We start from the raw sequence: 72,089 nt of genomic DNA on the forward strand, positions 1-72,089 counted from the left end.
GACTTGAGCGTCGGAGTGCGATCGGCCGCAGCGGCGCCGTATCGTTTCTTTGCAGGTTCTTGAGATAGATCCCGAGGAGGAACGGAGGTGTGAAGCGGTGCGCACGTCGATCCTTTGACGAGGCATACTCCAGCGCTCCGGTCAACAGGCAGGATCAATTACATATCAATTTAAAAATATATAATAAACTTATTTTAAAACAAAAATTATAAATTTTTAATTGGTGAGTTTTATATATACGTGGTGAGTTTTGCATGCATGTATTATGTACATATTACAATATAATAATATATTATGATATTATAATAATAATTACATGTGTAATATTTATATGTAATTATAATTGTAATAATATAATTATAATATTATTATAATATAATATTACGTATAATAATAATATACGTAATCTATTAATTAAAGTGTCTAATATGTCTAATCTATTAATTAAAGTGTCTAATATGTCTAATCTATTAATTAAAGTGTCTATTAATAATATACGTATAAAAATAAATTGAAGTGGGAAGATAGGTATATAATTTATTAATTAATATGTCTAATCTGTCGTTCATAATGGGAGAGTTGTGAAATAGAAATTAATAGGAAAATCATTATTGAACCACTCCAAAGTTACATTGAATTCATGGAAGTGCAGAAAGATGTGGTGAAAGTAATGCTTCGACCCATTAAATTTAAGCCCCAAACCACCTGTTTGATCTTTTGGGTGGGCCAGTCACCCTATCCATCCCAATCTGCAATTTTCCTACTATGGTGATTCTTTAACTAAATGACAAATGGGACTAGGTTTCTTAGTTTTTTCAATGCATTTTTAAGACTTAAACACATGGTCATTTCAAAAAAATTAATAATATCAAAAAAATGAAAAGTTAAGTGAAATAAACTCCTATGTTACTCATGAAATGATAGATCTATCTCTTTAGTTCCAAAATCCATGTATGCTTATCTTATTAGAAACATAATACAAAATAAGACATGCGATAAAATAAAACTTAGAAATATGGAAAAAAAAAATTAAAGTATAAATTAAAAATAAAATTTATACTACACATCAAATTTTCGTGCTCTCTCTCTCTTTACTTTTTTCACAACAAAAGCATTTTTACCTTTTCATTTTTTTTAATGATCGATTTACAATAAATTTTATTATTATTCTAAAATTCTCCAATACGCAAATTAATAAAAGTTTTGTATAAGAATATATATATATTAAATAATAAATAAATATTTAGTATAAAATCAATATATTTTTATAAATTTCTAAACCTTTGATAAATAAACTAAAAGTAAAATAAAATATTAATAAAAAATGTATCATTCTATAAAATATTATTATATATTATTGATAATAAATTATACTTCAATTCATAACTGATTAATTAATATTTGAATAACCTTCTAATAAATAACTTTATATTTGGAAGTAGCTTGACTATTAAAATATATCAACTTATTATGACTAATTTAATCAAGGTCAACCATTTAAATAAAAAATTTAAATTAATTTTTTTTCTAACTTTTTTTTTCACCTTGTTTATACACTTATATTTTCATTTAATTATTTTAATTTAAAAAAAAAATATTCAACTTTCACCAAACATTTTCGTTTATTATTGTATTTAGATAAATATTTTTATTTGACTAGTTTAAATTGAAATTTTTTATCTAATTTTGATTTAACACTTTCCTCCAATCTCATATTTAAATAAATATTTTCATTCAATTAATTTAAATTTAATTTTTTTATTTATCTTTGGTCAAACATTTGTATTTGACCTTATAACATATAACTTTAGATAGATTTATCTTTGACAAGGTTTCTCCCTCATTTTTTTATCTTTGTCACACAGCTCTCTCTCCCTCAAATTCTTCCTCTCCCTTCTCTCTTCAGTTTTTCTCCCATAACTCATTTATTCCAAAATCTCATCACGCCATGTTGTAGCTGAGGAGTCAAGGTACATTTCTACCATATCATATTTTCAAACAGAGTAAGTTCATTTTAGATCTCTTATTCTTTGTTTTTCTCTACGATTTAGTTATCAATCTTAGTGGGGCCAGTTGGAAAAGTGTTTCTCTCAACTTGATTAACCTCATACTAAAATTTGGTAATATTTGGATAACTTGCTCTAGGTTTTTAAATTTTGAAGTCGTTCTCCTGAGGTAAAATTTCCATCAATGGAATTTCAGGTAAGGGAAGCTAACTTTAACTTTCAATAATACCCCAGACTAGAAGATCTGAATATGGAGGGGACGTGGTCCCAAGTTTCAAATTCTCTTGCAGGGATGTTATTTGATAAAATTGTTTGATTTTATGTTGTGTTAACATATATAAATATTATATTTTGATAGTTTGGAAGATAAATATTATTTTTTATGTTCGAAAAGTTCTTGAATGTTATGTGATTGAATGATATGTATTATATATGAATGAAAACTGTATGAAATTGATGTCATACATTTGGGATAATATATGAGTTATTGTTTGATGGTACATTAAGTATGAAAAACCTATGTTTAACAGAGATCCTCTAACTTCACTGATGATATAAGTCATGTAGACTAAAATATCAGGTGGTGAGAAGTTGATGAGCGAGTTCATACACACTGAGTCTCGTTGTAGATACTCGATATTGGATGTTTGAACTTACTCTGATCCTTGATGTATGGATTAGATGTTAGTAGGGGCATACTTAATGAGTCTTCCGGAAGATGGATTCATGTGCAATCAATGGGATTGAAATAAAATCCAATGATTGGGATTGAAATAAAATCCGATGATTGGGATTGAAATAAAATCCAAAGATTGTGATTGAAAATAGATCCATGTGTGGTATATATGAATGATGAAATTGGTATTGAAATTTTATATGAAAACATTTAAAAAAAATATTTATAAATGATTAGTTTAATTAATTCTTTTTGCATGAATTAAATAAGTTATGGAATTTCTTTTCATTAGTTTACCCTTACTTTTCTTGTTGTGTTGTGAGTTGTGATGATTGTACTACGTAGACGAGTAGATGATCATACAGGTGTCGGAGGGATTTGAGAGGTAGTTTTGAACCTGTTTTGAACTTTATATTGTTAATATTTGTATTTCTATGCGTTCTAATCATGTATTAAGAATGTTTGATAAACTTCAATTCTGTATAAAAATCGGTAGAACTTGTATTCTAATAGTTAGATGTATTTTTTAAAGTATTACATATCTTCAACAAATTAGTAACTACTTTATCATTTAATTCATTATTCTTTTAAGCGTACTCGATGGCTAATTCTAGATCCGTGCATGGATCAACACGTGGATGACTTCTTTTTATCCTATGAAATGGAATTGATTAAATCTTATGACTTGCTTTTATCCTATGAAATGGAATTGATTAAATAGGAAGATCTAGCTAAAAGTAATATAGAAAATGTGAAAAGTAAGTAATTAAAAGAAGTTTTGAAGTCATTTTTTTACAATTGTTGAAGAATAAATAGTAGAAACGAAATGTTTGATATATCTCTAAGAATAACATTTTATAAATTAATTAATTAAAATATATCTATAAATATAATATTTTTAAATTACACATTTTTTATAAATTAAAACATGTACAGATATAAAATTAATTACATATGCATATCAATGTTTATAATTTTTGTTTAAAAAATCATATATGTTGATTATGTTTAAAGCTGAAAATACAAGTCTAATTTAAGTTATTACACATTTAATCTATTAAAAATAAATTGAAGTGGGAAGATAGGTATATAATTTATTAATTAATATGTCTAATCTATCCTTCATAATTGGAGACTTGTGAAATAGAAATTAATAGAAAAAATTTAAAAAAAAACATTTGACAATTTTGTTATTATAAATTTGAATCTCTCGTAAAAATCATTTATAATATAAGAATTAAAAGACAATCTTACAAGATTAAGAATATGTTAATCACAAGTAAATGAATATATATATATATATAAATATTTGAATTGATACTTGTAATTATAGAATATGAAAGCATTCAACTCAATCTTCATCAACATCTTCGAATGCCCATTCATAACTTTTGCGAAGTTCGATGGAGAAGAGTAAGATAGTTGGCAACCATACAAATTTCCTTCAACTCTTCATGACTAAGTCTCTTCACCAATTCTTGATCATATTCCTTTGATATCAACTCCATGATTCGACTCAGAATGTGGCTGGAAACTCTGGGAAGGGGGAAGATAACTGAATCGTCAGTATCAGTGGCGTTGATGAAAGCTTGAATAGTCTCCATCTCTTTTACAGTTGAAATTTCCACTTCTATAGTCACTCCATCTGAAGTTACCAGTTTAACCTTTTTTACTGCCTTCGATTTTTCTTCCTCTGCTTTCCTTAGCATAACAACTTCCGACTCTTCTCCTTTTCCTCTCATTGTTACTATATAGCAAGAGAAGAAAATTGCAACTGAAACCAAGAGAAATAAAATTGTGAAGTAGATGGTCACAAACAAAAAGTATATATACTGTTAATAAAATCATATATAAATTTCTATATATAGATTCATTTCTATATCTTTTTAACTCATTTCCCTTTTTATGATAAGAATATCAAAATTTAATAGATATGATAGGATTATTAATTAAATAAAGTTATCCTTAATTTTTTTAGTATAACATTACAAAATTCAATAAATTTTAATTCAAGAGATAATATAATTATAATTATATAACATTGAAATATATTTTTAATTATTTAATATATTTAATATTAATAAAATATCTCAAATATTTCTTCTTTTAATTTCTGTTAGAAAATGTGTTCGTGATTAAACAAATAAAAGTTACATATGTGATTTTTACTCTTAGTACATAAATGTATAAAGTTTAGATTTTGTTAACATTGATCTGTAAGATTTATTTTAATGTTTATAATTATAAATTTCATTGTTAACCAAGAATATATATATATATATATATATATTACATGAGATAATATAATTATAATTAAATAATATTAGAAATATTGTTTGTTGAATTATTAACACAAAAATTATTATTTTGTGTGAAAAGTCCTAAATAATATATATTATTTTCTAGATATATAAGATAATATCATATTTTTCATCGTTAAAGGTATTTAATACTAATAAAATATGTTATCAAATCTTTCTTAATTAATAGCATAAGTTGTTGTACTTTAATACATAGTGCATATACTTTAGATTTTGCTAACATGTATCACATGAAATAACATAAAATATATATATATATATATAAAATATATATATATATAATATATATATATTAGGATAATATAGTTATAATTAAATAAAATTATAAATGAAGATATTATTTATTAAATTATTAATGTAAAAGTTAATTTTTTCTGTGATCTTTTGAAAAGAATTTTATTCATTCTATAATGCATATTATTATTTGAAATATGAGATAATATCATATGTTTAATTATTAAATGTGTTTAATATTAATAAAATATGTCATCAAATACTTCTTATTTAATTTCTAAAAAAATATCATGGTAAAATAAATAAAACTTGCATATACTTGTTTACTTTTAATACAATAAACATATATATATATATTAAAATTATTATATGAGATAATATAATTATAATTATATAACATTGAAATATATTTTTAATTATTTAATATATTTAATATTAATAAAATATCTCATCGAATATTTCTTCTTTTAATTTCTGTTAAAAAATGTGTTTGTGATTAAACAAATAAAAGTTACATATGTGTTTTTACTCTTAGTAAAAAGTACATATATGTGTAAAGTTTAGATTTTGTTAACATTGTTCTGTAAAATTTATTTTAATGTTTGTAATTATAAATTTCATCGTTAACAAAATATATATATATATATGTATATATATATATATATATATTACATGAGATAATATAATTATCATTAAATAATATTAGAAATATTGTTTGTTGAATTATTAACACAAAAATTATTGTTTTGTGTGAAAAGTCCTAAAGAATCTATTGTTTCATTTTATTATTGATCTGTACAGATTTATTCATTCAATAATATATATTTTTTTCAAAATATATAAGATAATATCATATTTTTCATCATTAAAGGTATATAATACTAATATAATATGTTATCAAATCTTTCTTATTTGATTTTTATAATACTAATAAATAAATAAAAATTACTTTAATACATAAAGGTTGTATAGTGCATATACTCTAGATTTTGCTGACATATATCACATGAAATGACATAATATATATATATATATATATATATATATATATATATATTAAGATAACATAATTAAATTAAATTAAATTATAAATGAAGGCACTATTTATTAAATTATTAATATAAAAGTTAGTTTTTTCTGTGAATTTTTTTAAAGAGTTTTATTCATTCTATAATGCATATTATTATTTAAAATATGAGATAATATCATATTTTTAATTATTAAAGGTATTTAATATTAATAAAATATGTTATCAAATACTTCTTATTTAATTTCTAAAAAAATTTTATCGTGGTAAAATAAATAAAACTTACATATATGTTGTTGTTTACTTTTAATGCAATAAACATTATTAATTTAAGGCGTAATTTAGATTTTGTTAAGATTTTGGTGTAAGATTTATTTAAAATGTTTTTTAATTATAATTTTCATTTTTTTAATAAGTATACTTAAAATTATTATATGAGATAATATAATTATAATTAAATAGCATTGTAAATATTTTTATTCAATTATTAACACAAAAATATAGTTTTTTATGTGAAAAATTTAAAGAATTTTTAGAGTATTTTGTTTTATTATTTATCCATAGATATTTTATTTATTCTAAAATGCATAATATTATTTTGGAAATATATAAGATAATATAAATTTTTTTATTATTAAAAGTATTTAATGTCAATAAAATATCATATAAAATATTTATTGTTTAATTTCTATAAAGAATGTCACCGTGACAAAATAAAAGTTACATATATTTTTTACTTTTTGTTCTTACAAAAAGGACCAAGAACACTCGAACCGAAACAACAAGATGGCCTTTTACACAAATCTTCTGATTTCGGGCTATACTTTCGGTTTCCTATTGGGCTGGATTACTTCTTGGGCTGGACTCTCAACTGGGCTAGACTCTCGGCTGTTCCTCTCGGCTGCTTCTCTCGGCTATTCATCTCGGCTGCTCCTCTCGGCTGCTCCTCTCGGCTGTTCATCTCAGTTGTTCATCTCGGCTGCACCTCTCGGCTACTCCTTTCGGTTGGTATTCCTCACAGGTGGGGGGATGTACCTGCAAGTCGCTCTGATGCCAAAGTCAGAAACAATGTAATGGTTTTTCAGATAAAATCACTCTTACCTTTTTCTTGTGCTGACCTCCTATTTATAGGGTTTCGTTGATGGGCCTTCTACAGTACTTTTGGACTTTCTTCTCACACCTTTTTATTACTTTTACACCCCCTTGTGCAAGTTCCTTATTTAAATTGGGCTTTATTATGATTTCTATTATCCTTTCAGGTTTCGGTCCAGACATTTCGGTTTTAATTTATCACTTTGATTATTGAACATGTAGTTCTCGGCCTATACCTCTCGGTTTTAGGCTACCAGTACACTGGCCCCCGAGACAAAAATAATTTATTTATATTGAAAGTATTTGTGTCTTAATATAATATAATAGTTTTGAGTTTTGATTTGATTTGGTATTTAATGCCTTGGTTTTCGTAATTTACTTTTCTGAAAGTACATGATTTGACATGAAATGTCTATTTTAACCGTTAGATCATATATATTTTTGAATAATTTTGTGTGATCATAACGTTTCAAATTCTAGGGTTCACGTGGGTTATAAATAGGTTCCTTTTTGAGCCTTTTTATGATTGTGAAACTTATCGCTATTAAACAAGAAGCTCATTTTCCATCTTCAGTTAATTCTGGCAAAGGTAATGTCTCTTTCAAGCTTTTCTGCTAGTGATGATTGTTCGAGCGCGGGTGGTGAATCAACTGGGCGAGTGGTTCGGGAAGAGGATCATCCAGACTCAAAGTCTTCATCTGCTACCCCTTCTTGCATGAATGACTCTAATGGAGCCCCTACTATTGATGTTCCTCAAGAAGTCGATTTTATGTTGCCTCGGAAAAACCTTCGTCGAGGTTATCAGTGGGTTAACCCTAGAGTTCGGGAATATTTTTCGAAGTATCGTTCTGCTACTGAACTTCGTAGTTTTCTTTCTCATTCTCAGATTTATTATTCTGATATTGAAAACGATATTATTTCTTTTCGGCGTGTTGGAGATGTTGATAACGTTTGCCATGGCCGAGAAGATGATAGCTATGAATTTTTCTATTTTTATGCTTGCTTTTTTAGAGACCTTCATATTCGATTGCCTTTGAACAACTTTCAAATAGGCGTTCTTAATTTTCTTAATGTTGCCCCTACTCAGCTTCACCCTAATGGTTGGGCTGCCATGCAAGCTTTTAGTATTTTGTGTAAATTACTGTCGCTTTCTCCTAGTCCTGCTTCGTTCCTGTATTATTATAGTTCTCGGCCTGGTAAACGACCAGGATGGCTTTCTCTTATTAGTAAATCCAACGTTTGCTTCTTTAAACCTTTTACATCATCATATAAGGATTTTAAGGGAGGTTTTTTCAAAATTCTAATAGAGCCGATAGGGAAAGAGTATTTTTTCAATGGAGAGTCTCCAAAATTTCCTCTTTACTGGACAAGAGATCCCGTGAAGTTTAATTCAATATCTTTTCACTCAATGGGGGCGGCCGATCGTCATGTTATTGAAGTTTTCAGTCACCTCTCGTACCAAGTTCCCACTCGCGCCTTGCTACAATTGTATACTTCGTCCCATCCACGAGAAGATCTTATTGGTAGGTGGTTGTTCTTCATTTTCTTGTTTTATAGGATGTGTTTTTTAACTTTGCTAAGTTTTTTATTGATTTTCAGCTTTGATGGCAAGCACAAATCCGAAAGCTCGGTCTTATTTTTCGAAGCTGCTAAACAAGGTAGGTGATGTAACTCCTCGGCGTGAAAATGTGGTGAATCCTGTTGTTGAAACGGAAGAAGCGGAGCGTGTTGCGCCTGTTGAAGTGGTTGAAGTTGCACACAATGTTGATGTTGTCGGGCCTTCGAAAAAATCAAAGAAGCGAGATAGAAGCAGCAAGAGATCGCACTCTTCTTCTCGGCGTCATCGTCGCGTTGAGAATGTGTCGTCTGAACCGCTTTCTGAAACCATTTTTTGTGCATCAACTAAGTATGCGAAGTTTGTCCAAACTTCTTTTAACGAATCGTCTTATAATATGTTGAAAAATATGGATGTTGCTTCATTAGCTGATTCCATTATTGAATTGTCGAGTAGAAGTTTGTTGATTGGAAAAATGATGAAGGAGAAAAATGGAAATTGTGTGTCTTTATCTGAATTTGAAAAATTGAGGACTGACCTTGCTGAATATAAGGAGAAAACGAGCTCTTTGTTCGAGCAACTAGAAGAGATGAAGAAACAAAAAGGTGAACAAGAAGTTGCAAAGGAAGAGTTTAAAAAGAAATTGTTGAATTGAAGAATGAAAGCTTGAGGTCTAGTGAAGAAAACGCTCAACTCCGTAAAGAGAATCAACTGCTGAATGAGAAGGTGTTAGCGTTATTGTCTACGAACGAAGCCGACAAGAACGCAATCAAACTTATGGATGAAGAGATAAATCAGCTGAGGACCAACGTTTTTGAAGCCGAAAGTTTTATATTTGAACAACATCAACTTGGTTTTGAGAAAGCGCTTCAGCAAGCAAAATATTTTTACAAGATTCCACTTGATGAAGGCAACTTTGATGTTAAAAAGGATTTTTACAAGGGTGAATTGGTGCCGGCTAACGAGATCCCAGACACTGATGCTGAAGATGTCAATATTGAGAGCTAGAGGGGCGTAGGTTTACTTGCCGAAAGTAGATTTATTTTGAACTACGAATCCATGTATGGATGCTTTTTGATATGCTAATCCATGTGGGGGGATTCGTTTTGCTAAATGTAATGTCTTTTTGAGAACCTTAATACATATAAAGTTTGCTGGATTATCAACTGTTATATTATTTTGCGTTATTGATCGTATACTACGTAATTGTCACCTACCAATTTAATTGTAATATTTTTAATGCGATGACGTTTTGTTCACACGCCGAGTATCTGTCGGTTTTTATCCGAAAGTTGTTTCGAAATAGCGGATTCTTTGCGGATTTTGTAATCTATGAACGCATGAAATCAAGTTTGTAAAATATCATAATGGGTTATTGATTCATAATTTATTAGTGACTTATCCAATTTATTATCAACATAAGTATGGTATGCGAGTGAATTTTTTATTGGAAATGGAAGCGTCCGAGATCACTAGTTTTTATGAATGTACGAATTTTCGGGTGGGTTTTCACTTAGAGTGAAATCATCCAAGACCGAAAGTTTTATGAATACATTTCTTTTCGGGTGGGTTTTCACTTAGAGTGAAATCATCCAAGACCGAAAATTATGTAAATGAACGACACATTGTTAATGGATAATGCTTCTTCATTGATGGATAGATATATATACAGAGTCTTCTTTGTACATCTTCAAATTCAACTAAAATAAAACTTTAAATGACTTGTATTCCATGTTCTTGGTACTATTTTTTCTTCTAAAGTTTCCAATCTGTATGCTCCATTTTGCAAATTTTCGAGTATTCTGAATGGACCTTCCCAGTTAGACGCCAATTTTCCATGTCGCGGATCTTTTCGTGCATCAGTTCGCATTCTCCATACTAAATCCCCCTCCTTAAAATCTCTGAATTTTACTTTCGCATTGAACCTTTTCATTGCTCTTCTTTTTACTGCTTCCTCTTTTATTTTTGCTCGTTCTCTAAGTTCTTCAATGAGATCAAGGTCGGTTCTCAAGCATTCGTTGTTAATATTCCAGTCTTCTATCTGCCTTCGTAACGTTGGTTCATTCACTTCTACAGGTAACATTGCATCCATCCCATATGTGAGGTTGAATGGTGTTTCACCAGTTGAAGTTTGTGGTGTGCATCTATATGCCCATAAGATCTCTGGTAACTTCTCTGCCCACAAACCTTTGGCATTTCCTAACCTCTTCTTCAATTGTCCCAAAATAACTTTGTTTGCAGCCTCCGCTTGTCCATTCGTCTACGGATGTTCAACTGAAGTGCTTGTTGACTTGATTCCCAAATCTGCATAAAATTCCATAAGTTTTTTGTCAATGAATTGTCGGCCATTGTCAGTTATTATGGTGTGTGGGATTCCAAATCGACATATTATATTTTTCCATATAAATGTTTGAACTTGCTGAGCTGTTATCTTAGTCAGTGCTTCTGCTTCTATCCATTTTGTAAAGTAATCTACAGCGACTATCATGAATTTAGTTTGTCCCCGGCCGAGTGGAAATGGACCGAGTATATCAATTCCCCATTTTGCAAATGGCCATGGAGAAGTAATTCCTTGTAACGCCTGTGCTGGTATATGGTTCAAACTTCCAAACTCTTGACACTTCTTGCATGTTTTAACATAAATTTCACAATCTTCTCGGAGTGTTGGCCAATAATATCCAGCTCTGCAAACTTTTGTTGCCATTGTTCGAGCTCCACAATGTAAGCCACATATTCCTTCGTGAAGTTCTTTCACTACATATTGAGCTTGCTCTTTTGAGAGACATTTCAACAAAGGTATTGAATATCCGCGTTTGTAGAGTTCATCTCCAATTAACACAAAACTAGCTATTTTTTTTGTCATTTTTGTATCCAATTGAACACCTTGCTCTTGATTCTTTATGGCTTCCATATATGTTTCTATCCATTCATCTTTTGTTGTGGTGACGTTGCAACATTCCTCGAAACCGACTGTCGGGTAACTGAGGGTTTGTTGTATAACCGAATTGTGTTGGAGTTGCCGTTGTTGACTTGCCAATTTGGATAATGAATCTGCTTTCATGTTTAGTTCTCTCGGAATATATTTTATTTCAGCTTGTTTGAAACATTGCATGACATTTAATACCTTATGATAATATTGCATCAATAATGGATCTTTTACCTGATAATCTCCTCGTACCTGTCCCACTGAGAGCTGAGAATCACTTTTGCAAATGACGTTTTCAACTCCCATGTCTCTCGCCAGTAGTAGTCCTGCAATAAGAGCTTCGTATTCGGCCTGGTTGTTGGATGTTCTGAACTCGAATCTCAATGCCATCTCTATTTGGAAGTTGTCTGGTCCTTCAAGTACTATCCCTGCTCCGCTTCCTTTTTTGCTTGACGCGCCATCTACATACAATATCCACTGCTCCTGCTGTGCTGTTGTCGGCATCTGGATGATGAAATCTGCAAGGGATTGAGCTTTGATTGGTCCTCTCGGTTCATACTTGATTCCATATTCGGAAAGCTCCATTGACCATGTCACCATCCTACCTGCAAGTTCTGGTTTTCTCAAAATTTTTGATATTGGATAATCTGTCCTCACAATTATCTGATGATTCTGAAAGTATGGCCGAAGACGTCTTGCGGCGTACACCAAGGTCAAGGCAACTTTTTCTACTTTGGGATATCTGGTTTCAGCATTTTCAAGGGATCTACTTACAAAGTATATTGGTTTCTGGTCCGGATTCTCTTGGATTAACGCTACTCCTATGGCTTCATTGGAAGTTGCTAAGTAAACTATGATGGGTTGGGTCAACTCAAGTTTGATTAGGATCGGTGGTTCAGCTACCATGCTTTTGATTTGAGAGAAGGCTTGCTCACATTTTTCATTCCACTCAAAGGTTTCAGATTTTTTTAACAAGCTTATTATCGGTTTAGTTTTTTCAGCTAAGATTGGTAAAAACCTTGACAATGAATTTAGTTTTCCCACTAACCTCTGCACCTCTTTCAGGTTTTTCGGGTTCCCCATCTTCATAATTGCTTCACATTTATCAGGATTAGCCTCAATCCCTCTGTTGGTTAACATAAAACCTAGAAATTTTCCACCTTTGACGCCGAACACACATTTTTCTGGGTTGAGACGTATATTGTACTCTCTTATGCGTGAAAACACCTCCTCTAGATCTCCCAAATGTTTCTCCACTTCCTCTGACTTCACAACCATATCGTCCACATATACTTCCATGTTTCTTCCAATTTGATCTTTGAACACTTTATCCATCAATCTCTGATACGTTGCTCCGACATTCTTTAAGCCGAAAGGCATGACTTTGTAACAATAATTTGCCGTATCTGTGGTAAAAGCTGTTTTGGGCACATCCGGCTCATACATCTGTATTTGGTTATACCCTGAATAAGCATCGAGAAAACTCATCATTTCTTGTCCAGACGCCCCATCTACCAATCGGTCAATGTTGGGCAATGGATATGTATCTTTCGGACAAGCCTTATTTAAGTCTGTATAATCTGTACACATTCTCCACTTTCCATTCGGTTTTTTGACAAGCACTACATTGGACAACCATGTCGTATATTGAGCTTCCTTAATGAAACCGGCTTGCATTAACTTCTCAGTTTCTTCCATTGCTGCCTTTCTTCTCTCTTCACCCAACTTTCTTCGTTTCTGAGATATCGGTCTCGCTTCTCGGCATACCGACAACTTATGACAAATTACCTTTGGATCAATTCCAGGTATATCAGACGGTGTCCAAGCGAACAAGTCTTTGTTGTCGCGTAACAATGTGACAAGTTTGTTTAACAATTCTTCGGGCAAACTTCCACTTATATAAGTGCATTGCTTCTCGTCCCGGCCTAATACCACGGCTGTAGTCTCTTCTTTCGGTTCCAACCTTTCATCATTTAATCTTGGGTCCAAATCCGCCATTGCCACCATTCTTTCGGTATCTTTGTGTGTTTTTAAATTCATCTTCAGACCGGCTGCATAACACTCTCGAGCATCTCTTTGATTAACATAGACTGTTGCTATCTCCCCCTTTTCTATTGGAAATTTCATTGCTAGATGTGGTGTTGAAACTATTGCTCCCAACTTATTCAAAGAAGAACGTCCTAACAACACATTATATGATGTAGAAGCATCCACCACCAAATATCTGATTTTAATCTTTTTAGTCTTACTCCCTCTTCCGAACGTAGTCATCAAATCCACATATCCTTTCGTGCTGACTCTCTCCCCTGAAAAACCAATGATTTGTTCTCGGAAAGGTACAATGTCTTCTTCTTTTAGATGCAATCTTTTGAAAGTATCCCAAAACAAAATATCAACTGAGCTTCCTTGATCAACCAAGGTTTTCATGACGGCATATTCGGTTATTTCTACTGTTATCACCATAGGATCGTCGTGATCGGGATCAATTTCTTGAAAATCTTCATCTGTAAAAAGCATTGGTGGCAAAGTTCTTCTTTTAAAAATGTGGTTAATGGTCCTTATACTTCTCCAATGTTGTTTCCTTGCTGATGATGATTCTTTTCCAGAGAAACCACCTGAAATAGTGTTTATAAACCCCCTGACGGGTCTCCCCAAACTTCGTTCCCTACTTCTCCTTACTGATTGTGTGTTTTGGTAAACCCTGTCATTTCTTCCTTCTGATCTTCCACCTCTTCTATCATCTCTTTTTTCTATTCTTTTTTCTCTTTCAAATCTGTCTGCCCTTCTTCCCCCTGTTTCGATTCCTTTCAATCTTCTCTCCGGACTTGACCTCAGTCTAACATTTCCTCCTTGAACAAAACGCTTCAACTGCCCAGCAATTCTTCTATTCTATCTTTTAACCCGACACACTCCTCTGTATGATGGCCATGATTTTTATGATATTCACAATGTTTGGTGTGGTCGGCCCTTTCCGGTGTTCGCGCTTTTCTAGTTGGTGGTATTATCTCTGCCGCCATGGCTTCTTGTAAGACTCTTGTTCTGTTTGTATTTAAGGGTGTGTATTGCTGGAACTTTCGGCTTCTGAATTCTTCCCTGGCTCTTCTAGCCATAGGTCCACTTTCTTTTTCTATCACCTTTTTTTCACCTCCATCCATCCTTGCCTGATTCCGGAACTCTCTCAGTTCTTCCATTTGCATGAACTTCGACGCTCGTTGTCTTAGCTCATCTAAACTAGTTGCGGGTTTCTTGCAGAGACTATCAGCAAACGGCCCTGGTTTTAGTGCTGTTATCATATGATGCATGGTAACCTCTGGGCTGAGGTTTCGAATTCCCAGGGCAACCTTCCCAAAGCGTTCCATGAACATTCTTAACGACTCTCCCTTTTCTTGTCTTATATTCACCAAAGCAATCAAGGTTAAATGATGGGGACGACTAGTTGCGAACTGAGCTCCAAACTTTTCCACCAATGTATCAAAACAATCTATGCTCAAGGGCGGAAGGCGTGTGAACCAACTTAACGTTGTCCCTTTTAACGTTGTAGGGAACACTCTGCACATAATAACATCGTTCCATGTATATAGACTGATCTGCGTGGTATATACCGCAACATGTTCATCAGGGTCCGTGCTTCCGTCATACTTGTCAATAGTTAAACTTCTCCAATTGTCAGGCAATGGAGTATCAACTATAACATCATAGAAGGGATGTTTTCTTGAAGATGCTCCTGCAAAAACTTCAGAATCTCCAAGGAATCTTCTTTTCGTTTGGGAACTTTCATTATGATAAATCCTTTCATTGACTTGTGCTCTTGGCTGAACAGTTTCAAATGATGCATTCAAAACTGTCTCCTCTTGTAGTTTTCTCCTCGTGCGTGCATTTTCGGCTCTTAACATACTCAGCTCTTCTTCATTACTCTTTTTTAACGTCTCGAACTCTTTCTGCAGCTGCACCAACATTGTCATTGGCATACTGACATTATCTACTTGCTCTCCTTCTTGTCCTTCTCTCTGATCCATCTTGTCTTCTACCTTTCTTTCTAACTAGTTCTCGGCCCCACGGTGGGCGCCAAAATGTTCTTACAAAAAGGGACCAAGAACACTCGAACCGAAACAACAAGATGGCCTTTTACACAAATCTTCTAATTTCGGGCTATACTCTCGGTTTCCTATTGGGCTGGATTACTTCTTGGGCTGGACTCTCAACTGGGCTAGACTCTCGGCTGTTCCTCTCGGCTGCTTCTCTCGGCTATTCATCTCGGCTGCTCCTCTCGGCTGTTCATCTCGGCTGCACCTCTCGGCTACTCCTTTCGGTTGGTATTCCTCACAGGTGGGGGGATGTACCTGCAAGTCGCTCCGATGCCAAAGTCAGAAACAATGTAATGGTTTTTCAGATAAAATCACTCTTACCTTTTTCTTGTGCTGACCTCCTATTTATAGGGTTTCGTTGATGGGCCTTCTACAGTACTTTTGGACTTTCTTCTCACACCTTTTTATTACTTTCACACCCCCTTGTGCAAGTTCCTTATTTAAATTGGGCTTTATTATGATTTCTATTATCCTTTCAGGTTTCGGTCCAGACCTTTCGGTTTTAATTTATCACTTTGATTATTGAACATGTAGTTCTCGGCCTATACCTCTCGGTTTTAGGCTACCAGTACACTTTTCTTATGTAATAAATGTTTTTTAATGTATATTTTAGATTTTTTAAGCGTGCCATGTAAAATTTATTTGAAATATTTTTTAATTATACATTTCATTGTTAACTGGAATATATATATATATATATATATATATTATTTTTTATTTTGAAATTGTTATATGAGATAATATAATTATAATTATATATATTAAAATTTTCAATATTTTTTAAATAACGTGTAAATAGTTTATTTGGAAAAAGTGGATACCAGTTTTATGGAATGTTTGTTTGCACATTGTTCAAAATGATGAAAAGAAAAATCAAACTAGTTTGGTCTATAAAGTTTGTCATGTTCTATAAGTGTTATAAAAAAAATTATATTTATTTAATACTCAGTAAAGAGAATTTTAATGTATCTTGAATATATATATATATATATATAAAAGATTTTATTAAAGAAGAAAGAAAGATTGATGAAAGTCTTACAATAACAAAGAGTTTAAGATCTTAAGTCATTTTTAGTTGTTGTAGTTATAAGAAAAAAATATTATTTGTATTTAATAGTGACCTAAAAGAGTAGATTAAATATTGTCTTGTCATAAGACGCAATCTTTCTTCTATGGAGCAATCTAATGATCTTTTAGATTATTTTCTTTATAAACTTTTTTATCTTAGTCAAGTGTGATTATTCTCCAAAACATACTCGATTTTAGTTAAGAGTGACTGCATCCAAATAATACTCTACTTTTAGACAGGTGTGTTTGTATTTCTTTATTTTTGATGATTGTGCAAATAATGTTAGAACTCTACATTGAGCGGATAAAATCTTTTAATTTATTTTGACATTTTGTTTTTGGATATATGTAAATATTAAATTTCCTATATATTTTTGAGATAATTTATGAATGATATTTATGCACCACACTATAACTGAGGGGTTAAAGAACATTTCTACCCGAACAACAAATCCTCAAATAGAGTAAGTTCATATTTGCTCTAAAGATCCTTTATTATCTATTTTTCATTAGGATTTAGTCATCAATCTTGGTGGAGTCAGTTGAGAAAAGTAATTATCTCAACTTATTCTACTATATACTAATTTTTTTTTTCTATTTGGATAACTTGCATTAGGCCCTTATATTTTGAAACTTATCGTGCTTAGAGACTCTAATTCTAGAGATTGCTTGGAAAACAAACAATTAAGGTAAGGGAACTAACTTTAACTTTCAATAGTACTCTAGGCTAGAAAATCTGAATGTGGAGGGGACGTGATCCCAATATTCAATTTCTATTGCAGGGATGTTGTTTATTTATATATTGTGTTGTTTGTTTATATATTATTTAAACTTGTAGAAATTTTAGATTTTGATGGTTTAGTATTTAAATGTTGTTTTTTTTATGTTAAATAGACTTTTGAATGTAGTGAATCACGTTTTGAATGATATTATATGATAAAAATTGTATGGGGTTCAAGTCATACATTTGGGATAATGTATGAATTGATGTTTGTTTGTGTATTAAGTATTGATGCTTATGAGGTGTCACATATGATCTAAGTCACATAAACTAAGATATTAGGTGGTGAAAAGTTGATGGAGGAGTTCATGTACATCGTGACCTATGAGATGCACGACTTCGGTTGTATTGAACTTACCTTGATCATTTCTCTTAGATTCATTTATAATCTAAGTTTTGAATATTGGATCAGGTGTTAGTCTCTGGTAGAACTTACTTAATACAGGTTTTACATAATGCGTCAATGCATCCATGTGGGATCTATGTGATTGTTTTATGTTGGGATTTGAAAAATATTGAATAATTAAGAAATTGGTCCATGTAATTTGGTTTGCTCTTTTGATTTAATTGTATATATTATAAAAAAAATCACTAGCTTAGTCTTGTTTTTCTTGTTTTGTTGTGAACTACAATGATTGTACTAAGTATACGAACAAATAATTATACAGGTGCAAAGAGAGTCTGAAGGGCCTTAGGATGTGATTTTGAGTATGTGTATTGTAAATATTATATTTATACAAGTCTTAATCATGTATTAGGAACCTTTTGAAATACTCTAAGCTTGTATAGAAACCTATTTATTTAGATGTATTTTTTGGAGTGTAACATAATAATATATATATATATATAATTTAATTTAGGCGGTTTAAAACTAAAATGATTCAAAAATTTACAAAAAAATTATATTAATAATTACAATTTTATTTTTTTTTATCTATTTTTTACTCAATAAAATTGTTTTAGTGAAAAAATTGTTTATTATATTGAAATACAATATTTTATATTTAAATTTAATTAGTAACTGATTATACATGAATATATCTTTAAGTATTTGTTTACGATCTTATTGTACTCTACTTATATAATATATTTATATATTAGAAAATATTATTACAAAAAAAGTTTTATTTCAAATTTAAAATATAAATTTGTGTAATTTATATATCTATAATTAATTATTAAAGGTTCTTTTTTTACACATTTTGTTTTTCAATTTTATCTTTTATAATAATAATCTAACAATATATATAAAAGGAGATTCTTTTTCTAGGTACACATCTCGTTTTTAATTTTATTTTTTATAATATTAAAATACAATAAATTTAAAAATTATTTATATTAAATTAAAATTTTGAATTTTAAAATTTAGAGAAATTTGAATTTGAGAAAAAAAAAACAAAAAAAACAAATTTCTTACAGTTTTATTATTTAATTAACTATTTTATTTTAAAATTCAAATAATTCTTTCTAATAAATATTTTAATTACCCTCATTTTTATTTCAGCTTCTCAAGGAATGAATTAAAAAAATTAAGAAAAAATATATAATATGTAATATATTACATATCAATTTAAAAATATATAAGAAACTTATTTTAAAACAAAAATAATAAATTTTTAATTGGTGAGTTTTATATATGTGTGGTGAGTTTTGCATGCATGTATTATGTTATTATAATATAATACATATTACAATATAATAATATATTATAATATTATAATAATAATTACATGTGTAATATTTATATGTAATTATAATTGTAATAATATAATTATAATATAATATTACGTATAATAATAATATAATAATATATTATCATAATATGTTATAGTTATTTGTATGTAATAATATATATTACTTATTATTTATAATAATATATAAATGAGATTTTTTTTGTGATTTTTTAATACATATGTTTTATTTTTGTTCTCTCTCCTTTCTCAACATCTCAATTTTTCTTACACTGTTACAACTTTATTCAACTTTTAAAAAAGTAATTTATAATATTATATAGTTTGATTGGTAAAAAAGGTAATATATATTTTATATTTTATTCATTTATTAATTAATTATTTTAGTTCAATTTTTTTTTTGAAGCAAACTAAATTAAAGTATTATTTTATTTATTAACGGATATATATATATATATTTAAATTCTTTTAGTTATTTAAATTTATAATAATGTATTTATTCTAATTTTTTTTTTTTTTATTAATAGGATTGAAAAGAATTTTACATCAATTGATAGTCGTTATACTAATCTTTATGCTAAACAAAAATATTGTCTTTACATGTTCTTATTATTTATTAAATCTTTTATTATAAATTATATATTATTAATGTATCATACATACATTATATTTAAATTTTGTTATGTATTATTTTTTAAATTAAAAAAATTATAGATGACATGTTTTATAAAATTTCTATAAATTTAAATTATATTTGTACCTGAGTGGAGAGATAGGGTCCAGGCACGGTCGGTTGACGTAGTGTAACTGCTGACGTGTCGATCTTCTTCTCCTTCGGTCGGTCGTTCCTTCTTGGTGTCTCCTTCGGTCGGGCGGGGGAGGGTACTTGCGAAGGCACACCGACACTCAAGTAAGTATGAGATTCTAAGTGTGGTTTAGCAAGTGAATGAAAACGTACCTTTCTCTGGCTTGACCACAACATTTATAAGATTGCCTAATGGGCTTTCTATCCCTTGGGCTCAGGGTGGTTATGGATAGGTCTTGCCAGTCGTGCTCCGGAATACCCGAGGAACATATCTTCTTTCAACGCGTATTCCATATTCTTCGGAGGTGTATCTTAACCGCCTTAGCTTGTCACAGGTGCACTTACATTTATTATGCGTTCGGTCGGTCGGCCACGTGTGTTCGTCCGGTGCCTACCGGTACACTTGCCCCCCAGGCTCGAGGTGAATAAAAGCCGAAGAGTCGTACTGATTGTTGGGTTTTCCAAGGTGTCAGAAATTAATGATAACGGCATGATGGGACGTTTTTCTTTTTGTCGAAGGCGGCGGAGATGGATCTAGCGGTGTGGATTGAGTGGCGGTTCAGCTACCGGCTGATAGAGGCCGTAGGATGAGTGGGGATCTAACGGATGAGGGTGAGGGAGAAATGCTATAAATAGCGCTTGCATTTGCAGAGGGACTACGTTTTCTTGAGTTCGGCATCCGAATCGCTCCGAGCGCCAAGTCCAAATTGCGAGTTGTGTGGCTGTACGATCCGTCATTGCCGACTGATTGTGAAAGGTTAGTTATGTCGTCCCAACTTTCTTCAAATAGAATAGGGAGTAGAGAGTCGAGCGAGAGTGGGGAGTCGTCGTCCGGTAGTAGCGAGAGTTCTAGTGGGTCGTTGGGTCCGACCTATGATTGGGTTGAGATTGCCGTTAGGAATGCCGCTACGATGCTTAGGAAACCTGATGACCTGGATAAGGTGATAGCAAAGGCTTCCCTTGTGCGTTCGGGTCTACCGTCGGACATTTTAGTTGCCGAGATATGTGGGTATACCGACCGTGTGTGTCATGGGAGGGAAAATGCTCCGGTAGATTTTTTCTTTATGTATAATACTTTGTTTGTCGATTTAAGAGTGACCCTGCCGTTCGATGAGTTTACGACCGATGTGCTAAGGTTTCTCAACCTAGCGCCGACTCAGCTTCACCCGAACTCATGGGCGTGTTTACAGGCCTACCGGATGGTGTGTTAGCTTTTTGACCTGACACCCAGAGCGGAGGTTTTCTTATTTTATTATAATACGTATCCGGCCAACCCAGTAAGTTGGGTTTCGTTGGTGAGTCGTCCGGGGTGTGTTCGTTTTGCGGCCTTCACCACGTCATACAAGAATTTCAAGGAGAGGTATTTCAAAGTGTTCGTAGAGCCAAACGGTCGAGAACATTTCTATCTGGCCGAGGGTGGCACCAAATTTCCCTTTCATTGGACGCAGAATCCAACGGCTCTCACCACGAATTCCCGAACGGCCGTATCAGTAATGGGCAAGGCTGAGATGGTAGTGTTCGATCAGCTACCTCACAAGTTGCCCACGAGGGAGATAATTTCCTTATATACGTCGTCCGACCCTTGGGCGGATTTTGTTGGTATGTTACTTTGTAATTTGGGTTGATCGGGTTGTTTCATTAATAATGTATAATTCATGTATGTTTTGTAGAGATAATGACTCGGACGGATGCATCCCTTAGTGCATACATGAATGACTTACGCCGACAAAGGAATCGACAGGTTGGTTCGGTCGAAGCGAGTGGGGTATTGACGGTTCAGCCGGCCACCACTGTTCCTGCCGGGGGTGCTTCGGCTGCGGGGGCTGCCAAGAAAAGGGGACGGCCTGCTAAAGGGAATCAAGAAGGAAGAGCGGGTCCTTCCCGGACGACCTCGGAGCCGACTTTGCTAACGGTCGACATGGAGGTGGCGGCTCATTTGCAAGTGGAGCTGACGGCGAAGGACAACGAGGTTTTTTCCACCATTCCCACAACTAAGCTGATGGTGGAAACCTTGGAGTTACAAAGCCGAGCGCTCATAGCGAGCCGAACGGTGGTTGAAGAACTCGAGAGAGTGACGACCGTCACCGTTCCTCGGTTGAAAAAGGACGTGACCGAGGCCACCCAAGCCGCGAAGGCGGCGGCCGAGATGGCCGAGAAATTGAAAGCCCAAGTGGAGGAGAAGCGGGCGACCGTGAAAGCGCAAGAGGGATTGACGAAGAACCTCGAGGCGCAACTAAAAGAGGGAGCCAACCGGGAGGAGGTGCTGAAAGCGGAAGTGACCAAGTGCCATGACTTTATGCTTCGTATTAGCGAAGAGTATTTCCGGTTGGGTATCCAACAAGCGGCCTAATGATAATTCGGATGCCAAACGAGGCATAATTAATTTTGATTACGTTAAGTAATAATGATAATTCGGATGCCGAACGAGGCATAATAAATTCTGATTACGTTAAGTAATAATGATAATTCGGATGCCGAACGAGGCATAATAAATTCTGATTACGTTAATAATGATAATTCGGATGTCGAACGAGGCATAATAAATTCTGATTACGTTAAGTAATAATGATAGTTCGGATGCCGAACGAGGCATAATAAATTCTGATTACGTTAATAATGATAATTCGGATGCCGAACGAGGCATAATTAATTCTGATTACGTTAAGTAATAATGATAGTTCGGATGCCGAACGAGGCATAGATTGAGAGTGATAAAAGAACTAGGAGAGACGTGGAGTGTGATTTATAGTGCCTCGTTAAAACCTTCTCGGTCGTAAACCCTCCTTAGGGAAAAACCGACCGAGCGAGGAAAGAGTACACTTTTATTATTAAGTTCAACTGTAATAAAATTTGAGATGCGTGGCATTCCACGTTCTCGGTATGTCCTACCCAGATAAATGTTCTAAGTAATAGGCTCCACCGGCTGCCGTATCTGCTATGCGGAATGGTCCTTCCCAATTGCTAGAGAACTTGCCTCCTTCCTTTCGGGCGTTACTCCGCATTCGCCATACTAAGTCGCCTTTGTGGAACAGTCTCGGTTTGACCTTGGAGTTGTATCGTCTGGCCGCCCGAATTTTGCATGCTTCTTCTCTAATTCTACACTTGTCTCGAACTTCGTTGATGAGATCGAGGCCGACCGAGAGACTTTCCTTGTTTAGATCAAGATCAAGGGTTTGTCGACAGAGAGAAGGTTCTCCAATCTCGACAGGAATCATAGCTTCAGTGCCATACGTTAGGTTGTACGGTGTTTCTTGTGTAGTCGTCTGAGGAGTACAGCGATATGCCCATAAGACCTCTAAGAGTTTTTCAGTCCAGTTACCCTTTGCTGGGTCGAGACGTTTCTTCAGTTCGTTCAGGATGACCTTGTTTGCAGCTTCTGCTTGTCCGTTTGTTTGCGGATGTTCGACTGAACTGGCGATGTGTTTGATGTGGAGTTTCTCGTAAAATTCAGCTAACGTCCAGTCGGTGATTTGCCGACCGTTATCGGTGATGATGATCTGTGGAAGCCCGAAGCGGCAAACGATATTTTTCCATACGAAATTTTGAACATTGCGGGCGGTGATCGCAGTCAGAGGCTCGGCTTCGATCCACTTGGTGAAGTAATCAATGCCGACCAGTAAGAATTTACACTGGCCTTTATCGGGGGCGAAAGGGCCAATGATGTCCATACCCCATTAGACGAACGACCAAGGTGATAACATAAAATGAAGTTCTTCAGGTTTTTGATGGGACAAAGTGCCAAACTCTTGGCATTTAAGGCATTTTTGGACGAAATTGGTGCAGTCGCCTTGGACGGTCGGCCAGTAGTACCCGGCCCGGAATACTTTGGCAGCCATTGTTCGCGCGCCGGAGTGAGTTCCGCAAATTCCTTCGTGCAACTCTCGGACAACATAGGAAGCTTGGTCGGGTGTCAAACATTTAAGGAGTGGTCGGGTATAACCTCGGCGGTAAAGGTGTTTTAACAAGTGTCGTGCCTATGGCCATTCGGTCGTCCGGCTTCAGCGAAGTGCCGATATGTGTAGCGTGGCGATCATCGCGAAGTGGGAACGGATGCAAGTCTTCTCCTGCCTCTATACGGGGATCGTCCATACGAGGGTCGAGATCGACAAGGGCTATCATCTGTCGACGGGACATGCGCCGTCCGGAATGTCGGGTCGGGGATCGTCCTCTTTTTTGCGGGGGTCGGTCGTCCGGATTGGTCGTGTAGAGCCGTCGAGTTGGCTCACTTTTCAAACTTGCGACATAACATTCTCTAGCGGTTTTTTGATCGACATGGATTGTTGCAATGTCATTATTTGCCGAAGGGAATTTCATGGCTAAGTGCGGGGTGGAAACAATGGCTTTTAATCTGTTGATGGACGGACGACCGAGCAAGATGTTGTAGGAAGTTTGAGCGTTGACCAGAAGATATCGTACGTTTATTGTTTTGTGGAGACCGTCTTCCTCACCAAAGGTTGTATATAAGTCTATATACCCCTTAGTGTCGACCCGTTCACCTGAGAACCCTACCATTTGTTCGTTATAGGGTTGAATATCTAATTCTGGGATGCGCATTTTCTTGAAGATTTCCCAGTATAATATGTCGACTGAGCTACCTTGGTCGACCAAAGTCTTGGCAATTGCGAACTTGTCAATTTCCACGGTGATTACCATAGGGTCGTCCTGGGCTGGATCTATGGCTGTGAAGTTGTCGTCAGTGAAAGTGATCGGAGGTATGTGTGGACGCCTCCTCGTGGTAGCATGAGCGGACTGGATGTCCCGGAGATGTTTCTTTCGAGCGGAATTTGAGCACCCGCCACCGGCAAAGCCCCCGGCTATGTAATTTGCTTCGTGGTTCGGTTCGCCCAAGGTAACAGGTCCAACAATCATGTTGATGACTTCGCAGACTCGTTGGCGAGGGCGGGCGTTTCGGTCGGGACTTGTGCTGCGGGCGCGTGTACGCCGAACGGGGCTTTCACTGCGTTTCTGCGAAGCCTAGCTATGGTCAGTTCGACATTTGTAATCGTTACGGTATGACTGGTCGACACCACGGGATGGACGGTCGGTACTCCGTGGTGGGGACCTTGAATTCCTTGTCCTCTTGACGAACTGCTGCAAGTGGCCAGCCTGGATGAGCTCTTCGATTTTGTCCTTCAACGCTTGACATCCTTCGGTCGTGTGACCGAAATTCCGATGGTACTAACAACGCTTAGCAGTATCTGCATTCGGTGGTGTTTGATACTGTTTTAGTGTCGGAATTAAATCCGTTTGCAGTGCTTCATCTAGGGCTCGTCCCCTCGGAACAGTTAAAGGGGTGTAACTGTTGAACCTGGGGATTCGGCCTCCTCTGTTCTGGTCGGACCTTGGGGTGGTTCGAACGGTCCGTTCGGTCTCGAATTCTCTTTCTTTGCTCGGGGTTTGATCTTTGAGGACTCCGGATCCGACGACTTTGAACCGTTGGTGATAGTCAATGTGTTCCTCAATTTGCATGAATTTGGTTGCCCGAGTTCGAAGATCTTCCATGTCTTGAGGCGGCTTTTTGATGAGACTTTCGGTAAAACGGCTCGGCCGGATGGCCGAAACCAAATGGTGTAACGCAACTTCCTGTTTGAGCCCTCGGATATTCATGCATGCCTTGTTGAATCTATCTAAAAAGGTTCTGAGAGATTCACCTTTTTCTTGTTGTACCGCTAGGAGAGACATGAGGACATGTGATGCGGTCGGCTGGTGGCATATTGAGTGGAGAATTTCGCGGCTAGGATGTCAAAGTCGTCAATGGAGTTCGGAGGTAGCTCTGTAAACCAGGTAAGAGGTTCTCCCTGAAGCGACGTGGGGAATACTTTACACCACACATTATTATCTGTGGTATACAAAGTCATTTGCGTCTTGTAAACATTTAAATGCTCGTCCGGGTCGGTCGAGCCATCATAGAGTTTAATGGCGAGGCCTCTCCATTTGTCAGGAAGTGGTGTGGTGATGATTTCGTCTGTAAAAGGATGACCCCTTTTACTTGACTTTCTTTCGACTGTTTCAGCTCTGGAAGCAGGATTGGTGTCGGCCGGTGTAGGTATGCGAGAGGCGGTTTGGTCGGCCATATGAGATTGGCCTTCTCGTTTGGGATTATCGACCTGTCGCTGGAGTTATGCATTCTGCTATCTCAATAAGACGATTTCTTCCTCTTGGTGGCGTCTATTCTCTTCGTGTTGACGACAGTCTTCTATCCCCTTTTGCCGCAGTTCTTCCATCTGAGTTTGGAGGGTTTGAATCATAGTCATCTGTTCTGCCATAGCGTCGTTGTTGTTCCTTGTCGCAACCATTATAGCTTTAAAAATTGAGATTTTGCTTCGGCCCCACGGTGGGCGCCAATTGTACCTGAGTGGAGAGATGGGGGCCCAGGCACGGTCGGTTGACATAGTGTAACTGTTGACGTGTCGATCTTCTTCTCCTTCGGTCGGTCGTTCCTTCTTGGTGTCTCCTTCGGTCGGGCGGGGGAGGGTACCTGCGAAGGCACTCCGACGCTCAAGTAAGTATGAGATTCTAAGTGTGGTTTAGCAAGTGAATGAAAACGTACCTTTCTATGGCTTGAGCACATCATTTATAGGATTGCCTAATGGGCTTTCTATCCCTTGGGCTCAGGGTGGTTATGGATAGGTCTTGCCAGTCGTGCTCCGGAATACCCGGGGAACATATCTTCTTTCAACGCGTATTCCTTATTCTTCGGAGGTGTATCTTAACCGCCTTAGCTTGTCACGGGTGCACTTACATTTATTATGTGTTCGGTCGGTCGGCCACGTGTGTTCGTCCGGTGCCTACCGGTACAATATTTTCTACTTAAATAATATAAATTGAATCCATTATATTATAATTTAATAAATGTATTTATTAAAAATATTGTTTTAATGATAAGAAAGTTGAAAAACATATTGAAGATATAAATTTACTTAGTCTTCCATTTAAAGAATAATTAATTATTACAAAATCATCATTGGAGATTAGTGTTTTTTTTTAAATATATGTTATAATTTGTAATGACATTTATAAATTTATTATATACGATTTCGATCAATATAATTCTTTATAATAAACATAAAATTTACGATAACATTTAAAAAATATTTTATAATTAATAAATATTACAGTATAAGTTTATAATAATATATTTTTAAAATATAAATATATATATAAGTTTATTATGAATTAAAATATTATAGTATAAATTTTTATAATAATGTTTATAATGAATTAAAATATTATAATATAAATTTTTATAATAATATTTAAAAAATACATATACACGTAAGTTTATGATAAAAATAAAAAATATAAATATGCATATGTTATTACATATGTGTTATCGTTAGTAATAATAATATCTAAAGAAGAATTATTTTTCGGTGTATTTTCTAGTTTTATCTTTTAAAATATTAAAATATAACAAATTTAACAATTATTAACTTTAAATTGAAAATTTTAATTTTAAAAATTTTAGAGAAATTTGAATTTAAAAAAAAACAAAGAATCAAATTTCTTACAAAAATAACTCTTTTTTTAAATTCAAATAATTCTTCCGAATAAAAAACCACATACACAATTAAAAATACGTACAACAAAATTAAAAAATATATTTATTTTTATAATAATTTTTAATACAAATATTTTATAATTTAATTATATATTTCATTTCAATAGTTCTTATAATAATAGTAATTTTTTTCAAAAGAAAAAAGTGTAATTATTCATCTTTTAAAAAAAATATTTATTTATTTAATAAAATAAATAATTGAGTAATTATTTTTATTTTAAAATAATTAAATAACTTCTCTATTTAAAAATAACAGTTATATATATAATAATTTTTTACCTTTTAATATATATAATTTATCCTTTAAAGAAATAATATATTCCATTGTCGTTATAATTTAATAAATAAGTTTATTAATACAACTTTAATTTTTATAAATTATAGACACTCAAATAAATCCATGAACATTAATTTTGGTTTGGTCTCCTATTTAAATGTTTCTGCTAGTAAATAAGAAAGAAAGTTAAAATTTAGGGTGTTTAAAATTTAAATGATTAAAAAATTAACAAAACATTATATAAATCATTAAAAGTTGAATTTTTTATGAATAAAAATGGTTTAGTGAAAATAAATTGTTTATTTTATTTAAATATAATATTTAATATTTAAATTTAATTATATACATAAAGGGTCTGTGGTTTTATTCACTTTACTTATATTAGAGGAAAGATACTCCCTGTATTATTACTTTTCCAATTTTATTATGTGTATTCACATTTTTTTAAATATTAACGGAAACATAGACACACTTGCATTTGTGTATCCACATTTTTTAATTATCCACATTTTTTAATTACATCATAAGTTTATAAGTTTATGTGTATCTGTATTTTTTAAATATCAGCCTAATAATGGAGGGTTTATAAAAATATTTTTCTTGTTCAATCAATTCACATTCTTTCTACTTGGCAAACAAACTGAATTAATTATAGTACAAATGTGGGTTGTTGTATCCACAAAGAATTAAATATATCACATTATGATTATCTTTTATAATGAAGTGATTTGTAATTTTGAGGGTTTTTTCATATCAGTAGTGACATTAACCACATCAATAAGAATAGCACTAATAATATTTAAATTGAGAGGTGAATTGGTAAACAATCATTGAAGTAGAAAGATATCAATATATAGCACAAATATTGAAATTGGAATAACCCTCTTAATTTCTTTTGTTGTTATTATTTATAAATGCAATATTTTATTCAAAATCTTTGTTCCTATTTTGACCAAACAAAGTCGATTTCTCGTGCAAGGCTATCTAAAGTAGTAAGTCATTGTTATGATCTTACCTCTACATTAAGATGAAAATATTCACAATAGTCCCAACTCCGCACTATGCGATCATTGAATCTCATGGCTGGCTAAATATGGTTCAAAAACATGAAATCATCTTCTTGTCTCATTCATGCCCTATGGACAATCAACGGTCATTCCTCACCGTTAAGCATACTACTAGACCCAAAGAATTTGAATACAAAAGAGAAACATGTATCTATAAATAATAATAACTCAAGAAATATCACAGGGTCATCCATTCCCAACAAAATAGATTTAGCAACTCATGATAAGTGTAACGACGTAAAAAATAAAAACAGAGCCCCCCCCCCCCCCCCCACACACACACACGCACACACACACACAATGTTTTTCCTTTTCCTTTTTCTCTCTCTCCATCTCTCCAACTCTCTTCATTCTCTCTTAATTTCCTCTCCAATTTTCATCTATTTTAGAATCTGATCGGACCATGTTGTAGCTGAGGAGTTAAGGAACATTTCTATTGGATCATGTTTTCAAACAGAGTAAGTTCATTTTTGCTCTAAAGATCCTTTGTTCTCTATTTTTCCTTAGGATTTAGTCATCAATCTTGGTGGGGTCAGTTGAGAAGAGTTATCCTCTCAACTTATTCTACTACATACTGAATTTCTGTTTTGTTTTGATAACTTGCATTAGGCCCTTAAATCTTGAAGCTTATCCAGAATGGGGGATAAATCTTTATGGTTTAGTATTTAAGTTTTATTTTTTTTATGTTAAATAAGATTTTAAATATTGTGGATTGTGTTTTGAATGATATTGTATGATGAAAATTATATGGAATTGAATTCATACATTTGAGATAATATATGGACTGAGGTTTGTTTGTGTATTAAGTATTGATGCCTATGTGGTAACAGAGATCTCCGAGCTTCACCGATGATTTAAGTCACATAGATTAAGATATCAGGTGGTGAGAAGCTGATGAGGGAGTTCGTGCACACCGTGACATATGAGATGCACGACTTGGGTTGTATTGAACTTACCCTAATCCTTTATGTTGGATTTTCTAGTAATATTTGGATCAGGTGTTAGTCTTTGGTAGGAATTTGTACCGACTAGTCCTCGGGCGTAATTGACTGCTAGTAGACGTGGGGCCACGTAAGCTGGGTCCCACGAGCAGCATGGGTCGGCGCCTTGCAGACGGTACGCCTAGGGTGTTGAGGAGAGGCCAGGCCTCAGGTCGTGTGAGGTGGGTCCCACAGACGGTATGCCCAAAGTGTCTCGCAGACAATACGCCTAAAGGATCGAGGAGTGGTCAGACATCGGTCATCAAGATATGTTGACCTCGAACCTCGACAAGTCAAACAGCAGAGCTGGGCCACGAGAGGTGGATCCCAGACCACTCACCAGTTATCAGTTAGGGAGAAGCCTAGGTCACGAGGGTCCATGCGTGTGGTGTGGATGACGCGTTCAGGCGTAACACAAGTAAAGAGCCACTAGAAAAGATACGACCTGTGAGGATCACGTTCCGGGGGTGAAACTGCATGCATGTCACGTGAACAGTGATAGTTGTCGTTTTGCTGTCAAATTAATATGATTCTAGCGTAAACTTGTCTAACACTAGAGAGATGATAGTATAATTGTGGTAAGATAACCCCAAGTCGTCTCCCAACGAATCCAATAGTGATTTAGTTAACCGAATTCAAAATCTATCTACAAGCAATGAAAAGTTAGTAATAATAATAATTATAAAAAGGGGGTTAAGATAGTTATGCAGAAAATATAAAAGAGATTGAAATAGAAAATAAAAAGCGGTTGATCTCCAAGTTCTTCCACCATTGAATTCTTCACAGGTTCTCTAAAGATTAATCCTTTCTCAATCCTCCAATAGAGCTAAACCAGATTGAACATGCGCCGATCTGATTCAACTGAAACTCACCAGTAAAACATGCGTCTACTAGTTTAATCAATACCCACTTTGTTCCATGAGTATACTCCATGGGAATGCTTATCTCCTCTCTCTTGAATCATGCGCCCAAGAAATTAATTAGAACAATTCGAACTAACTAAGAAACCAAAGTTTAAGATAAGGAAGACTCTCAATCATGCGTTCAAGTACAACTTCTCACAAAAAACTAGTTTTCCAGAAGATTAGACAATAAAAAACACAAAATAAAACAACAAAAGGTAAATCCTAAACTATGATTCTCCTCCCAAAATTTGGTAGTTGTCATTTTGCTCTCAAATTAAGATGATTCTAGCGTAAACTTGTCTAACACTAGAGAGATGATAGTATAATTGTGGTTAGATGACCCCAAGTCGTCTCGCAACGAATCCAATAGTAAAATCAGTAAATCAGTGTTTAGAATCTATCTGCAAGCAATAAAAGTTAGCAATAACAATAATAATAATAAAAAGGAGGTTAAAATAGTTATGCAGAAAATATAAAAGAGATTGAAATAGAAAATAAAAAGCGGTTGATCCCCAAGTTCTTCCACCATTGAATTCTTCACAGGTTCTCTAAAGATTAATCATTTCTCAGTCCTCCAACAGAGCTAAACCAGATTGAACATGCGTCGATCTGATTCAACTGAAACTCACCAATAAAACATGCGTCTACTAGTTTAATCAATACCCACTTTGTTCCATGTGTATACTCCATGGGAATGCTTACCTCCTCTCTCTTGAATCATGCACCCAAGAAATTAATTAGAACAATGCGAACTAACTAAGAAACCAAAGTTTAAGTACAACCTCTCACAAAAACTAGTTTTCCAGAAGATTAGACAATAAAAACAATTGCTATAAAGAATTGAAAAATGAAACTTTTATTGAACAAAACCTCAGAACTCAATGGAGAATTACAAAAGAATCAACCAAAAAGGTTTAGCCTTCCATGCGGAGGCAAAACAAAAGAATTATAAAGAAGAAAATAAACTAAGAAAACCCTATGAAGCTCTCCTTTTCTCCTTGATGCTTGTGTCCTTTTATAGACTTTTTCTGCTCCAAGGATCTTGGGAAAATATTGCAATTTAGATTTTGTAAACAGTTTTCACTTTCCATAATTCTCTTTATTTTGCAGAAGATTTGCTTCCAATTCTGTTTCTGGGATCTTGTAGCTTTTATTTTCTCTTTCTTCTCCTCAGAATTTGTTTTCTGTTTTGATTCAAAGAAGCAACTTGGACTTTTGCATATTTGACCCATTCACAAAGGTAGACAACTTCATATTATTTACCCTAAAAACACAAAATTACCAAAAATAATAGTTAAGGCCCAAATAAACCCAATTATAAGAATATTAATTAAAACAATGGATTTATTTATTATTATAGTCCAATAATCTATGATTAAGGCTAATGAGTGTGAATAAATATATGCTCATCAAATACCCCCACACTTATCCTTTTGCACTCCCGGGCAAAACACTCTAAGGTTTAAAAAGAAAAGAAAAGCAGTGCAAATAACAAATAGAAAATTCTAAGAATTCATAATGAAAGGCATTAATTGTTATTATGTTTGTTGAATATCCTAGATGTGCAGATCCATGTTAGATCTATGTGATTGTTTTATGTTGGGATTCGAAGAAGATTGAATAATTCTGAAATTGATTCATGTAATTTGGTTTTCTCTTTTGATTTAATTGTGCATATTATAGAATTATATTTTCAATAGCTTATTACCCCTGCTTTTCTTATTGTGTTGTGAACTACGATGAATGTACTATGTACACGAGCAGATGATCATACAGGTGTAGGAGGTTCCGAAAAACTTTAGGATGTTTTAAACCTTATATTGTAAATGTTTGTATTTGTGTAAGCCATAATATTTTAATGAGAATGTTTTGAAATACTCCAAGTTTGTGTAGAAATCATTAGAACTTGTATAACTTGTATTATAATAAGATCCTATAGTATAAAGAATGATCAGAAGCTAAATTACAACTAACAAGGATCCTTTGATGTTTTGGCCCGTTTGGCTTCTGGACTTTCTTCTACAGAGACTTGTCTTCACTTCTTCTGAGGTTTTGACCTTCTTCCCCTGATTGGATTCTGAAGTTGATAAGTGTCATAATTTAGTAATATTTCATACAAAAAGATAGACACTTATGAACTTTAATTGATAAAATAATTATAATTCAACCCTAATTTGGGAATTTGAACCTTTTTACATACTTTTGGATTATAAAATGAATGTGAACGATTTATTCCCAAATTTGTGTTAATTTCATGATTATAGGGGAAATGAAGATAAAAAGGCTAAAAGAGAATGCACAAGTTAAAGACAAAGTTGGAACATTGAAAACTCGCCTAAACTCGCCAATCAAGATCACTCCAGAGAAACTCGCCAAAGACTTGCTTAAGCGAGTTCACTCCAGTGAAGTTGGGTCTTTTCTTGTAAAACTTGCTTAAGTGAGCTCCCCTGGTGGTGAGATGGTTCTTTTACGCGTTTTGACAGCTTGGTGAATGTTGATGCATTCCAACTTTCCATTTTTAGCTTTGTATATTCTCATTCTGCCCAATCATCTCCATTCTTCCCTAGAATTATGAAATTAATACAAATTTGACAATAAATCGTTCTTATTTAAATTAAAATCACAAAATATGTAAAAAGGTATATATTCATAAATTAAGGGTTATTTTATACTTATTTTACCAATTAATACTCATAAGTCCCTATATTTTAATATGAAATATTACTAAAATTTGGCTCTTATCAATGGGATACTCCAAGATGAGTGGTGAAGAGCCGCCACTTGAGGTGTTGTGCACTCAAGATAAGATCTGAAGATAATAGGAGACTCAACTCACTAAACACTTTGACAAAGTTTCTTTACTTTCAAAATTCAATGTAAAAGTACATTAGGCAAGACACCCTTTATATAGGAGAGAGTGACTTGGGGAGCACGAGTGAGAGGGGTAGGGGCGTCATTTGTGAGCAACCTTCTAGAAGGTAGATCAAAGAAACCCTAAACCTATGTGCACATGTCATGAAAGGTGGGCTTGTCACAAGCCCAAATTACTAAGCACAAGCCCAAATTACTAAGCACACCCTACTCTAACTTATTCTTCTATTTGGACCCCCAAAAAGAGCCAAAATTATCTACATAAACTTCATGTAAAAAGACAAGAAGAAAGAACATCTGATGTTATGGCCTATGTCCAGTTCTTCTTTTGCTGAGGTCTTTCTAATGTTTAGTGGGGCCTTGTCTTGGATGTTGAGATGACTGACCTAATTGTGAAGTGTTTGTGGTATGAATTATCAACAATAATACATGAGAATAAAGGAACCTTGGTATGATTTTTCGAAGAGTGATGTTGGTGGGTGCTGCAAATTTGATAAAAGAACTTGTGAAAGATTTCTCAATTGAGCAACAAAATGAATCGAATTGAGTCTTGTCGATCTTATCTTAGTGAGTTTGTTTTGAATTGGTGTGAGTGTTTGTGTTTCACTTTGTTATTTTACTTTTTTGACTTTTCAAGGTCATAAGAATGTTATGATATTTTTCCCTTTTTTTTCTTTGTGCTCTTTTGCGGGGTTTAGAAACAAAGAAAAACAAAAAAAAAAGTTTTCCAAACAAAACGGGTCCGTCACTACGCTATCAATCATAAAAACCACAATATATACCATCACTACAATGAATAAAATTAACTCTACTATTAGAGAGAAAAAAACTAGGAAATAAAAGATAAAGGTTGAAGAATTTACCTTTGATCCTCTTCGAAGAAAGTAATGTTATTGCTAATAGAATTTAAAAAAGAATGAAAATTGAAGTAAACTCAAATAGAGAATATCTACAATATGTTTGAATTCAAAACCGTTCCACATATAACAATTGCTTAACAAAGGAATGCCCATGACTAAATAAAAAAAGTAAAATATAAGTATGAAAGTAAAATTAAAAATTTGTGAAAAAAAAATTATGAAAAGAATCCTTATTATATATTATTATAAATTATAAATAATATATTTATAATAAGAAAATAAATTTACGAAACAAATTTTTATTTTAAATTAAATATAAAATTATGAAATTTATATATAAATAAGAAAGAAAGTTAAAATTATAAATATAATTTTAGTTATAAGAAAATCCGTAACATATTTTCTACTTAACAACTTTTTATAATAAATATTTAATAATTTTATAAAAATAAAAACAGCATAAATGAATATAAGCAAAACTATTAACTATTAATTTAGTTTAGTTTAAATTTTATGTTAAATTAAAAGCAAGCCAAATGGAACTAGGCTTAGTTACGGTTCCAGTATATATAATAAAAAACCAAATCAAATCACAAAACTCTAATGAGATATGATTAATATGAGTAATAACACACATAATTCTTAAAAAAATAAATTAAAATAACAGTTAATTAATCTACACTTTTAAAGATACTTCTTATTATGTATGAGAGAATAATAAAGATATATTGATATCATTGTATTAATAAATACTTTTATACTTATCTACATTCATCAACATAATCTTTTCTATTGGAAGTTTTAAATTTCCAAATCTAAACTTTTATTGTTTTTAACCATCCACATTTTAATATTATTTTGTTTCTTTACAATTACACACATACATTTCAATGTTTTTTTTCTTATTTCCTAATTTCGTATTTAGAAACTTCCATGCAAGCAGTATGAATAAATAAATAAAACATTGCAGTATATAAAATGTAAATCAATAATTAGGAAAAATATTAATTTAACCTCGCGCCACATTATAAAGACAAGAGTTCCAATTCTTTCCTACACCACGAAAAATAAAAAAGACAAGTTAGCAAAAGAAAGAAGAATATATAAAAATTATTTTAAATCCATTAAAAGACAGACATGTATTTTATCAGTTTTTTTTTCAATGCAGGGCATTTAGTCATTTTTTAAACAAGTTTTGTTGGGATAAACCTTCTAAAATAAGAATTTGCCATTTTTGTTTAATTTTTAAGAAAAAAAAAAACTTGGTCTAATATGCATGAGTATTGATGGCGGTAAACTCGCTTAACGGCTAAGATTTCCGATCCCTGAAATTCTCTCTCCTCTAAATTTTCCAAAACTGACTCAGTTTTCTCGCGAATGCCCAGAAGGAATATTTCTTTTTTTTTTCTTTTTCCTTTTTCTTTTTCCAAAACTGTAAGAATAATTTAATGTGTTGGGTGTATAAATACAAAAATACTGATCCCAGATTAATCCAACGACGACCATCAAATCTCACCATCCAAACAGAAAACAAACTACGAAACCCTAATCTGAAACGATCATTTCTTCTCTCTCTCTTTCTCTCTCTATCAACCGCCAAACTCCGGCGTCGTTTTTCTCTCCTCCCTACCCGATCCAGAACCTTCCAGCCTTCTATTTCAAGATCTCGCCCCACGCGCCTCCTACGCTGGACCACGCGCCTGTTTCCGCCTCCATGATGGTTGTGAGCGGAGGGAAGGGCCTCAAACGCGCCGCGAAGAAGAGAGTCACCGCCGATTTCTACGACTTCCTTACGTTCCCTTCGCCGTCCCTTGCCGAGGCAGAGAACTTCGCCGGCGGGCCCTTCCGATCCAACGTTCGCTCCTTCCTGACGAAGCACGCGCTGCTTCCGCCGCCGTACGCGCTGTTCCCCCACTTGTTGACGTGGCAGATACTCTTCCGCGTCGGCGAGCTCACCGAAGGCCCTGACTCGCCTGTTGTGTGCCTGGACGTTGTGCAAGAGGACGTCGCCAGATCCAGATCCGTTTACTGCGATCAGTGCCGAGTTTTCGGTGAGTTGACTCACCAGTACATCAGCCGGTTCTCTCTTGCATGAATCGTTTTTGGTTTCATCGCTTTTTTCCAGGTTTCTCTTCGGTTCCCGGTTCCCGATCTTCAACTTGTGAAAACATAAAAATGAAACGTTTCACCGAAATTATCGTGTTCATTTCGCGAGATGACTTTATTATTATGATATGATGATGATTATTTTATTATTATTTATTGTTATTATTACTCATACTTCAATATGCCCACATAATCATAAATTGGATGAAGTTTACAAGTATGATTAAGTGAGTTTACAAAAGAATAATATCGAGTTATTATTTTATAAGGAAAATGACCGATACATAACTGGAAGGGGACTATCTATCGTATCGTTGGTTTGGTTTCGATAAAATCCAGGGAGATATATTGGAGGATCAGAATTCAGAAGAAAAAAAGGGTTAGGTGGTAGGTGGGGCCATAAGAACTGACAGGTGGAAGGGTTTTGAGGTGCCACGCGTCAGTCTTCTTTTGTCGGAACTCTCCTTCCTGTCTTTGTTGCTTGACAGCTCATACTATTTAATGTTATATATTTAATTTAATATATTTAGTCATTATTGTTGTGGTCCAACTTTGCTTAGTTAGTACTGACGTGCTTCTCAAGTCGTGCGCCACGTATTCTAGTCTGGATATGCTGGTTTTTCCATGAAAATCTTAATTTTCATTGATCATAATCGTGATCTTTCCTTGTTTAGTGTTTTTTTTTTTTATGTTATTTATTAATAGGATTGATTATTATTTTTTATGAGGAAATTCGCGTGGATTGTCAATTTTTTTTTCTCTGTAAATATTACTATTATTTATTATATCTTTGAATTGAAAGTTATGGATTTATTATTTAGGTTGGAGCGGCCATCCAGTGTGCGGAAAGCGTTACCATTTTATAATCAAAGCAGATGGAAGCTCTATTGGTGGGTACCACAAGCCGTGTATGTGCTGTGGAGACATCTTGCATTTGTCAGAATCTAAGTAAGTAATTTATGCTACCTAAGCACTGCTTTTTGTTTTTCTTTTAATCTGTTCATGGAACCTTTTTTATCTTAGGTTTTTTTTGGCTTTTCAATTGATGTCTTGGGTAATCGATACCCGAAATAAATTTGAATATGTTTATGCTGGTCTTATTTCTGTCAATTTTGTGTTAGCTATTTACTTCTAATTTGCGTACTGTTTCTTTGATTGTAGATACAAATTTGGGAAACAAAGTCTCGAAAATTAGCGGTTCTCTAAATGAAAACAGTGTTGATACCGAGTTATTTTTCTATATTAATGTGGTTGATTGCTGAACTGGAATGCCTGTTTGTCAGAGCTTGAAATTTGTTGGGGCTCTGTATCATTGAGAGTCCTTTAGTTAAAATCAATTTTCAACACGTGAAGTAGATCTGTTAGTATGAAATTTCAACTTTGCTGAAGGAGAGGGTAGTTTCCTTTCGTTTGAAGCTCAGAGCATGTTTGGACTGCCTTTATTATGAAATTTCATAGTATGCTGATGGAGAGGGTAGTTTCTTTTCGTTTGAGAGGATTTCCTTGTTATTATTTGATAGAGCTTATCCCCAAAATCATGTTAACTGTTAAGTGAACCTTATTTTTGGATAAGTGCAATGGTGCTCTGTCCTTGATCTTACATTTTGGTAATGCTTTCTATCTTCAGATGCAAGTCTTGCAACCACGTGACTACCACTGATGATGTTGAAGACTGGGTGTACCACCAGTTAGAGAACACGACTCATCTTTTACATGGCGTTGTCCATGGCAATGGATATGGGCACCTTCTTCGGGTTAATGGCAGAGAAGGGGGCTCTAGATTTCTTTCTGGTTGTCATATTATGGATTTCTGGGATCGCCTATGCAAGACTCTTGGAGTCAGGTTAGGATTTTTTATTGTAATTACGAATTCCAATTTCTTTTTCTAAAATATACTTCAATTGTTTTGGAACTAATTCTTTCTGTCATTTCTATTTTATACTTGTGTTATAATGACACTCTGGTCACCTAATTAGCATGTCTTGGAGCTAATTTTTTATATATATAATTTCTATTTAATACTCTGGTCGCTCGTGACAGTCTTGTCACCTAGTTAATAGATAGATGGGGAAGAATGATACAGAAGCATTTCTTAAAAAATAAATTATTGTTCAAATTAAACTTCGTGTCACATAAGAATGACCCTGTTTTAGAGGTGAAAGACATCTACAGTACTCAACATTTTTGGGTATCTTGAAATAACACAACCCTTTTCACGTGGGAGTAGTTGTTTTGGCTATTTGTGGTTTATGTGAACATAGCTATGGTTTGAACTCTTATCTTTTCTTCACTTTTGTTGTGGGCAGAAAAGTGAGCGTGATGGATGTTTCAAAGAAATATGGGTTAGAGTATCGCTTGCTCCATGCCATTATGAAGGGACACCCATGGTATGGCGACTGGGGTTATAAATTTGGCTCTGGTAGCTATTGTCTCACGCATGAAGCATACAAGTCTGCTGTTGAAAACCTATCCAACCTACCCTTGTCCACCTTTTCCCAGGGACAGATTCCGATGCCCCATTCCCGTGTTCAGGACATGATAAAATATTTCCAATCTTTGTCAGAGCATGAACTTGTAAATACAAGAGACCTCTTTTGTTTCATAATAGGCTTGATTGGTGATGCTCGCAAGAGTGTATCAAATGTGGATGACACAACCTGTAAGAAGCGTCGTTTTAATGCTTCTGGACTGTCAATTTCTTGGGAGAAGACTGACATTGAACGTGTGGAGCAAGCTATGATCAGAGTGCTGCGTGCAGTGTCCGAGTCTAAGTGGGTGAATTGGCGTGCTCTTAGGGGTGCGGCCTGCAAGGTAGGCTCTCCAGAACTGCTTGATTATTGCCTGGGAGAACTGGGAGGAAAAATGGTCTATGGTGGAATGGTTGTTAATAGCCGGTGCAATACGCAAACTGGAGTTTATGAGTTCAGGTTAGATTTCAATCTAATTCATATGGAATGTTTAACTCCTTAGAGGAAGGTCTTACATACTGACTCGGACGCGAGTCATGGTATATATGCAACGATGCTGCAGTTTTAGGATTTTGTAAACACGGGCTACTTGATTGCATGAGGCTGAATTTGATACTTGTTCGTGGCAATACTATCATGCATGAAGGTTGACCCAAATTTTTTTTTTTGAGTATATTTGATCGTTCCCTTGCTTTTTCTCTTGGGGTTTTTTCATCTGGTTTATTGCTGAAGTGTTTGCATATGAAGTCCACTAAAATTGAGTTTGGACCTTCAAATATTGATGTTCTTTTCAAAGCATTAATGCCTATTCATTTGTATTATTTGAAATATTCTCTTTTGATTTTATGTGGTGTGATAATGTGAATCGGTTCTAATATTATGGTATTTTATTTGCTTTTTAGACTCGAGGCTGCCACTGGTGCTTGCTATGGAATTCTAGCAAACAATAACTCTTCAGCCTCGAAGTATCCATCTGAAGACAACCTCCTACAATGCTTGAGATATTTATACGACTCTTTGCTTCATCCTCAGATGATGGTCAACTATGTTGAAGCAGGGACAAGGACTCTTGCGATGAGCTCAGTTCAGAAGCTTTTTGACTGCAAGCAGTTTGTAAAAGATTATAGTCCTGAGTTGTTGCCTTTGTCAGATTTGCACAAGTTACGCATCTCATGTCAGGTTGAACTCGTAGATGAATCTGAAGATCCTGAAGTTATTGCCCCACCGGAATTAATAGTGCTGCCCATGAATGCCACAGTGGCCGAGCTTAAAAGTCAAGCAGCGAATGCTTTTCAAGATGTATATCTAATGTTCAGAAGATTTCAAGTTGATGAGCTAGAAGGCTATAGCGGTGTTGAAGATTCCACCCTGGTCAAGCTCTTGTTAGGATCGAAAGATGTAGTTTGTGTACGAGGAAGATGCATTGGGAAGAATGGGTTAAGTAAGTTCCGGATGGAACGAGGACTTGAGAGGTGGACTGTAGATTGCAGCTGTGGGGCGAAGGATGACGATGGGGAGAGAATGTTGGCGTGCGATATATGTGGAGTGTGGCGGCATACTAGGTGTTCTGACATCCATGATACTGATCCTGTTCCAGCACGTTTTGTTTGCCTCAAATGCCAAACCTCTGAATCAAAACTCAAATCTGGGGGGCACTGCAAAGATGAGACTGTCACTAACGTTAGCACTTCAACTAGTTGTTTCGGAAAACCCTTCCCAGTGCCATCAGATGTCAGTTAGTTAGGTAGTTATTAGATTTGTATGAAAAGCTCCTCCTCTTTTTTTTTGCCTAGGCCTGAAAGAACCTGTACATAACACACAGATAGGCCTTAGAATAGGTTCAGGGACACGGCATGTCTTGTTCATATTTCAGGTTCTTCCTTAGCTTGTTTATTTTCTGTACATACTGACTGACTGACGAAGGATATGGAGGGCGTAAAATCAAAATATTCTACTTTCTTTTCTTTTCTTTGGTTCTAACAGCTTCATGGTTTTCCATAACATTTCAACCCTTTTTCTTTATAATGCTGTAATTGTAAGAAAGTATCTATGTTTTTAAATTTTTTACAACTTATCTGTATTTTCTCCTCGGTATGCTGCTATCAAGGATTTTAATGAATATATTTAAACTAAATGGTGTCACAGGGACACGTTTTCTTTAGAACTACGTAACCGTTCTATTAAATCAATAACTTTTAAATAATATTATTTTGAGAGTATAACTTTTGTATGAAATATTACATGTTTCGTTAGAGATTTTTTTAGTCTAATAAGTAGGGGTGTCAAATGGTGGCCAGTAACCTGACATAAAGTGGATTGGCAGACTAGTCTGCTCTTTTTATTTTATTTTTTAATTTTTTATATATTTATTTAATTGTAGTCATAATATCATGTTTTAAATAATAAAAGTAAATTAAATTTTAATATTTTAATTAAAAAATTTACTATCTAACAATTAAGTAAATATCAAATACTTTAATAATTAAATTGATCTATATGATAGGTTCAATAAGTTGACTTGTCTTGTCTTGTTTAAAGCAAATTCTTCTTCTACCTTCTTCATACTTCCTTCCTTCACTACCATATTAATTATAAAATCAGATTTAAAACAAGCTAAACAACCTACATTCTTAAATTATCTCAGCTTAACTTTATCCCTCTCTTTCACACTTCTTTGCTTCTAGGTGTTGTGACATTTTATATTTTTAAACAACCTCCATTCTATATTTTTATATTTTTAAAATAATTTCTAAATTATCTTCTAATAATCATATCATCACAAATTTTAATAAATAATCGTCACAAATTCACTATACTGTCCTTCAATCCAAACAACCTCTGACATCCCTACACATCCTTTCTAATTCACTCCCTCCCATTCACACAAATTTCCACCTCAATCCAAAGAGGGTCTTTATGACAACACTTTTAACCTTATTCCTCTCTTTCATTGACAACACTTTTATTTCTATATAATCAAGAGAACAATTTTATCATTTAAACGAAAAAATTAATAAGAAAAATTGTTGTATTCGACTATTTTTAGTAAAAAAATAAATGTTTTCTACTCTATTTTTATACTTTGTCTATTTTTATACCTTGGCTAATTTTTAGTTTAAAAAATTTATGACTTTCAAAAGAAAAGAATGATTAAAACTTTTAAAAAATAAAATATTATTTTCATTCAAACTAATAATAAAAATAAATATATATTTTAAATATTTTTAGATTTAGTTTGATTTAATTTTTTTATTATTAGAAGAAGAATAATTTAATCATGTTAACTTATATTTTTATAACACAAATTAGTTTAAATAATTCAATAGTTAACTTTTCTTAATATTTAAAAATAAATAACATTAAATATATATTTTAAATGAAAAAAAATCAATTTAAACGTGATATTTACTAATTTTGTTTTTTTTATAAAAAACTTTAATTAATTTTTTTTAAACTTTTAGTATTTTTTATTTATATATATGTTTTTCTAAAAAATATTAATATAAATTAAACATTTTATTAATTATATTTATATTTTAATTAAAAATATCATTAAAATTAAAGAAAATATAAAAATATGAAAATACAGAAAGAATTTGTCCACCTAAATAATAGCGGGTAAAGGGTCGAACTGCCTGCCGGACGGCCCTCTTTACTATCTTACTAATAAGATGCTATATCAATCAAAATAATTAATTCATTCGCCCATTCAATTCTGATCCACAAATTTAATCAACCCGAATTAACTACACCACCTCAATGTTTTTATCAATTACTGTCTCAATATAAGACACTTCTCTCACTACACATATTATATATCTATCTATATATATATATATATTACTGTAATCTATTTATGTAAACCAATTATAGTAAAATATATTATTTATGTCTTTTAATAATAGAACTATTATAAGTATTTAACAAATTCATTTTCTTAAATATAGAGTTATACATATTTGTACAGTAGGATCTGATTTCAGTTATATATAAAAAATTAAAAACAATTGTTTGTGTTTCAGTTTTCATTAAAAAAAAAATCTATTAATAGGGTTGTAAACACCCTAGGTTGTGATGATGGTAAAAAGAAAGAAAGGAAGAGAAAATAAAAAATAAGTAAAAAAGGATTAATGTCTCAACCTTCTATTTGGAAACAAATTAAATGGTAGCCTTCCACTTCAATACTATTCTAATTTAGTAGAATTGAATGTTATTCTAATTTAGTAAAATTATTAAGATTGACCTGATATGATAGGTCACCTCAAGTTAGGTCGGGTGGCAAAAAAGAATTGGCTCAAAGATAGGTTATTATTAAATAATGCATTATTATTATTATAAGTCAATTTTCATTTAAAGATGGTAGAATTCAATATACACCCCCGCTTAAATAATTACAAGCACTCACAAAAATGGATATCAGCTTGTTATACATACCCAGAAACACTCTTAATATCTCCCAATACTACAAAACAATTTTAAACTCTGTACATACTAATATACCCACATATCATTTTGTTTTAAACCAATCTTCATAAACACCAAAGTTCACATCCTTCTTTTCATGCTTCCTTTGTTTCCCTAAAGTGTTCAAAATAATACTCTTTTTATTTCATCAATTATTTTATTAGCATCAAACTAAAATATATACATGTTAATTATTTAAAGTTAATGTTAATGGTTAATTTTAGTGTTTTCTTTGCAAGATAAATACTAAAACCATTATTAACATACCGGTTTAACACTTGGTCTAAAAAACACTTAAATCAGTAAATTTTCAAAATTATTGTTTCTTAATACACTTGCTCCCTATGCATATTTATGTATAGGTTTTCTCATGTTCTATGCCACATTTATAATTAATTATTAATTATATTTAAAAAAAACTATCATTCAAAAAACAAAAATAAAGTAAAAAAAAAAATCTATCACAAAATGTATATATTTTGTGCAAATAGAAACAAAAATAATAATTTAATAGTCATTTTGAACAAAATTAAAATTATGAATAAAATATAATTGAAATTTGGAGCCTGTAATGTACATAAGAATATTAAATGTTAGTAAAGTAGGCACCACCAGTGCCATAAGCAACGTGTCTACAGCACTCGCAAAATGAATAAAGGGGGTAAAAAATTTGTGCTTCTCATTACCAAGTTTGGTCCCACTTTAGGACGCACTCATCACATTTTGCACTTTCTTTTCTCTTAAATCTAATGGCAACCAGCTAGCTGAATCAACTTTCTTAACGACCCCAACTTAGTAAGGTTTAGTTTTTGTCTTACATTAAATATTAAGTAATCATATTATGGATAACTAATCAGATCACAATATATGAGGTTAAGCACATACAACATAAAGTTTTGAACTAAGTTTGAAAGTTCAACCTATATATGGCCACATGTAATGTCAAAATGCATTGCTTGAATGTATTAAATTTGTAGTAATATATTTTATGTTTTATGTCTAGAGTTTAGACACACTACACTCACTTAGTCTTTATTTAGGTTAGGTAATACAACAAGAATTCATAACTAATAAAAATAAATAAAAGATAAAAAAAACAAAGTAATAATATAATTCAACTAGAGAAAGAATAAACACATTTCTTTCTTAAGACTTTAGGAGCAAATAATAACCTCTTTTATAAGTGAAAAAACAACCAATAGAAAAACCTTAAAGCATAGAAAAGAAAAGGAAATGATTATGGTATCTTACTAAAAACATAATATACTTCTTTTATATTTAACAAAATAAATACCTGCATAATTGTTTTCTGATGTAACTCTTCTCACAACAATACTAAGAAAATATTGTACTCAATTTATAATAACGAAAGTAATTACCAAACTAAGTTTGTGTAAAAAGAGAGGGAGAGCACATGGACATCATTATGTTGTAATTACCAAACTAAGGGGAAATAGAGCACATGGACATCAAATTAGTAAAAAAATAAAAAATTGTGTAAAAAAGAAATTCTTCAAATGAAAAGAAAATAAGCACCAAAGAAAAGAAGATAAATTTTTTAGGTTATATGATAAACTAAGACTTTATCCAATGGTACACTCAAAATTGATAATTTTATAGCTTTAAAAAAAGCAACAATACTAATATTAAAAATAAGTGAAATATGATTAAATGTGTTGTAACGAGAGATTGAGATATACTTTTCTTGAAATACAATACATGGTTTTGAACCAAATCACACAAAGAAAAAAAATGTGTATAATTAATATTGTGAAAAAAATGTGTGTAATTAATATTGTGAAAAAAAAATGTGTGTGTAATTAGTATCGTGAAGAGAGGAAAAGTAACTTGAGTATCCTAGTGAACTTGGAGGATATTATTGAGAAAGAATTCATTTTCAATGTTTCTTTTATTGAGAAAAGAGTGTTATATATAATAGTAATGTACTAATAAATTAAACAACTTTGAAAAATAAAGAAAACAAAATAATTGATTATAATATCTATAATATATAATTATATTTTATTCTAATTAAAATCAAATTAGTCTAACGGTTAAGAGAATAGTAAAAATAAATTTTAAACTTATCTAGTAAACTTAGATGTTTCGAAATTTAAAATAGAGATGAATATAAGAACAAAAACAATAAGTACATATTCATCATTATTTCAATATTTTATTTAGAAAATAGGATAACACCGGTAACTATGTATCATTAATGCATACATTTCTTTTTTTAATGTTTTCTTACATTTCTTTCTTTAATGTTTTCTTTGGGTTGAGGGATGAATTTGAAGAGTGAAAAAGAAGTAAGACACTGAAACGTGAGATTGTTTGGATTAAAAAAAAGAAAATGGAAAGTAAGAGAAAAATTGGGAATGATTTGATAGGTATAATAAATTTTGAAAAAATATATATAATAACTAAATTATCCTAATTATAATAAATTGTTTATAACTAAATAAAAAAATAATTTTATTATTAGTTAATAATTTAATTTTTTTATTATTAGTATTGTTTAATTTTATCATTATTTTTTATTTATATGATTTTATTTTTATAATTATATTATTATTGTATAAATTGATTATTAATATATTTTTAATTAATATTTTATAATTGTTTTTTTGTATTATTAATAATAGTAATAATAATAATTATTATTATTTATGATTTTTATTATGTTATATTCTATAATTAATTAGATTTATTCTATTCTAATACAAATTCAAATATTTTAATAAATTAATAAGAAGAATTAATTATATAAAAAAATATAGTATATATTTAGTATAATAATTATATATGTAAATATAATGAAATATTTGTTATATAATCTATTATATATACATAATCAATTATATAATACATTTTATTATATCTACGATTATAATAAATTATATATATATATATATATATATATATATATATATTACACATATAACACTTAAGGATATATATTTTAGGTTATATGATGTCTCATAGGATAAGGATAAAATAATTGTTGATCTAGGTAAACTTGGAATGGAAATTAGAGTGGAGATGAAACATATTTGATTGGGAAAAGGAACAGGAACTACAACTAATGGACAATTTAAGGGGTGTAATCTTTAAGAACTTAGAAGAGGATACATGGTTGTGGAGGGAAGGAGGACGAGAGAATATAATGTAAAGTCAACATATGGTTGTCTGAACCAATCTGCAGTAGACAACTACAACTGTTACCCTATTATGTAGAACACAAATTCAACCCCACTAGCTACACATGTGGCATGGAGACGATTGAAGGGTAGAATACCAACAAAGATTAATTTGGTAGGCAGGGGGTAGGGTTACTTGGTACCCTTTGAGAATTCTGCCATCTAGCAGAGGAAATGGTTTCACATGTACTCTTAACATGTAAGGTATTTTATTCTATCTCATATGTGTGACAAATGAGTTTGAACCCAATCAGTTCATCATAATAACCTAGTGGTACATTTTCTAAATTTTAATCTAATGGAATTGAATTATAAACATATAAACTTGGAAGAACATCTAGTAGCTATTGTGTGAATGATTTGGAATCACAAAAACAGGATAATATTTAAACAAAAAAAATATATGGTATAAAAATGTTTTGTATGACAACTGAATGTTTGAGTTTGACTGTCAAATAAATACCTAGAGCTAAGTTTTCATATTCAACTGGATTGTTTAAAGGAATGTCTAAAAACTGTATGATTATATGGGAGATAGAGATATATGAGGACTTGATTACATTATTGATCAACAAAAGAGCTTATTATATATGTGTAATGCACCTCCCAAAGCATATTGAGATTGTTTACTAATTTATGCAGGAGAAAGAAGTGAGTTATGTTTGGTTTAGTTGATTGGATGTTAGTTCAGTGAGCGGAGAAACAACAAGATGGATAACAATATATAGTCTCACAAAATTGGTGTTCGAACACTTACCCAAAACAATATGAATTGTCACAATCGTTTCAGTTCAAATAGTAAAAATTCGGATGCAAACATTTATTCAAGAGACTACATAGAAGGGAGCACTAATATCAAAACCCTAGATTGTGGGGATACATAAACTATAAGTAAACTGTAAGGATGACAAAGATTCAGAAACCCGTAACATGGACAACTAGGTATGAGGTATGAGGTATGAGGTATGAGGTATGAGGTATGAGGTATGAGGTATGAGGTGTTATGTAGAAATTGGAGGACAATGAATGTGCAAGATGTCTTTATATCAAAGCTCACGAAGGAAGTTATTTTTGGTTCAGTTAGTCTCCCTAATGTATGACAGGAACATTGTATGGGTCAATCTCATTGTATTAAAGTATCTAATAGTTAGTTGAATGTTATTAAGGGTACGGGACTAAAACTTATAAAGTTATTATATTTTTTTTATACAGGTTGAAACACCCTTAATTTATTTCATTTTTTATGATAAAAAAATCTATTATATAACAAATCTACGCAACTATATCAAATTAGTTTCACAAAATTTGTCTCGTTTTTTATTATAATATTTTACTTTTTAAACGAACCCTATAATCGAGAAAATGCAGTGTAACTATTTATTTAACATACCTATGGAAGAAGTTCCCCATATATACAAATTAAGGAAATGGAAATGGGCTTTCTATATATTACTATAATTGCATGTGATTGTCTCTTATCAATGTAAACTTGTAACCATCCAAAATTAATTACACTATTTTAATTAATCTATGACCGAAATGGTACCAAAACTTTAATGATCATTTTGTGTCTGTCAATTTCTATTCCACCATTCCAAGATAAAGTTGACTTGCAATATACATATTCTCAGTGCTCCTAAAAATTCAGATATAACACATCTCAATTATTTTCTACTCATTTTTAATCTAATGCTGATTTTTTAGTTTTAAAGTTTTTCAAAGGTTTTCGTCATTTTACGGAATGAGGTTAATTGTTGCACCACACGAGTGCGTGGCTCATGCACATTCGACCCTCACTAATGTGAAATTCTTAGCGTGTCAACCTTCACATAATACATGTAATCAACATTCACACACAATAAAGTTTTATTAAATCCACAACGTTTACATTGACTTTAAGCTGATTAGGTAGGATTTGAGAAATTAAAAACATGGTGCAGGTTTAAATAATAAAGTGCATACCACTATCTTTTAACTTTTTCTATTTTGTTTTAGATTATCCTTTTTTTCAAGTTTTGGCCAACATTTTTTTTCCAATCATTTTCATTATATAAGTATAACATGTGTATACACACACAATACACTAGTGCCGTACCCCACTATGCAGTTGCCAACTATTCCCCACTATATAAGGTTCTTAATTTTTGGGTCTTGTATATAGCAAATAAACCTCACTCCTCTCCCTACAAACCCAGTATATATAAGTGTGTGTGTTTTGTGAAGATGTTGTACAAATCATGTGTGAGGCCTTCAAAGGTGGTCATGGCAAACTTTGTTACAGTGTTGTTGCTAATTGAGGTGTTTGCATATGGCTTCAGATTCGGAGCAGATGGCTTGAACATGAACTACTACTTGATGAGTTGTCCTTTCATTGAACCTGTTGTTAAGAACACTGTCAACAGAGCTTTGATGGAAGATCCCACTCTAGCAGCTGGTCTTATTAGAATGCACTTTCATGACTGCTTCATTCAGGTTCCTTCTCTCTCTACTCACACATGGATGTAATACTATTCCATCTTCATTTTGGCACATTATTTATTGAATCTATCAAACTTTCTCTTTTTCTTTGTGTTTGTCTCCTTACCTCTCTCTCCCCAAAAAACCCTGAGGTGTAAGACCATTAAAACCCTAGCAATATACAGTTAAATAATATAGCCTCCAATGTTTGTCTTCTACAATCCTACTCTAGTAAGAGTATTTAATTGTCACTAACTTTAACGTAAGTAATTAAATATCAGTTTAGTTAACTATAAGTTCTAAATAATTCAAACTAGTATGCTACACAATTTCTGAAGATACAGTGCAAATATAATCAATCTATTTTTACACTGTATTTTTATTTCTTAGAAAATGGCCAAAACGTGAAAGTGGTTACTCAACTATTTGTTGTCGGTAAATTGTTCACCACTATGGAAGATGTCGTGTGGTGCATGTGTCTCAAGAAAGGACAAAGTGGCTTTGCATTCACATAATATAGTAATCCACAGTAATAAAATATTTGTTTTTGGGTACTATAGGGATGTGATGGCTCAGTTTTGATTGACTCCACTAAGGATAATACAGCAGAAAAGGATTCTCCAGGAAATTTGAGCCTGAGAGGGTTCGAAGTGATAGATGCTATCAAAGAACAGCTTGAAATTCAATGCCCTGGTGTGGTTTCATGTGCTGATATTCTGGCCATGGCTGCTAGAGATGCAGTTTTCTTTGTAAGATATTCAAGTCAAAAAATACATTACTCATTAATCATTTCTTTTCAAATATAGTTATTTATGTTGTTGGTGTAGATATTGACATGATTATGGAATGATGACAGGCAGGAGGACCAGTATATGACATACCTAAAGGAAGAAAGGATGGAAGAAGATCCAAAATTGAGGATACTATCAATTTGCCATTCCCTACTTTCAATGCCTCTGAGCTCATTAGGTCGTTTGCTCAACGTGGTTTTTCTGCACAAGAGATGGTGGCTCTCTCTGGTACCCACTCGCCTAAACATACTACTCTCTTGAATCATGTTAACGATATTTCAAACAAAAAAACATTATGTCCCATTAACTTTCACTTTCACCAATGAAAGAAATGTTTCTTTGAAAACGACCGATTTATAATATAATTTCAAAAAATTGAGATCCATTTCAGAAAAAAGGTTATTTATCTTTCTCTTTGAAACATCAAACATGCAAGAAAATTACAGAAACCCATGTAACAAGCACTTCACTACTTCACTAGAAAGTAGAAAAGTATGATTAAGATGTTGGGTACTTGGATTGCATGCATACGCAGGGGCTCATACACTAGGAGTGGCAAGTTGTGGTTCTTTCAAGAACCGGTTGAGCCAAGTGGATCCAACTCTGGATACAGAATTTGGCAAGACACTTGGGAGAACATGCAGTTCTGGTGACAACGCAAAGCAACCATTCGATGCGACGAGTAACGATTTTGACAACGTTTACTTCAACGCTTTGCTGAGGAGAAACGGGGTTCTTACATCAGACCAAACACTGTACACTAGCCCCAGAACCAGGAACTTTGTGAACGCTTATGCATTCAACCAAGCCATGTTCTTTTTTGATTTCCAACAAGCAATGGTGAAGATGGGTCTGCTTGATGTGAAAGACTATTACAATGGTGAAGTACGACAAAATTGTCGCAAAATTAACTGAATAATCAATTGTGGGTTTGTGATTGTTTTAGCTTTAAGCCAAACCTCAATCCTTGCTACTACTTAAAACTACATGATATGCATATTATATGCTTAACTAGCTAGCTCTATTTGGTATCCTTGGGTGTATTGTATTCATATTTATAGATGTAATCCTTAATCATCAATATATTTCCTATATATCTCGCATGGAATAGTTACTAAATATGGCTTTCGAGATTCATGCATTTTCAATATTTTCTTCAAAATACTAGCGACAACGTTGTACTTTCTAGATTCATTTATATAATTCTAAGGATAAAAAAAATGAAAAATAAGGCATACTTTACAATATGAAAAATGCTTGACTTAGATGACTTGGTATATTAATTACCCCTAATAAAGATGTATGGATCTTTTGGCATTGGGCTTGAAATGAATATTTTGGACTTCAAGAGCTTTTGGGCTTTGACTTGCATTGACGCTTTGTTCCTGAGTTTAGAATGATATGGGCTATTTCTTCCTGCACCTCCATAGTTTCATCCACATACTTCTTAAAATACGAAAAATATTTTTTATTCTATTGTTGTTTTCCATTTCTAAATGGGTGATACACAAAAACTATAGATTCTAGAATTCGAAAGATATTTTTACCTTTCAGATTCTATAAAACATAATGTGTTTTTTCAAAAAAATACATTATGAATTATAAAATTTGAAAATTGTACTGGACCAGAGCATTCAGAGCTCAGTATTCGATGGTCGGACCTCGGCACCTATCACAGACAAGTCAGATCGGCTTTTGGGTTAGAATAGCAGGCCATGTAATTGGACCCCAAATGTATGTATAAGTCCATTTTTGTGTAATTAAGGTAATCCTTCATGCATAAGTAGGCGGCTAGCGAGGGGTAATTATGGACCTAAGGGTGCGCTTAGTGCGCACGGGGTCTAGCTTAAGTAAATACTTTATTTTAAACCTAATCCCATTTGTGCTAGGGCATGTAAGAGTTATGGTGCATGTATGATGAGAAGGGGCATAACACCATGTTGAGGGTGCCTACGTAAATAGATTAGACCCCTGATGCTGGTATGAATTGGTACTCTGGCGGTTATTTTGATATTATTTTATGTACTCCCTAGAGGAAAGATTTTGTTCTGTTGCAACACTGTGATAGTGTGCCCTTGAACGAAATATTTTCCAGTTGAATATGCTTTCAGTTGGGATTAGATTATCGTGATAGAAAGTTGTTGCAAGAGGTAAGCTATAAAAGGGGATTGAGTCCCAGGTTAAGGTATGTTGTTTCTAAGACTAAAACTTGTTACTTCTTGATTCTTATAAGCCATGTACTGATTTGATCGTCGGAATGCAACCAACAGGTAGGGCCTCCTCTGTTTTAACGGAGACGCATTCCAACGCAACAAAGGGAATAGCAGATTCCAGCAGAAGACGGAGCTAGAACTTGTCATCAGAGTCAACCGACGAGCAGGTCAACACGACAAGAATAGAAACTATTTCTGGTCCAGGAATATATTACAGATCCTATAATCCATAATCTTTTTTAAGAAAAAAAAACATTTTGAATTGTAGAATCCGAAAAGTATTTTCGGATACATAAATACCTTCAAAATTCTACAATTTGAAATGTGTAAACAGAAAAAAAATACACTCTGGATTATAAATCCATAAGATATTTCTGAATCTGAAAATATATACCTTCTAGATTCTACAATCTAAAATGTACTTTTTTATAAGGATAAAATAGTCTTTTTATCTGACCTATGTAGTAGCAGGAGAAATATGATGGTGCAGGAAGAAACAATCAATTATTTGAACTACAAGGCTTATGTAGTTTAGCCATATGATTATAGCTAGTCATTTGTAAACGTTGAGAATAATCAAAATTTTCTAATTTTAATCCTAGTGTTGGTCACAAAATTCTCTCAAAATATAACAGGTTGTATTCAAATAAATCAATAAAAATAGTACAACTTTTCAGCCCATGCCACGAAGAAAAGGGAGAAGTAGTTGGAGAAGAAACATATACATGTGTTGAAAGAAAGAGTAGGAAGAAGAGTGCTCTAAAAAGAAGACCGAGTAGCAGTCTCTTGTATTCCATAAAGTTTAACAACAAACACGGGTAGAATATGACAACGTAGAACGGGCCATTAAGTAACATGCAGTAAAATAAGTGAACCAAATTTCTTCCTGCAACCCTACCTTTTTCTTCCTGCACCCTACATTCTTTGAAATATGAGAATCATCCTTAATAATTTTGGTGATTCCGGAATAGAAATTCCATAAGTTAAAGGTCTTTCCGGAAGTAAAGTCTGTTTACAGAAAAGGAAATCTGAAACGCAAAAAAACTATTTTAAAATATTTCTTTAGAACACACTTTTTTTTTTAATTTTTAGAATGGTAAATTTGGAATTCATAAAATTTATTCCTGAAAATTATATTCTGAAAATATCCCGGAATGAGTAAGAGGAAAGTCATTTTTAAAACGGATAAAATAGTCTTTTCCAAAAATAACGGGGTGCAAAAAGCCATTTGTTGGGGTGCTGAAGAAACACCCCCAAACTTAATATTTAAGTTTGTTAACCTGTATATGCCCGTTTTTTAACATGCGGGTCAAAGTGGACGCTGACCTACCTCCCCCACAACTTGCATTATGTTTTTTAATTTTTTATTGTTTTGTAATGTGATTTTATATTTTTTTTATCAGTAAAATGTGATTTTATATGTTAAATATGATTAAATATTTTTTTATTATTCTATTAATATTATATTTATAAGTATAAATCTATTTTTTATTTTATAGTATGTTTCCTTATTTATTTATAATAAATAATAATTAATTAATTTTTAAGATTTTTTTTGGTAAATATTGTTATACTTAAGTAAAAGTTTGTTTTTATAAGAAATTTAAATTTGAGATTAAAAACCTACAACAAGACTTTTTTTTTTTTAAAAAAAAATTTATGCAGACAATCATGTAAGCAGTAAAACCACAATTATGCAAGGGAGTCAAAGATGTTAATCCAAAGTATTATGCAAGTTAGTCCGTCCCAATCCATCTTTAATAAATCAAATACAGATAAGACAAAAATAGAGAGAATAACTAATATTGGCACCTATAATTCTGGATTATACATTAATAAGTAAGTAAAAAAGTTAAACAACATATAGAAAAAAAAATTCACTAAAATATTAGTCAATGTTTTTAAATTAAAGTGTTATCAATTCCTCATGTCACAATTCCTTATTTCTTGGCTTCCTTGTCTAGTCAAACAACTTTACATCAAGTATGATTTTGGGTAGGACAAGAATGGAGATGGGATAGTTGTATTGGAGGAGAGATTTGTTTAAGTAGAACGTGGAAGACCTAAATCGGTTAATGCAACAGATTAAGGGCAAGTCGTTGGTTAAGGAATCTTACGACCAATGAGAATGGAAGGAAAATATTTCTTTAGTGTATACAATTAACTCTACATATAGAATCCTTAGGAATGAATTGAGTAAGAATCTTAGATGCATGTTCGGTATTTTTTTGGAACTTTAAGGGATTACCGTCAACGCATGTCATAGCATGACGAGTGTTACATAATAAAATGACAACTAGGGACAACTTGGGGAGGAGATGAGTGGTGTTGAAAAACAATAGGTGTGTTATATGCAGCATTGAGGAAGAGACGATTATCCATGTTTTCTTTAGCTATAAAATAGCTTGGCAAGTTTGAAGTTTGTGTTGTCAGTGGATTGGGAGGAGTCTGCTTATCACTAGAAAGCCAAAGAACACCTTTTGGAGTTTAGTATATGGAAAATGAGATTGATTTTTTTTTTTTTGTTTTACACTCTTTAGAGTTTTGTTTTTCACTTTTGGTATTGAAATTTTGGCTTTGCTGTGTAGAAGAGGCTTGATGATCTTTTACCGTGATTTGTATAAGAATTGTGACACTCTTAAATATTTTTTTTTATTAAATGTATACGCTGCCAATAAAAAACAATTAATAATGAATCTTACTATATTTAGTACAGTGAATAACATAATCTCCTTTAACATTTTTAATTTCCCATTGACTTTCTCTATCACCTTTATCATTAGTGAGAAGTTTAATATAATTTCCTTGATGCGAATCTTGTTCAATTCTAAACTATGTTTTAATAATCAGCAGCTAAATGGTCTTAGGATTAATCATATCATCATGCTGAAAATAAAGAAAAAAATCAAGATCTGCTTCCAACCAAACCCCCCGGCCACCTTTTTTTTCTTTTCAGGCATAGAGATAACTGAAGTAACCATTTTCTATTACTAATCACTAAAAATTTAACCTAACGGTACATATATACTTAAGAAAAAAAAACTATATATATGTTTGTTAACATTACTCATGACTGTCTTTGTTATTAATTGCTGCGCTTTCCCACACCACACAAGAATCATGGAAACATCAATTAATGCGTATGTATGATTATCATAATTAGAATCTAATTGTATTTTAAACCCCTTTTTATACTTGATATCCTAAGCTTTAAGCTTAACTAAGTTCCATAATGGGGCTCAAATTACGAAAGTTAATTTCTTTCTGCGCATGCGCCCCACTTCAAAGTATTTTTATGAATCCCACTCACCAATTCTTTTCATCACGTCTTCAACTATTAGTCAAGGAAGTGTAACAAAAATCTCAAGTATTATAAGACCTTATGCACGCGGAGTTTCATAAATAAAAAATCTATCTTCAAAATATTCAGTCTATTAAAAAAGTTACACTAGTTACTCACTCACTTTGCATTAACAAAATACAAATGTTTTGGTCCAAGAATACAAGGATATGCATTTTGTCTATGCAAACATTTGTTTTCTTCTAAATATTTATTCATAACACGTGAGCAAGTCAAATGAAATTAAAGACAAAATAATTGCTGTCATATTCTCAGTTAAGCATCAGTTACACGTAAAAATGAAACAACTTAGATTCTTTTAAAAAATTCAATTTCTACGTATAGAAGGTAGTGAATTTATTATTCAAATCCTGTCATATACATACCGAAAACTAAAAAAATATTCAATATAATAGTTATTATTTCCATTTCACTGCGACAGATATTTGTCAAACTTTTGCAACAAAATAGAAAATACCTTTCAACTTAATTTTAATTATTTTGTTGAAGAGGACTTATATTTGAATAATAATAATAAGATGGTATAAAATATATTACAAAGTGGACTTTAAGCTTAACTCAATCCCATAAAACCAGCTCATGGGTTGAGGTCAACACTCACTTATATACAGTGAAATGTCTTAATCTCTAGTCGATGTGGGATCTCCAACACCCCCTTACGCCGAGAGTGACAGCTCGTGCGTGGGACAACATATTATGGGTGGTCCGATAGCGGGTGACCTGATAAGTCCACCAAACACTCACTAGAATAGGCTTTAAATGACTTTGATACCATAATAGAAATAAATCCTCTATGTTGATTGTGCGGAAGAACTCCGTGAATGATGAAAAGAACCTATGATGAGAAAGATGCAGAGATGAAGGGAAGATAAACCCTAAAAGGGTTGAATGAATCAGACCAGAGAGAAGGGGAAAACGTGAAATAGTATTATGAAATTGAATTTAAAAAAAAAACTGAATTACAAATCATTCCATATATCTAAAGCTATATCCATCCATACAATGTTTTGTCTAATGGGAATAGAGACAAAATGGACTAACCATGAAACGACTATATTGTTGCATCTGTACCAAACTGAGTAAGTGGGATGGTTCTTGAGCGAACATGGGCACGTGCCAAGGACAAACTCCACCTTGTTGTTCATCAAGTTCAATTGTTCCACCGATTGATTACAAATTGAACTTTAAGCCTAACTCAACCCCATAAAACCGACACATGGGTGAGATTTGCACCCACTTATATACAATGAAATGTTCTAATCTCTAGTCGATGTGAGATCTTTAACAAAATAATGTTAGATTGTTGTTTCAATGTTCAAAATCCGTACTTAACATTGGGAAGAGTGTACCTTTGCATTGAGGCATCCAAAATGTTAGTCATTATCTCCGATAATTTCATATTAATAATATAATAAAAAACTCATAGTCAATCATTAATGATTAAATTAACATTTATATATATATATGGAAAAAATAACTGAAAATACCACCTTTTCTCCTTTGGGGTTGTAATTGTCACATAATTACAATGAAATGTTCTAATCTCTAGTCGATGTGAGATCTTTAACAAAATAATGTTAGATTGTTGTTTCAATGTTCAAAATCCGTACTTAACATTGGGAAGAGTGTACCTTTGCATTGAGGCATCCAAAATGTTAGTCATTATCTCCGATAATTTCATATTAATAATATAATAAAAAACTCATAGTCAATCATTAATGATTAAATTAACATTTATATATATATGGAAAAAATAACTGAAAATACCACCTTTTCTCCTTTGGGTTGTAATTGTCACATAATTACAAGAATAAAGATAAACTTTTTCCATCCAATGTTATATTATACTATATTTAGTTTGTTTATATATGGTTAATATTGAATGAATAGTAATATGTGATTAATATTAATTACTTGTGAGATAAAGTTAATCATTATTAAACATTTAATAACTTTATAATGTTTTTAATTACTTGTCAAGTAAAATCAATTAATATTGAACATTTCAATAATATCGTGATACTATTAACTACATATCAATATTTCCAATCAAACCACTTATGAAGCCAAATAAATTATATTTATCCATTTAGTTAACTACGTGTGATTAATAATCCCATGATACTATAAATTAATTGTGGATCAAAATTGTACATACACTTATATTTATTTGTTATTTATATAACAAAGTTAACCATATACGATAGGTAGAAAATGACAGTGGTCTGAATCTGTAATCTTAGTGCAACTATACGTAGCAGACAAGAGGTAGATGAAGGGAAATGTCTTAGTGCACCTCATGAATTCATCCATCAAATTTTCTTGACAATATATTATCGCCATTGTTGCTTATTTAAACATCGCGTTTGCAAGATCCTGTTAAAGTTAAGCTGCATGGCATCAAGCTGAACTGCGAATGATTATTTTTTCAATTGATATCAGTGAAGAAATATGAGATTTTAAACATCTAAATCTGTAGATTGGTGTTTGAAACACTCTAAACCATTTTGCTCTCAAAATTAAACAAAGAAAGATCAACGACACATGACCCTAAAATTAATATTCAGATGTTACATTTCCTCTTTTGAAGCACTGGAAAAAGGGGGGGCAAAACAATGGGGAAAAAAATCTTAAGACAAATAGCAATAATAAGGCAAATTTAAAGCAAAGATATTGCCTCATGTTAATTAAGCTAGCTAGTGGAGGGATTTCTCTTGACAAAAGTGTTCTTGTTATTGTGAATCCACACTTTGAGGACTCTTCTTTTGATTCCAATCTCTTGGCAAAACTTTTGCACCACAGATTCATCTAGCTTCTGTAACCTCCACCCTGCCCTTTCTGCAAAAAGCAACATCTTCTCCTTTTGTTCTTGTGTGAACTTGGTTCTAAACCTCTTCTTCACCTTTTCAGTTGGATTTCCCTCCTCCTTAGTCATCCCATCTTCACAGTCCTTCTCATCAGACACATCAGAAGGACTAATTGAACCACTTTTGTTGGGAGATAAATGAGCCCAAATGGGCCCTATCTGAGTAGTATCCGGCATAATCATCAGAGGAGTGAAATAGGAATCAGAAGACTCTATCTCTTTTCTGTGGAAGTTTCTGTGGCAATTGCAAGCAGAGCATTTGAGACCCTCAAGGGTGCCTTCTTCTCCATCAGCAATGAACTCGCCACACCCATCAGTTGCATTGCCACCAATTCTAGCTGCATGGTTCTTCAGACATTCCGTGTATCTTATTACCTTTTTATCTGCCCTTTTATCAGCATGTAAGTTGCTTGACTCCATCTGTTGAAGCTTCTACAACTGGTGTTTATTAGATGAGGAAGACTGATGAGAGCTGTAAGAGGTTGCTGCCAGTATTTATAAGGAAGGTGAAGTTGATGGAAAAAGGCATACGAGGTGTCTTGATTGTGAATTTTGCAAGTGAAGCAACAGATATATGACTTTGAGGGTGTGAGAGTGTGATGGAAATAGAAATATGGAATGTTCAGTGGGTTTGATATACTATTTTAGACTAGAGAGTGTGTGGAGAGAGTTGAAAAGTTGGGTGCATGCCATTGTTGCTTTGCTTTGCATACACTGTTGGACATCAAGCTTACGCTATTAGAATGTTGTCCTTTAAAAAGATTAAATTAGTGAAAAAGGATTGGCAAACAAAGATAAGAAAAGAAGAAAAGTTAAACAGGAAGCCGAAAGAGATGAACATTTGTGGAGAACTGTCCACTTAGAAGAAAAGACTGTCCATTGCTTTGCAAACTGCAATAAGTGCATTACTCGAAAGAGGGGATTTGGACTGTGGTTGGTTGTCCCCACTCCCCATTTGCATACCCATGTTCTATATAAGTTACTATAAAAAGGTGGATATCATTTTCAATTGCAAGCAATTAGGAAAGCTTAATAGAAAAGTCTTGATTTGTCAATATGCAAGTTTTTCTATGTTAGTCTTATATTTCCTTTCGTCCATTTGTCAATTTTCTAAAGATTGGCTATGTTTTTTAAAAGAAAAATGTCACTTTAACAACATTAAAATGTTATTTTTTTTTTCTATTTTTAACACTTATAATATAATCTGAATCAATTCAAACATATCAAACCTCTTTATAAAAGAAACACGACTTAATAAATGGTATTTTAAAAATTGTATTGATTGGATGTCATTTATACTTAACAAATAAGCTTACATATATTTGTGTGGTGATGATGTGTCTCAGTATTCATTTCTCAGCTCTCCAGAACTACATAGCTTATGGACACATCAATTCCATATATATGCCTCAATCTTGTCAATATAACTCTATCTTTATTTGTATCACACTCATGTCAGTATTTTGTTGTTAAGTTAATATATCCTTAATTAAGTGTTAGATTACAAATTAATAAATAGACTAAAATCACATCATTTTAAAAATTAAAAGACTAAAATTACAAAATTAAAGTACAGAACGATATCAGGAGTTCTTACAAAAGTACAATACTAAACAACTCGTTCAAGCATAAAAACTAAATATATTCATTAGCATAAAAAGTACATAGTTCAAGCATATATTTACGGTGAATGTACAACTTTTGTATAACAATTGAACAATTATGCCCAACAACAAGAAGCTGCTATAAGTCATTTACCATACACAAGTGACAATTAAATCCTCTCCATAATGGCAAAATTCATGAAGTTCTTCTTGAATCATGTAAGAGATGGTGCGGAAGCCATGGATGTGTGTGAGCAAGATCCTCCTAAGAGTGATGTTGATCTTGAAGGTGCATGATGTGTATGAACATTGGAAGGTTCGGCCAGCCCAAGGAAAGGTGAAGGATGTGAAGTTTAGAGCCTAGAGTTCTAGGGAGAAGCAAAGCTTGGCACAAAATGGCAGCATAACTTTACTCACAATAAACTTGCAAAATACAAGAGATGGCCTTCCTATTTATAGGCTATAGAACCGTAAAAACTAAGCTAATTCCTAATGAAATGGAAGCCAAAATGAAATGCAATTCACAATGCACATGGCACATGACCGACCAAGCAAACTAGATTCTAGAATGTTCACTCATTTATGCTTTCTACACTACTCTAATTACTTAGCCACCCCTAATGGGCCTCCATGTGACATATACAAGGCCTTCTTATCCCAAACCGTAGCTTGACCCATGTGAACGTGAATATGCTTGGTCCTAGACAGTCTAGGCTTCCTCCTAGACGCTTCTTATGTAGCCGCTCCTCATCATGGCTAGACGCTCTCCTTATGAAGTCTAGACGCTCCTCATCATGGGCTAGACGCTCCTCATGTGGTTCTAGACGGCTTAGACTTGGAGCTTGGCTTTTCATAGTGTGGTGTGCTTGGCCCTCCTCCATCAATACAACCACTAGATCCAACACCTCTAATAATCATAGCCTATGTTTGTCATAAATCCATCACTAACTTGTTGAGATAATTTGAGTTAATTGTATACGAGCCGTTATATCACTGGATGAAAATTTTGACCTTCCAAAACTATGAAGAATAACGAAAATGAAAAATAGTGATAGAAAAATAATTTATAAAGTGTAAACTCTCCTTCAAACTCTACTCAATAAGTATATAGTAAAATGGATTTTATTTGTTCTCAAATAGTTATTTATTAAAGTTATACATTAAATAACATAAAGTTCTACATTAAATAACATGAAGAAGAAAAAATAGGTAACTATATTGTCATCACAATTTAATAAGTTTTTTTTACTGGACAGAAGACTTAAATAATAAAGATATGACTTAATTTAGTTGTAAGTATCCTTAACTTAAAAGAGTTTGTTTCTTATTGGATGATTTTTAAGAAACTAGTATAATCCATAAAAAATATAAATATAATTATAAAGAAAACAATATTCTCTTCCAAGATTATACAAGAAACAACATGTATTCATAATAAATCACTAATGAAAAACTCAAATGAATAAAAGATCAAATATTACGGTGTTTGAGCTTGCTGAAAAAATGAAATCATCATGTAGCAGATGATTATTAATGTTCATTTTTTCAGAATTATTATTTCCTTCAAGTGTTTTTTTTACAAACAGCAGAGAAAGACTTAAATAAAAGATAAGGAAACGAAAACTAACCATGGTAACCGAAATAAACCTAAGCCTAGTTATCCGACAACCGTTAAAATATAATTACAATACCCTCTCCCTCAGGGTGGATAATGGATGTGGTTGATCATAAGACTAAATGGGAAGAAGATGGAAAATTTGAGCATTTATCTTCTCTCGGACAACGTGACAGTCGATGTCAATATGTGTGGTTCTTTCATGAAAACTAGGATTGAAAGTTATGTGGTGGAAACTTGATTGTCACAGTATAAAACTATAATAGCATTAGGTTTGATATGAAAATCAGTAAGAAGATGAGTGATCCATTGAACCTAACAAGTAGTAGTGGCAAGAGCACGGTATTTAGCTTCAGGAGAAGAACGGGAGACAGTGGTTTGCTTTTTGGACTTCCAAGAAATAAGAGAAGTGCCAAGAAGTATGCAAAGGCCAGTCGTGGATCGCCTTGTCATTGGACATGAAGCCCAATCAGAATCATTAAAGGCCTTCAATTGAATGTTATTGCCAGCAACAAAAAAAATGTCTTTCATGTACCGGAGAATATGTAAAGCAGTTGATGGTGATGAATAGTTGGTTGTTGAACAAATTGACTAAGGAGATGCACAACAAAGGTGATGTCAGGACGTGTTTTGGTTAAGTAGAGAAGCCTTGGCATCGTGAAGAAGAGGCTTGTCTTTAATCAAAGGAGTAAAGGATGGCTTGTTGACAAGCATTCCACATTCGTTGAGAATGTCAAGAGCATACTTTTGTTGACATAAATGTACACCTTTTGTTGTTATAGTAATCTCCAACCCGAGAAAATACTTGACCCAGATCTTTGATCTTGAAGCTGGAATGCAGAGAGTTCTTTATATTATTGATCTCATCCATGGAATTTCCAGCAAGGATGATGTTATCTACATAAACAAGTAAAGCATTGAAAGTACATGCATTATTTTTAATGAATAAGGAATAATCTGAACTAGATTGTATAAATCCAACAGAAATAAGAAATGAAGATAATTTGGCAAACCATAGCCTACTTGCTTGTTTCAGCCCATACAAAGACTTGGAGGCAGAGTCATATACTTCTTCATCAAGATCTCCATGAAGAAAGACATTGTCCACATCAAATTGATGTAGGTGCCAGTTATAAGTAGAAGCAAGAGCAAGCAATAAACGGATAGTGGTTAGCTTAGCAACTAGAGAAAAAACATCTAAAAAATCTATACCTTCTAATTGATTATACCTTTTAGCAACTAACTGTGCTTTATACCTTTCTATGGAACCATCCAATTTATACTTTATCTTCTAAATCCATTTGCATCCAATAGGAGTCTTGTTAGGAGGTAATTCAATGATATACCATGTTTTATTAGCTTGAAGAGCACAAACTTCTCTGTTCATAGCTTTAATCCAACTAGAGTTTCTTATGGCTTCCTCATAAGTGTGGGGTTCAACATGTGAAGAAATAGCCAAAGTAAAGTTCCAATGTTTGTCAGATAGAAAATCATGTCAAAACAGAGGATATATGATATTTGATTTTGAAATTAGAATTAGAATCTTTGTGCGTATTGACAACTTGATGATGATAATCAACAAGATATGAAGCAGTTTTCTTTATTCTTCTCGAGCGTCTCAGATCACTCCCAAAACCATTTCGAATAACAATATCAAAATCTTCAGCAGAGATATTACTGTCACTATCTACATTATTGAAACTGTTATTTCTTGTTACATTGTCAACACAATTTGTAATCTCTGAAACAGAATCAACACTATGAGTAATTTCTGGTGTATTATCATAATCTTGAACATGAACAATATTACCTGGATCATGAGCTTTTGTACTTCCAGAACAACTAATAGGTTTAAGTAAGAAATTAACATCATCATGAATCAAATTATCACTATTTTTACTGTGATGAATTGAAAAATTGTAAGGAAAAATGCTTTCATAAAAGATAACATTTTTGCTCATAAAAATCTCTCTGCTTTTAACATCAAGCAGCACATACCCTTTAATGCTAGTTTTATATCCATTGAAAACACTTTTTCTAGATCTTGGTTCAAGCTAACTACAATTGCAAAGTAGAAGCAAAACATAAGCATCCAAAAGTTTTAAGATTTAAATATGTAAGTGGTTGGCGGTACAACATCTCATAAGGAGACTTACCTTTTGAAACATTAGAAGGAAGTATATTTATCACTACAAAAAAATCACTTTTAGCAACCACCAAATTCGATCGCTAAAAGTACTAAAATCGGTCGCTAATCATATTTGCGACCGAAACAACCACCGAATAAAGATGGAAGCGAAAATCCTAGTCGCAAAGCATTTACCGACTGAATTATAAAGTGGTCGCAAATTTGCGACCGAAATTTTGGTGACTGAATCGGTTGCAGAAAATTTGGTCACCAAAATTTAGTAACTAAATTAGCGACCACCATTTTCAGTGGCAGAATCGGTCGCAAAAAATTTTGTCACCAAAATTCCGTAACCAAATTAGTGACCACCATTTTTTATGGCTAAATTGGTGACTGAAATAGAAGGTGATAGCGACCACTATTTTTGGTCGCTAATAATTAATTTAAAAAAATATTGTGGTGGCTAATTCGATGACTAAATAGAGACTCCCATTGCGATTGATTTGACTGATATGATTTTGGTGGCTAAATGGAGACTCCTATAACAACCGATTTTATTTCGGTGGCTAAATATTTTTTTTATTAAATTAGTTCAACCTAGCCTAAATTTTTTTTCTAAAACAGTAACTAACTTACTTTCAATAATGTAAAGATGAATTAGATTAAAACTATTTTTAAAGTGAATTTTCAACTCACAACGTAGTTAAATAAACTATTTTAATAAAAAAAATCAATCAATTTGATCTCTTTTAGCATCTATCTAGTTACGAAAATTATAAAAATGGAAATTTTAAATGCGACTTGAGTTAAATTAGAGGTAGAATTTTAACTCATTCTCAATGTAAATTTAAAATCTGATAAATATTTTAGTTATACAAAGAGTTTATATGAAAATATAAGATTTATTTTTATAAAATATATAATTCAAAAAGTGAAGAGAATGCAAATCTCATCTCTTTAAATTCTAATTTAAATGTTCTTCCAAATTAACACATGCACACTCAGAATAGAACATGCTAAAGAAAAAAATAAAATAAAATATGATATATACACTCCGAATAAACCAAAACAAGTGTATCCATCAAATAATAGCTTGTGTTGTCTAAGCCAAAGCCAACACAAAGCATAATAAATCAAGCCTAAGCCTCCATATCTCAACTGAACACTTTTCACTTGTATATAAATAATTAAATAAATAAAAATTTAACCTTCCCCATCTTGTAATCTCAACTGCACACTTTAGTAGATTTTCTTTCAGAAATGAACATCTCCTTCTTGCATGTTATCTTTTAGAAAGATACAGACTATTTTCATTTGGTTGACAGTGATAAATCTACCATGAGGCTTGTAATGCTCAGTACTTTCCAACATAGTAGATGGCTTTGTCTGGTTGTTCCTGTTAAATAGCCATCTATTGTACATGGAACTCTACAGTGTGTGGCCTTCACCCTAAAATTATATCAATACAAACAATGAAATAAGGAACTAACAAATATTTCCATATACCTCATTCTCACTGCATGGTTGATTATTACAGTTTTAAAAGAAATAATTTCTCCACTCAATCTAGAGAACAGAGTTCATCAATTCAAATAATCAAACATAAACTTATTTCTATATCTCTACCAATGATAGGTGGACTCACCATTCCAATTTTTTTTAGGACATACACTGTATAAGAGGAAAGTTGGCTAAGTGGTTATGTATGAAATGAATAAGAATGATACAAGACTAGTTTTGGTTATAATGACAGTACCCGTGTATTTCTTTAAGCCACTTGTCCACACATGACATGTTATACTCATGGAGGCAAGGAAGAACTCGTATTTGGTCCCCTTTCTTTGAAGAGGTATTTAATGACTTCCTCAAGAATTGGCTCATGCTGCATGTCTTTCGTATCTCTTATGGCATAACCATAGTGATCCAAAAAAGTTTGAAGCAGCAAAATGGATCTAGTGGTTCCAAATTCAGCAAATTGTTAGCCAAACAAAGTACAAGTCAATAACAAATTCAAAACCCAATACAGAGAAAATTCCAAATATAAATAAATTAAAAATCGGTGGTTAAAAGATAAACATATTCGGTGACTAATTCAGTGGCAAAAAATAAGCAATAATATTTAGCGACCGAAATCAAATTGGTGGCTAAAACATAAACATATTTGGTGACTAATTCGGTCGCAAATATATTTTTTCCAATTTATTCAAAACGGCCACCACTTTAGCGACCAATGGTTTTGTCACTCTCATGTTCAATCACTGATTCGGTCGCAAAACTAACTAACATCATTAAGAATTTACTCGGTCGCTATTGCGGTCACAAATTTGACACTAAGAGTATTCGGTGGCTATTTCGGTCGCAAATTGTGACTACTTATTTTCGGTCGTTGAATTTGGTGACTAAATTGTTATTTTCTTGTAGTGTATTAAATGAATAGCATGGCTAGCATCATAAGACCAATAGATTTTTGACAAACCTAATTGAAAACGAAGATTGTGTGTGACATTTATGATATGCTAGTGTTTTCTTTCAGCTACAATATTTTGTTGGAAAGTTTCTACACAAGTTCTTTGATGCAAAATACCATATTTCTCATACAATTCATTACAATCAAATTCTTTTCCATTATCAGTTCTAATAGTTTTGTTGTTTTGATTAAACTGATTTTTAACAAGAATAATAAAATTGTGCAACAAGTTTCTAGTTTCTCCTTTAGTTTTGATAAGAAAAATCCAAGAGTGCCTAGAAAAATCATCAATAGTAGTAAGAAAGTATTTATGACCGTGAACAAAACTAATAGTTATAGGTCCCAAAATATCTATATGTATGAGATCAAAGGTATTTAAAGAAACAAGATCACTTATTTGAAAATGCAATTTATGTTGTTTAGCAAGGTGACATATATCACACAGTTTATCAAAATTAGAATTAGCATAAGGAAAAATTTTGCAAACTTGTTCAACAACATGTTTGGAAGGGTGGCCTAATCTAAAATGCCATATGTCAATATCATATCCTTTAGAATTAAGAACATTACAATTCATCAAATATTTTTCTTCATGTATGTTAACAGAATCATGAAGACAATATAATCCTCCATGCATTTTAGCTTGACCAATTGTCTTGAAGGTAGTATTGTCCTGTATCTGACAGCTCTTATAAGAAAATATCAATTTGCAATTAGAATCATTGATCAACCTAGGCATAAAAGTGAATTTAAACACAAAACTTGGTATGTACAGAACATTATAAATGGTAATATTATTAGAAAATTGTATTGTTCCAACATATTCAGCAGTGACATATGAATTATCAGGCAGTTTTATGAAAACATGTTTAATTCTAAAAAATTAATAAACTGATTTTTATCGTAAGTAATGTGATCAGTGGAACTTGTATCAAGAATCCAATAAGAGTTTGTTTTACCTTTGGTATGATGTATTACATAATCATCTTTGTTGACACTGTGTATTTGGTTTACACTGTGGTTTGGTGATTCTTGCAGCAATTTCAAAAGTTGTTGGACTTGTGCAGTAGTAAAAGGATTATTTTGTCTTATATCTTTATCACTGTTGTTGTTATGAATTTGACTACCATTATTTCTTAGTGATATTGCACGATTGGTCACTGCTTTTGTCTCCTTCGGATTGATCATTTCTTTGCTTGTACCATGATACCCATGCTTTGCCTAACATTCATCAATTGTGTGATTCAATCCATGGAAAAGCACACAATTGATGAACAAGAAATATGAACAAGAGGATTAACGAAAAGGAGCACAATAGAAGCAGGGCTAGTTTTTTTACCTGCTTTGATAAAGAAAGAAAACAATATTCCCTTCCAAGATTATACAAGAAACAATTTGTATTCATAATAATCAGTAATGAAAAACTCAAATGAATAAAGATCAAATATAACAGTGCTTGAGCTTGTTGGAAAAACGAAATCATCATGTAGCAAATGATCAATAATGTTCATCCCTTAGAATTATTATTTCCTTCAAGTGTTCTTTTACAAACAACAAAGGAAGACTTAAAGAAAAGACAAGGAAACAAACTAACCATGGTAACCGAAATAAACCTAAGGTTAGGTAACCGACAACCGTTATAATAGAATTATAATAAATTAAATTATTGAATTCATTAATGGTTTTTGCTTAACTAATCAAATTTCACTACTAGAAAAATTCACTTTAGCTGCCAACAGAAAGTTGTGGCTATAAAAGAGATGCCACTAGCGTCGGTAAAGTCTACTCAAGTTGGATACAAAAATAAATGTAAATATTGTGTCGACAATGGAGACATTTAACACAATAAAATTTATTAAAATAAAAATAATAAGTTAGCGTCTATAATGGAAACAAAAAGTGGATGCAATAAAAAAATTAAGTGGCAAGATGATATTGTGTATAGAATGGGGACACAAAGTGGATGCAAGTTAAAAATTATTAAAATAATAATAACAAGTTAGCGTATAGAATGGGGACACAAAGTAGATGCAATAAAAAAATTAAGTGGTAGAATGATATTGCGTCAAGATTGGGACACAAGTGGATGCAATAAAATAATTAAGTGGTAGAATAATATTGCGTCTAAATTGGGGACACAAAGTGGATGCAAGTTAAAAATTATTAAAATAATAATAATAAGGTAGCGTCTAGAATGGGAACTCAAAGTTGATGCAATAAAAAAAAGTAAATGGCAGAATGATATTTTATTACATTTAGCGTAGGTTTGGGCGGAACTAAGGTGACATGAATGTTTATGTCACCTTAACCCACGCTAGGTTATTAAATAAGGAAAAAAAATAAAATATTAAAATATTTTTGTCTCAAAATTTCATTTTCTCACACTTTCAATTTCTCATTTTTTGTCTTACACTTTCAAACACACATTCACGCAAGTTCATTCTCATAATCCCGAAATTCTTCTTCCAAAAACTCTGCTCTCCTTAACTTCATTTTTGTGGTGAGTGAAGGATAACTTGGAAAGTGAAGAACCCTAATCAGTGTGGAACCCTAATCGATGAGAAACCTTAATTGATTCCAATCTTCGAAATCGAAAGCTAATGAGGAGGTTCTAGGTAGAAGGCGAAAGAGGTTTTGGCTACAATGGTGTGAACAATTATCATATTTAAAAGGTGATGAGTTCATTCTATTCAATTTTAGTTCCTTTTGTAAGATTCTGAATGCAATATCATTTATCAAAATGTTTGAATTGCAGTGAGTGTTGCAATCTGGTTATAGTCTTATATTTCCTTTATAAAATTATTGTGTTTTTGATGATTTTTTATGAACTGTGGTCAACCTCCATAAGTGTGGTCAAGCTCCAGAAGGTGTTCAAACAGAACAATGGTCAAGCTCATTATTCTCAAGACATAAAGTAATATTTCATTATCTTTATTCTCATATTATTATAAACAAATTTTCTCAAAGTCAATTTCTTCCTTTCTCACGTGCTCATTACATAGCTTTGTATTTTTAATTTTCCAAATCACATTAGAAATCATATTCTCCTTTTTTTCTTTCTTTTTTCTTGCCTCGTTCTACTTAAAATATAGAAAATGTGTAACTGTGTAAGAAAAAGAAAACCTTATATCCATGAGTTATTGAGGGTTGATTAACTTGGGGATAATATTAAGGCCTATTTGACTCAATCCTTGTTTTATCTCAATCTATATAATATACCAATAATAAGGTAAAATAAAAGGAATTGTCCATTCTTTTACATGATCTAGATATTTTACTACAATATTTTGATATTTTAGCTTCAATTGTACAAATTTAAAGTAATTTCCTTTAAGAGGTCATGAGCCTTTGTAAAAGCAACCACAAAAGTGGAAGACAGTATTTTTGTAATTTAATTTGTAAATATTAGTAGTTAAAAAAGAAAGGAAATGAATGAGAATTGCAATGGAGAAGAAAAGGAATATGTTAAATTGATGTTTCTAAGGTGAAATTATTTTCCTTGAAACGATTGGTTGAAGGTCCAATCCTTAGGAGCAACACTGTAAGATGTAACTGTTATTCCATTGGCAGTAACCTCAAAAGAAAGAGGTTGATTGTGTAATAGAGTATTAACATGATAGTTCTTACCTCAGTTCCTACCCATAAAACGCCAACTACTTTTTGAACCTTTAACCTTCAAACCCATAATGTCCCACATTCCACCCACATTACAAATCAATGTTGAAATGAAGATTCTAGAACCACTTATTGTTTTAGATTGATCAAATGATTTATTTTTTTGGATATCAAACTCTTTTAACAATTAAGAGTTGATATGGTGTAGTATAACCATACTATTAACATGCATGACTAGTCTTTGATTGGATGAGAGTAAGTATATTAACAAGCATAATTAGAAGTTTCATTGAGCACAAAAAAAACCTGGCTCATCAGTTACTATTGTGCTTGGAATATTATTGCTTTGAAAATTTGTAGTAATTTGCATTCTTTCCCTACGCCACATGATGAAATTGGAAGACCATTATCAACAGTCATGAAATGATAATTTCATAATAGAATCAATGAGAACGTTTGTATATCAGTTTGAAAAAAAAATTATAACTGGTGGTGGTGTCAACATATGCTTAAACATTGAAACTATATAGTCTATTATATGATTGATATTTCTAACTTAGTACTACCAAACTTATAATTTCCACAATGCACTAGGAAACCTACCATGACCAGTTGAAAGCCCTCCAATCAGACAGCTCTGAAGGATCAACTTCCAACCTCCAACAGATCATTCCAACAACAAAACTTCAATGTTGGAAGGATGTTGTTGTACTAAGTTTAGGTCGATGTTATGGCACTATAGACTTGGCCCCCAACCTTCAGCCTGGAGTGTCTTCCCTGACCCAACCTTCATTATTTTCTCCTTTCAGCGATTACTTACCTTATAATGAACAACTTCATCAATAAGTGTTGCAAGAAAATGAAAGAGTTGATCAAGAAAATCAAATAGCAAATGAAGCAAATCAAAAGTATACAATGTTGGAGGATAAAATAAAGTTCATGGAGCAAAAATTAGCCATGATGATGGAACGACAACAAAGTGACATCTCAATAGGAACAAGTCAAATTCACTCTCACTATGCTCAGGACTTTGATGATCAACCCCTACCTTAAGTTCATCATTTTGTAAGTAAAATTAACTAACATGTATATCAATTTAATTGACTAATTCAAAATTTAATACTTCCAGTTCGGTATTTTTTTTAGTATTTTTATATTCATTAATCGCATATTAATACTCAATTTATTTTATTTATTCTCATGATTTTCAAAGGTTTTTTCTAGTTTACATTACTCTATCATCTTTGCAGCAACACTCTTTACCAAAATTCCAGTATTTCGTTCTTAGGTCATCTTATATTTATGTCCCCTTACATTTCTATTACTTTTAGTCAATTAAAATCATAAACAACAACTTCTATTCTAGTTTGATATGACATTTTCTTTTACCGTTGGTATCATTTCAATTAACTTTTCATTTTAACTTTTTTGGAAATCAATTGTGCAAGTATACTGAAATTTAATTGTTATTTACTTTGATTTGGAACTTGAAACCAATTACAGGAGTTATAATTGAACTTCCACATTGATTACAAGTTCAATTTTAGATTGTCTATTAAAAAGCATGTGTTATATTTAAAATTTCAGTTTGATTAAATTGATATTTGGATTGACTATTCAAAATAAAATCAGGTGTTATAATTGAAATTTCATTTTGATTACAAATTGAAATTTGGATTGATTGTTGAAAAAAAGTGCATGTATAGTGATTGAAATTTCATTTTGATTACAAATTGATAGTTGTATTGACGGTTGAAAATTTTATAGTTGTTATAATTGAAAACACATATTTTAATAAATTAGTATTTATTAAAATTCAAATTTCATTAATGTAAAAAGATGTCAGTGGGTATATGTAATACTGGATGGGTTTAAATCTAAATTTAAATAATTTCCATTAGAAAAAACAAAATGGGGACATTTTGAAGTCAAAATAGATTTGTATA

At 32.5% G+C, this 72,089-nt stretch overlaps 5 protein-coding genes across 6 annotated transcripts; 2 read left to right on the forward strand and 3 right to left on the reverse strand.

Moving 5' to 3' along the window:
- Window positions 1–4,064: 4,064 nt before the first annotated feature.
- Window positions 4,065–4,424, reverse strand: LOC137829195 (SKP1-like protein 7). Its single transcript, XM_068635991.1, has one exon. It carries the CDS (start codon window positions 4,422–4,424, stop codon window positions 4,065–4,067), a length of 360 nt encoding a protein of 119 aa, XP_068492092.1.
- A 10,277-nt stretch (window positions 4,425–14,701) lies between these two features.
- On the reverse strand, window positions 14,702–15,853 carry LOC137829196 (uncharacterized). Its single transcript, XM_068635993.1, has one exon. The coding sequence runs from the start codon at window positions 15,851–15,853 to the stop codon at window positions 14,702–14,704; it is 1,152 nt and encodes a 383-aa protein (XP_068492094.1).
- A 20,209-nt stretch (window positions 15,854–36,062) lies between these two features.
- On the forward strand, window positions 36,063–41,326 carry LOC137828009 (PHD finger protein At1g33420-like). Of its 2 annotated transcripts, none has more exons than XM_068634400.1 (5): window positions 36,063–36,839; window positions 37,716–37,842; window positions 38,522–38,737; window positions 39,201–39,821; window positions 40,265–41,326. In XM_068634400.1, exons 1-5 carry the CDS (start codon window positions 36,503–36,505, stop codon window positions 41,100–41,102), a joined length of 2,139 nt encoding a protein of 712 aa, XP_068490501.1. In that variant the 5' UTR covers window positions 36,063–36,502; the 3' UTR covers window positions 41,103–41,326. The 2 variants fall into 2 exon arrangements, with proteins under 2 accessions (XP_068490501.1, XP_068490502.1); XM_068634401.1 differs by having other exon boundaries at window positions 36,283–36,913.
- Window positions 41,327–49,109: 7,783 nt separating this feature from the next.
- Window positions 49,110–51,393, forward strand: LOC137828012 (peroxidase 47-like). Its single transcript, XM_068634406.1, has 4 exons — window positions 49,110–49,498; window positions 50,044–50,232; window positions 50,340–50,502; window positions 50,810–51,393. The coding sequence occupies exons 1-4, from the start codon at window positions 49,250–49,252 to the stop codon at window positions 51,187–51,189; spliced, it is 981 nt and encodes a 326-aa protein (XP_068490507.1). The 5' UTR covers window positions 49,110–49,249; the 3' UTR covers window positions 51,190–51,393.
- A 6,974-nt stretch (window positions 51,394–58,367) lies between these two features.
- Window positions 58,368–59,424, reverse strand: LOC137828200 (zinc-finger homeodomain protein 3-like). The gene has a single exon (XM_068634671.1). The coding sequence runs from the start codon at window positions 59,132–59,134 to the stop codon at window positions 58,541–58,543; it is 594 nt and encodes a 197-aa protein (XP_068490772.1). The 5' UTR covers window positions 59,135–59,424; the 3' UTR covers window positions 58,368–58,540.
- Window positions 59,425–72,089: the final 12,665 nt, after the last annotated feature.

The sequence above is a fragment of the Phaseolus vulgaris genome, chromosome 7 (assembly GCF_000499845.2).
Source record: "Phaseolus vulgaris cultivar G19833 chromosome 7, P. vulgaris v2.0, whole genome shotgun sequence".
Lineage (NCBI taxonomy): Eukaryota > Viridiplantae > Streptophyta > Magnoliopsida > Fabales > Fabaceae > Phaseolus > Phaseolus vulgaris.

What these genes read in the sequence shown, in the direction of transcription:
- LOC137829195 (XM_068635991.1), bottom strand. Translation starts at nt 4,424, where the DNA reads ATGAGAGGAAAAGGAGAAGAGTCGGAAGTTGTTATGCTAAGGAAAGCA.
- LOC137829196 (XM_068635993.1), bottom strand. Translation starts at nt 15,853, where the DNA reads ATGGATCAGAGAGAAGGACAAGAAGGAGAGCAAGTAGATAATGTCAGT.
- LOC137828009 (XM_068634400.1), top strand. Translation starts at nt 36,503, where the DNA reads ATGATGGTTGTGAGCGGAGGGAAGGGCCTCAAACGCGCCGCGAAGAAG. An exon ending in TTGCATTTGTCAGAATCTAA is followed by an intron (nt 37,843 to 38,521) that starts GTAAGTAATTTA and finishes TTCTATCTTCAG; the next exon opens with ATGCAAGTCTTGCAACCACG. An exon ending in ACTGGAGTTTATGAGTTCAG is followed by an intron (nt 39,822 to 40,264) that starts GTTAGATTTCAA and finishes TTTGCTTTTTAG; the next exon opens with ACTCGAGGCTGCCACTGGTG.
- LOC137828012 (XM_068634406.1), top strand. Translation starts at nt 49,250, where the DNA reads ATGTTGTACAAATCATGTGTGAGGCCTTCAAAGGTGGTCATGGCAAAC. An exon ending in CTAGAGATGCAGTTTTCTTT is followed by an intron (nt 50,233 to 50,339) that starts GTAAGATATTCA and finishes GAATGATGACAG; the next exon opens with GCAGGAGGACCAGTATATGA. An exon ending in AGAGATGGTGGCTCTCTCTG is followed by an intron (nt 50,503 to 50,809) that starts GTACCCACTCGC and finishes ATGCATACGCAG; the next exon opens with GGGCTCATACACTAGGAGTG.
- LOC137828200 (XM_068634671.1), bottom strand. Translation starts at nt 59,134, where the DNA reads ATGGAGTCAAGCAACTTACATGCTGATAAAAGGGCAGATAAAAAGGTA.